Source organism: Salminus brasiliensis, chromosome 3 (assembly GCF_030463535.1).
Source record: "Salminus brasiliensis chromosome 3, fSalBra1.hap2, whole genome shotgun sequence".
Lineage (NCBI taxonomy): Eukaryota > Metazoa > Chordata > Actinopteri > Characiformes > Bryconidae > Salminus > Salminus brasiliensis.
Window position 1 is genome coordinate 13,292,938 of NC_132880.1, and position 72,089 is coordinate 13,365,026.

At 38.6% G+C, this 72,089-nt stretch overlaps 2 protein-coding genes and 1 pseudogene across 6 annotated transcripts in view; 2 read left to right on the top strand and 1 right to left on the bottom strand.

Moving 5' to 3' along the window:
- The window catches only part of pygo2 (pygopus homolog 2 (Drosophila)), a 5,909-nt gene extending 1,426 nt beyond the window's left edge, over positions 1–4,483 (top strand). For all 3 annotated transcript variants that reach the window (XM_072675558.1, XM_072675556.1, XM_072675557.1), the window contains 2 exons: positions 468–517; positions 1,071–4,483. In XM_072675558.1, coding sequence (XP_072531659.1) covers positions 476–517; positions 1,071–2,705 — 1,677 coding nt within the window. In that variant the 5' untranslated portion in view covers positions 468–475 and the 3' untranslated portion in view covers positions 2,706–4,483. The remainder of the gene's footprint in view (positions 1–467; positions 518–1,070) is intronic.
- A 10,665-nt stretch (positions 4,484–15,148) lies between these two features.
- On the top strand, positions 15,149–50,271 carry cgnb (cingulin b). Of its 3 annotated transcripts, XM_072675561.1 has the most exons (22): positions 15,149–15,316; positions 24,643–25,752; positions 27,162–27,262; positions 27,464–27,533; positions 35,108–35,232; positions 35,543–35,675; positions 36,190–36,402; positions 37,290–37,417; positions 39,323–39,349; positions 40,677–40,773; positions 41,506–41,715; positions 41,992–42,087; positions 42,708–42,953; positions 44,570–44,740; positions 45,444–45,605; positions 46,427–46,516; positions 46,651–46,734; positions 46,878–46,996; positions 47,184–47,292; positions 47,399–47,562; positions 47,679–47,707; positions 49,350–50,271. In XM_072675561.1, exons 2-22 carry the CDS (start codon positions 24,652–24,654, stop codon positions 49,394–49,396), a joined length of 3,522 nt encoding a protein of 1,173 aa, XP_072531662.1. In that variant the 5' UTR covers positions 15,149–15,316; positions 24,643–24,651; the 3' UTR covers positions 49,397–50,271. The 3 variants fall into 3 exon arrangements, with proteins under 3 accessions (XP_072531662.1, XP_072531660.1, XP_072531661.1); XM_072675559.1 differs by lacking the exon at positions 47,679–47,707 and having other exon boundaries at positions 15,150–15,316; XM_072675560.1 differs by lacking the exons at positions 39,323–39,349; positions 47,679–47,707 and having other exon boundaries at positions 15,150–15,316.
- A 3,214-nt stretch (positions 50,272–53,485) lies between these two features.
- LOC140551049 (interferon-induced very large GTPase 1-like) lies at positions 53,486–57,659 on the bottom strand (annotated as a pseudogene).
- Positions 57,660–72,089: the final 14,430 nt, after the last annotated feature.

Here is a 72,089-nt window from a genome sequence, read left to right on the forward strand (position 1 = left end):
TTTAATAACTCCACATGACATTCTGGTAATGATGCAAACACGCATAGTGTATCCATAATAAATAATGCACTACATTGTAGGTTTCAGTAAATGAAGTTGCATTATTCACTACAAAGTTTATCAGATCTTGCATCGCATACTAAGTTCTAAGAGGTCTTTGCTGAAATCATCTTCGAAATTCTTGAAAGGTTGAGCGAGCATCACACTAAAAGCTCTCTCTACCAGTTAAGATAGCCTTAACTAAGATACCTTTTGTGAAACTAGGCCCTGAGTGGTGTATGATCACCCACAAATATCCACACTTTGTTAGTTTGATATGTGCAAATTAGTCACAAGGATGCGTGTTTTCTTGGGTGCAGTCCATTTTCAACCACAAAAAGAGAGCTTCTAGAGGATTTTATTAACAACTTCTCTTCTTTATGTTTTCTGTCCCTCTCTATCTTATCCCAATTTTTTGTTCTGTTAAGGTTCCCAGATGAAAAGCCCAGAGAAAAAGAAGAGGAAATCCAGCACTCAGGTGAATTGCTTTTTATGTTTGTTTACATCTGTATAAGCCAAGGAGGATTCAATCAGTCTTCGAAGTCTGCATACGTTAGTTAGTTAAGCTGTATTGTCACTTAGAGTAGCTTGATGTGAAGTGTTTGTCCTAGAAAAATTATTACCACTATGTTGCCTGATGCCTGAGATGACGTTTAATGGTTGTTCTGAGATGTTACCATAAAACCAGATGTTGCCATTTTGTACATTACATTTAGGGCAGAAGAAGTACATGCAGGGCTCTCCTAAGACTTTTTAGATTTTCTGCTATTTTATTATCATCATTACATGTATGACTCCCAATACACCAACTTAATCCCAACTGTAAAGGAATCAAGTCAGTAAATTTCTCCTCAATTCACCATGGCATCAAAAATGTTTACATCTTAGGGACTGACTTGCTCTTTAAGAAATCAATCTTTTTAGTGACCAGCTTTGTCATTGGTTTTATTAGACAATTTAAGCAGCAAACTGGATTAGTCTTAATAAAGTCTAATGTTGTCAGTTTTTATCTCTTTCTATTTTATTTGCAGGGGGCAACGTTCTCCCATCTCTCTGAGTTTGCGCCTCCTCCAACTCCTATGGTAGACCACTTGGTGGCCTCCAACCCATTTGACGATGACTTTGGCCCTCCATCGCGTCCCGGTGGAGCCGGTGTTCCAGGAAGCGCGCCTTTTCTGCCAAGCCCAGGGGCTGGTGGGGGAGGTGGTGGTTATGGAGGACCTGGTAGAATGGGAGGAGGCATGGGTTTTATGGGGGGACCTGGGGGGCCAGGTGGTGGACAACCTGGAAGAAGACCCCCTTTTGTACCTCCACCGCCCAACGCAGGACCACACCACCCACTAGGGTTTGGGGGGATGCCTGGATTTGGAGGTGGAGGAGGAGGAGGTGGTGGCGGTGGAGGCTTTCCTCCAGGGGGACCATCACAATTTAACATGCCGCCTAATTTCAGCCCTCCAATGCACCCTGGCCAGGGCTTTAACCCTATGCTGTCACCTGGTGGAATGGGTGGTGGTCCTGGAAGTGGTGGTCCACCTCATCCACGTTTTGGAATGCAGCAACCTCAGCATGGACAGGGAGGGCATCCCTTCAACAGCCCTCCATTACCAGGGGGCCCAGGACCTCGTGGCCCTCCTCATGGCCCAATGAATCCTATGGGTGGCATGCCAGCTGGAATGAATATGATGGGAGGTATGGGGGGAGGTATGGGACCAGGTAACATGGTGGGTGGACATCCAGGGTTACCGCCGCAAGGACAGTTTCCTCCCTCGCAGGACGGGCCTTATCCTGGGCCTGGCACTCCCGGCAGTGAAGAAGGCAAGAACTTTGTCGGTGGACCAGGTGGTGGTCCACCAGGTCCTCCTCAGCAGCCACCTAACCTCAACCCCTCTGGCCCTCCTTCTAACAATGCCACACCAGGTCCTTCTCCAGCCTCTGGACCCCCACAACCTGGAGGAGGGTTTCCTGGCCATCCTGATGTTCAACAGTCAACTCCCAGCACCCCTGGGCAATCTTCATCTGCTCCTCCGCCACCCAACCCTAATTCCTCTCCTACTGGTCCACTTAATGGTCCACAGCCTCAACAGGTACCGCCTAATCAGCACCCTCCACCCAATTCTGCAGGTGGTCCTGCTCCTAACACTCCATCCAGTCAACAGCAGCCAACACCACCGAATTCTACCCCAGGATCTGCACCCTACAATCAGCCGAACAGTGCTCCTGGTGGTGGCACCATGCCCAACCAACCACCCAACTCCAACCAGAACAACCTTAACAACAACAGTGCTGGAAACACTCCAGGTAGCAACCCCAATCCTCCATCCAACTCCACCTCCACACCCAATACACAGTCTCCACTTCCCACTGGCCAGGCGCCACCATCTGCTGGCCCAGGGTCTGGCCCCCCAAAGTTGGGAGGGGGTATGGTGTTCCCTTGTGGCTTTTGCCTGTCCGAGGTACACGACGACCAGGAGGCTATTCTCTGTGAGGCTTCTTGTCAGCGCTGGTACCATAGAGACTGCACAGGCCTGACCGAACCGGCATATGGGCTGCTGACCAGAGAGAGCGCCGCAGTGTGGGCTTGTGATATGTGCCTCAAGACCAAGGAGATTCAAGCAGTGTACGTACGACAGAGCCTAGGGCAGCTGGTGGCTGCAAATGAAGGCTAAAGGACTGAGACTAAAAGAGGGAAGGGTAAAAATGAGTGATTCGATTCTTTCTTTGAGGTGCTTCAGACAAAGAAACAGAAGCATGTAGGCTATCGAAATGGAGCCGGGTAGGAAAACCTGGGAAAGAGGCGATAAACCAGTGGACAGCGTGAACAGACGATATGGACTGCCTCATAATTTGATGTTACTTCCTGTGTTTAGTGTTCTCATTAACCACATAAGCACTTTTAGGGCCCCTATTTCTAAATGATCAGGCAAAGTTTGAGCATAGATTTTCTATAAGTTCTATAAACAGTATTTATAGCCTACTGCAATCTCTACCGTTTTGTGATATCAGCCATTTCATATTACTGCTACACTTTGGCCAAAGTTCAGGGAAAATGGATTTCTCTTATAACTGCTTAAAATTGATCACAACCATGAAGGGGCACAAGAAGTTTTGGAAGTTATGCTTGGTACAAATTAATTAATATCTGCCTCTAGAATTGACTGGACACCCCCCCCCCCCCCCCCCCAAAAAAAAAAGGCTTATTTACCAGCAAAGCACTGACAACAACTCACTACCTCACAGAATTGACAACTGACTGGTACAAATGCTTAGGCACTGATGGGCTGATATCTACTTTTAGAGTGAGGACTTCCCAAATCGCATCCTCTCTCGTCTATGGTTTTCATTTCAATATCTCTGAAGGAACTACGACCATCCTTCACCTTCACCTCAGAGAAAATGCCGTGGACTTGATGAACATTAAAGATTCAGATTTGGTCAGTTCATCTTTGGACATCAGAGTTGTTATGTAGATAGAAAACCTCCAGTCATTTTTATTCACCTAACTGCCAGATTTTTTTTTGTCTTAACACACATCCATTCACCATTTTTATACAAAACTAAACACTGATGTTTCAGTGTTGATGGTTTGCTACATAGGGAATAGTGATCTCATAATCATATCAGATGTGTATAGTCTTTGGATTGCATGTGAAGCAATGCAGTAATTTGTCAGCTGTTTTAATGTTATTATTTTTTTTTTAGGCCTCCATCTGGGCCGTGAAGTAGACCAAATATAACAGAATGAATTCAAATATCAGCTCGTATTATTGTCACTGAGCAAGATGTTTGCTATTTTTTTGTTTCCATATTTCTGTCCAAGTTGCCTTTTCTTAGCAATTTTTTTGTACTGATGTCCGTGCTGTCCAGTGTGCTTACTCTAGTGCCCTCTGTTGGCCAAGATGGTGCAGTGATGTTTGAGGTGGGCAGAAGTCTGATAAAGAAGTAAAGCAAAATGTTTTTGTATGTGAACTTGGCTTTGTTTTTTATTTGTACCCTATTGTTGAATTAAATTGGGGTTTGACAACCCACTAAACCAAGTCAAGAAATTAAAAACATTCTTGTTCTTTTTGAGTCACCTAGCTTTAACGAAGATGAACACGCATTTTAGCGTGCTGCCTGCTTTAACAGCTCTGAAAGGGCTTGTAAATAAGCGGATTAGTTGAATCAGATGAGCTGGGAGCAGGGAAAGCACAAAAACGCAGGGCAGGGTGCCTGCAAGACCAGGGTTGTACTAGACTGTGAGGTCTGTGGTCATTTTATTAAAATTTACTTGAAAAGATGATCAAACTGTTATATGCCATAACCAGGCAATATTATCATCTCTTTCTCCCCCATGAATGTCAATTAAGAATATCTTGACAATTATAATGCTGAGTAAATGTGCATACCATGGGTCTTTCAGTAAATATGACACATTTTACACCTTGCCATAAAGAAGTAGACAATATCTTGATGTCTCTAGCGTATACTTGATTGATTACTTGATTGTATTGTGTTGTGTTTTTCATGGTGCCTTCCAATAGTATCATGCAATTAATCTAAATTCACAAAATACACAACCGCTAGAAAACTTTTAAATGTCTTTCAGATTTCTGCATTTTTGCATAAACGTGACCGAAAGTCCGATTAGATCTTCATCACAAGTCATAAAACTCGATAGAGAACCCGAATAAACACATGATTTGAAACATGATGTGAAATGTTAGTTTCTACATTATTTATTTACCAACATTGATAAATAAATTATTAATCGGTGAAATAGGTTATTAATCGTGCCCAATGGGTTGGAGGGATTTAGGACCAATACTCCTTACAAAACTGCTTCAACTCCGTGATGGTGGGCTATCATGCATAAGCCATTTATTTTTAGGTTTCATTCAACATTTCTGTTGGGTTTCTGGACTTTTTTTTGTAAACATGTGTACTTAGGGTTGTTGTCTTCTCAGTTCATGGACCGATACCCTGATGTTCTCCTGTAGAATGTATAGATACAGTCCATAATGGCATGCCATCCTATACACAAGGCAGAAAATCTTTGTTTTTGTCAAACGCTCTTTCACTAGGATTCTGGCTTATCCAAAGGTATTGAGCAAACTTCAGACCGTCAGCAGAGTTCTTTTTGGAGAGTAGTGGCTTTCTCTTTGTAATGTCATATTTAGATAGACCTTGATTCTAAAGTGTTACTGTAGCCGTTTTATGTACAGTGCATACTTGTGAAAAGGGTGGTGCTTGATGCTAATATAGATTATTATTAGGTGCTTAATAACGGATACATTGCATCTTTTTTCCTCAATGTTGTTTGATCACTGGAGAGAGGAATCCAAAGCCCTCCTGAAAGGTAATTATGAGCCTGTATTAATAAGTGTAAGGACGTTTCTCAGGTAAAACCAGAAATGTAAAGCAGACAGTCAACAAATGGCATGACACTGTTCACTTACAAATTAGCTCTGATTATGCTGATAACACATTATCACCACAGGAATCGCCACAGTCTCAGGAGCAAAGATGCCCAACACAGGCCAAAGGCAGGTCATGTAGTTGTGCGTGCGTGTGTGTGTGTGTGCCTGCAGTGTTTCAGAGTGCTGTGTTTTTTTTTATCTGTAATTTGGAGTGTATTGTTATTTGCAACTTCATTATTTGATACATAAAAATATAAATATTATTAAAATATGTGTAAATAATTGTGTAATTGTGTAAAGCTCCATTTATATCTAAGGAGCTTGTCATAGTGGATTAGAGGATAGTCAGTCAGATTAAAAAGAGTCACTGCAGTCTTTTGGAGCTCCATCATTAAGAAATTTAAGGAATATTGCATGTGTTGTCTGTCTAGAGCAGGCTGTCCTCACAAACTGAGTGACTGTGCAGGAAGGAGAGTAGTGATTGAAAGAACACAGAGACACCTATGACTACTCTAAATGAGGTAAATTGATGTTGCCACCACCATCTTCACTGTGGGGATGGTGTGTTTGTGGTGATTTGCAGGGTAGACCTTGGTATACTGTCTCCTACATGCCTGGGCGAATTGTAGTGGAGATGTAATGATCATTGCCACTCTCCCATAAAGCTAGTGACTGGTGAAGAACCCGGGCAAGAGTTGTCGTATGCAAAGTCTCCCCCATCTCAGCTGCTCAAGCTTTAGTCGTAGTCGTAGGTGCATCTTTGGCCTCCCTCACTAGTCTCCTCCTTGCACGGCCTATCAGTTTTGTAAGGACGGCCCGCTCTAGGAAAGGTTTACAGATATGCCATATGACATTTCTTAATGATGGATTTAACTGAAGTCCAGTGGCTGTTTAGTGACTGGGAAATGTGTTTGTATCTATCCGCTTACACGTATACTCTTGTTGAGTTGTGTGGAGCGTTCCTTTGTCTTCATGGTGAACTGGATTAACATGGAGTACTGATTAACCAGTTACTGGGCCTTCCAAACAGATGTCTACTATACTATAATTACTTGAGACAGTCACTGCACTCAAGTGATCTCTTCACCTCTTTCACTAACTGTTAACTGTTAGAACTAATTGCCTGGACCTCTGTTGAACTTGGTCAGTCACTTTAAAGAGGGTTGCAAAGGGTGCTTCTATTTATAAAATCAATGAAAGGGGAAAATATCCGTGGGGTTTGGGGTGGGGGGGGGTGAATACTGAATATTGTGTATGCAAGAGAAGGAAGCAGCTGAGGCCTTGCATACACAATATTCAGTATACTGAATATTGTGTATGCAAGAGAAGGAAGCAGCTGAGGCCTTGCACAATTGCTGGAATAATATGAACACAGTGCAAGAGGGGGATAGAGATTACATTCCTGAGCCATTTTGCTTCAACTTTCTAGATGTAAAAGACATTGTTTATTTGTCTTATAAGTCTTGAAAGATTTTGACTGATGTTTAGATATTACTATGAGTTGCCTTTTAAATTTGACTAATATTTGTTTAAAGAACTTTGTTTTATTTATTATTATTACTATTATTGTTGTTATTATTATTGTTATTATTAAAGTCACTACTGAAAAGGAAGACTGCTCACAGATTGCTGTATCAAAGCACATTCATGGAAAGTTGTATGAAAGCGGAAAATGTGTTAAGAAAAGATGAGCCAAATGAATACAAATGAATATTGTACTATATATTTTTATTGGACTGCACTATAGAAATGAAATGTGGATATAATGTAGAGTAGTCAGTGTACAGCTTGGGTATAGCAGTATAGATTTTCTGTCTTTTGAAAGAATGTCCAAATAGCTGGCAACACTGTGAGAACACCTCACTGTGAAGCTGTCCAAATTGTGCCCGATTGTGTCATTGTCCCTCTCTGGTGTCATGTGACTTGTTAGAGTTACAAGGTTTCAGGTGTGAATGGGGAGCAGGGCTATAAAATTTGGCGCTTTGGGTATAATTCTCTCATACTGGCTACTGGACATTCAACGTGGTATCTCATGGCAAAGAACTCTCTGAGGATATGGAAAATAGAATTGTTGCCCTCCACAAAGTCAAGTCAAGTCAAGTCAAATTTATTTGTATAGCGCTTTTTACAACTGTTGTCGTCACAAAGCAGCTTTACATAATTATTACTTAATAAAGAACAGAGACAGAGAAGAAAGAAGAAATAACATGAAGCGTCAAAGACCCCCGTGAGCAAGCCAACGGCGACAGTGGCAAGGAAAAACTCCCTCAGAGCTGGAGGAAGAAACCTTGGGAGGAACCAAGACTCACAAGGGGGACCCATCCTCCTCTGGCCAGACTGTTTTAAACATTAATGATAAAAATTACCAAACCAGGTAAACAAAGAAGGCCAAGGCTATAAGAAAATTGCCAACACCCTAAAACTGAGCTACAGCACAGTCATCCAGAGGTTTTCCAGTATGGGTTCCACTTGCCAGTGTGGACCAAAGATGAGTTTGAGTCCACACAACCAACACAACCACACAACCAACACTGCTCCCAGCGGACCACATACACACACACTTAACTACACACACATGTTCATGTTCAGGGAATACTATGTGCAATATCCCACCCCCATGTGCAATTAAGAGTCTTTTGCTGTAAATAATATTGTTTATTGCTTTTTTAATTCTTATTTATATTGTGTACATAGTGTAAATTATTTATCTAAATTTTTGTAACTGAGTGTCCTGCTATCCCTTTCTGCTGTTACACTGTGAATTTCCCCACTGCGGGACTAATAAAGGACTATCTTATCTTATCTTATCTTATCTTATCTTATGTGTTCAGTGTCATACCCATATGTTGGTTTAAAAAAAAGAGACACATGAGTGCTGCCAGCTTTACTGCAGAGGTTGAAGAAGTGACAGGTCAGCCTGTCAGTGCTCAGACCATACACCTGTCAACCGTCTGCATGGCCATCATGGAACTGTGTCCTGTGGTCAGACGAGACCAAGATAAACTTGTTTGGCTCAGATGGTGTCCAGCATGTGTGGTGGTGCCCTGGAGAGGAGTACCAAGATAACTGTGTCTTGCCTACAGTCAAGCATGGTGGTGGTAACATCACGGTCTGGTACTGCACGAGTGCTGCTGGCACTGGGGAGCTGAGGAAACATAAATTTCAACATATACTGTGACATTCTGAAGCAGAGCATGATCCTCTCCCTTTCGGAAAGTGGGATGCATGGCAGTTTTCCAACATGATGATGACCCCAAACACAACTCCAAGATGACAACTGCTTTGCTGAGGAAGCTGAAGGTAAAGGTGATGGACTGGCCAAGTATGTCTCCAGACCTAAACCCAATCGACCACATGTGGGGCATCCTCAAGTGGAAGGCGGAGGAGCACAAGGTGTCTAACATCCACCAGCTCTGTGAGTGGAAGAAGATTTCAATAGCAGCCTGTGCAGCTCTGGTGAATTCCATGCCCAGAAGGCAGTGTTAGATAATAATGATGGTGACACAGAATATTGACACTATGGGCACAATTTGGACATGTTCACTGTGAGATGACAGAAAAATATTAAACTTTTTACCACCAACACATATTTTGTCTGTACATTAATACAAAAATACAGTCAGAATACAATGTGGTTCTAGCATCTTTTAATAAAGATTCTGAAACTTTTTGCCAGATAATAAAATATTATTACCACTTTATACTGGCAATATATAGTGCAACTCTATACTGCCCATTCAAATATTTCAGTCATATTTGGCACCTTCCACTCTACAATAAAAGTTCTCTGTACTGGCACTTCACTTATTTTCTTCAGCTTAATGGTAACTTGTAGGTAAAGAAACAATACTGTAAACTCTTAAATTCAGTCTTGAGATTTGCTTGCTTGCTTTATGTATTAACACGATTGTATTTGATGTCATAGTTCTTAACACAGAAATGGGGGCACCCGAGGTGACATCATTTCTGAAAGGAAAGTAGGCAGTAGAAAGTAATGCAGGTAAATACTTCTTGGCATTGTGGAAATGGTAGGATTCCTAATCCTCTGGAAGTCACGTAATGACACTTAATGACAGATCCTGTCACTAAGAGATATATAAGGGCACATTAAACAGGCACTTCCAGAGACAAGCAGTATTTTATAAAAGTACTCAACCTCCTTCAAATGTATAAGATTAATCTAGATTTGATGACTGCATTCATTTTTGTGGCATCTAGCCACTCTTGACACCCTGAGCAAATCTGCCACAAAGAATGCTTGCTGCTTGACTGATTGTATAACTCTACCACTTTCATTTCAAGATGCAAAAATGGGAGAATCAGAAAATTAAGTAAAGATTCACCTTCTCCCCTGAAATTCAGATTGTTAGGAGCAGAAATGGAAAACTAGAAAATGGTGAAAATCAATTTATTTATTTTTTTTACTATACTAAACAGAAAAAAATATATATAGACATTTTAGACCCAATTTTCAATTTTTGAATTTAGCTTTAAGCGGTCAGAAATTTGAACTGATAAATATTACACTGACCAAAAACACATAAAGCTGTTGCTGCAGCCGCAAGCTGTTCTACCAAATACTTGAGTTGAATGCCAGTGCAAGCACATTATTATTAAACGTTTCCAAGTTAAAAGGTGTTTCAGTAACCCTAACCCTAACCTTTAAAATAAAGGTGCGTCAAGTGATTCTTTGAGTGACGCCATTGGAACAACCATTTTGGTTCCATAAAGAAACATGTTTGTAATAGAGATATGTGAGTCTTGATGTAAAGGTTCTTTAGCAATTTAACAGTTATTTTTCCATACCTCTATTACACCATTTTGTCATACTATCATAAAACTAAGGACCAGTCTTCTATGCATCCACCAATATAAAGAAACCACTGCAGGATGATCATTGACCAGATATAATTTAGGTGATGGTAGTGGATGTGATGCTAGTTCAAGTATATCATGCACATCTGTGGCACTGCTGGGTTCAGAGTGATTTACCATCCAAAACTATCCAGCCAAAAGCGCCTTTGTGGTTGGAAACTGACCGCTGAGGAAAGGCTAGAAGATGACTAACACAGTCATCTGGAGTTACTAGAGAGAGGTTTCTGTGCCTGTGTCTGTCACTATGACTATATCAGTGTCACTGCTGTGCTGAAAGTGGTCCACCACCCAAATAATGTGTAGTTAACACATGAAGCTTTGTGGTCTGGAAACTGACCAGTGACAGATCGGAAAGAGGGTGGACCACGGCGAGCTACAGTCTGAAATTACACACCTGAAAGACTGAACAGGTACTAGGTAGACCTAACAGGTACAATGCAAAAGTATCTACTACTCTAAACTGGGATCATGTATATGTGCGTCTGGGCAATTGTTTTTAAATGCCAGTGTATATATGGAGAGTTTTCCCGATCCTTAACTTCACTACCACTCACAACCATGAGACCTCTAATTCTACACATTCTAGCCATAGCACAATGGGACCCCCTGCAAACTCCATTGCTAGGAAGGTGTGTTAAAGATGAATTTACCATCCAGATAACCACACTGTCCCGGTGGGTGTACAGTCTGGTTACTGTTCCTGAGTTCTTCACATTTATTAAAAACAACTTTGACAGGAGACTCAACCTGTAAAAAAATCAGATACCATGTTTTTTTGAGAGGGGTATTTATTTATGTTTTGAATGGCTTCCTTTGAAGCAATAAACCCAGTGATTGTGGTAAACACTCGTTAACACTCTTTTTATTAATTTTTTTTTTGTGTGTGGATTTATTTTATAAGTATAACTGCATTTAAATGTGTGGCTAAAAGTAGTAGTAGTTTTCCCCTTCAGTCACTAAACTAGAAAAAAAAAATTAGTCGTAGATTTATACGGGCGACCGTCTTTAGTGTTTGTATTAGATTGACGTTGGTCCTTGGCCAATAAACATCGCCTGCAGGCGTCTTCGAAACATTTTAGACCAATTAGAGTGGCCGGGGGCGGTTCCATGGAAAGCTGACGCAAAAGCAACAGGTTGTCGTGGAGGAAATTTGCTCTCTTTTTCTGTGACTGACAGCGGCTCGAATGAACTCTCCATCCTTTCAAATGAGAGCACACTGCAAGCCCATGGCGAGAAAGTAATGCTGGATGGGAATTTGGCCGCGTCTCTGTTCGCCATTGTTTGAAGACTGGAGTTGCCTCGTTTATCTGGTAAGGCTAATATGACGCTAATGTTTACTCAGCGCGGTCAGTCGTGTTGCTTGTTCGTGGCATTGTTGTAGCTAGCTATAGTGTTTAGTGGAGCCTCCATCTCTCTTGAATTCACTCGTGTGCCGTGGAGGGAAAAAGAGCAGAGCAGAGTGGAGAGGAGCGGAGAGGAGCGGGCGACCACCTGTTGCTTTGAAGCTTTTGCCTTCTTGCCGCTTTTTCGAATGAGGGACGAAAATGCATTGCTCGAGGCTTCTCAGTCAAGCGTCTTTAACGCAGCCTGCCCGGGAACCGAGCTGCTGCAGTCACTTCTGTCAGCCCGAGCTAGCTAACGTGCTTGTGTTTTAAAGCCTTGGACACTAAAAGGACTCGAAATGTAAACAATCGCAGTAATTTGAATAGGCCTGGCCTATATATATATATATATATATATATATATATATATATATATATATATGTTTCAACGAGTTTCCAGTCCAGTTTTTTTTTACACAGAATAAAAAGAAATAAGTCGTTTCATACAATTAAGGCTGTTTTATGGATATTTTAGGCTGAATGGTAGCTAAAGCCTCCCTCAGTGAATAAGTCACTGTGTTTCAGTCTTTGCTTGGTCAAGGCTGAAACGAGCTCCGAGTTTCGCTCCCACCACCGATACTGACAGACCTGCTGGATTGGTTTAAAAAAAAAAGTTGAAGGCTGCTGCTTGCTTCCAGCCACACACACACACACACACACACACTGTAAATAAAGCCTGTGCTAACTCACCGTGGGTCAGGCATTTCTATACTTTTCATAGGCAAATCTACAGCTACTTCTGTCCTCCCTTACAGAGATCTCATCTGTACTCGTCTGTTGCTGAATACAGGATCGTCTTACTGGGGTTCACCTGGTTTCAACAAGGAACAGGATATCAGTCCGTGATAGGACTGTATTTTGGTAGCTTTGTGACATGCAATACTGTGATCACACATTTCTATATTACAGTGTGTTTTATTTGCCTGCTCATTATTCCTTTAGAACTAAGCCAAGTGTCCGCTTCATTCTTCTCACTTTTTTATTTTACACAATTTATGAGAAACACATGATTGTGAAATCGATTAGCCATAGTCTAGTCATAGAGGTGGGCGATATGGTTAAATATGATATCGCAATGTTTAAAGATATTTTCACAATACACAATATTAAACGAAATGCATCCTATAGTTAGTACTATGCTTTTTACTCAAAATGTGTTCAGTGCACTTCATCCACTTAAACCAGACTAATCGGTGTTTGCAATGAAACGTGCAGTTGATCAGGGTTCTGCAAGCAACAAATAACAAAATTGATCACAATACGATAAAATAATGTCATATCGCCCAGTCTTTATTCATGCAGTAGGCGAACACACTCAAAACAGTCATAACATATACAGACATAAATGGTGGTGGTGGTGGTGAAGGGAATCAGATGTCTGAAGAGTTGCAATGCAGTGGATTAATGCACTGGATTTCTAAGTAAAGTGGCAGTTTTTTATTGTAGACATTACTACCTCTGGCCCATTCCACCACCACTGTGAAGAAAATCTGATTTGGTACGTTTCTCTTCAAACCCTGATGTGAAACTCTGAATGACTTTCTTTCTTCAGTGACTGTTATGGAGACATAGGGTGGCTCAGTGGTGGCTCAGCGGTTAGAGCGCCAGGCTGTTGATAATAGGGTTGTGGGTTCGATTCGATTTTTGTGGCATCTAGCCACTCTTGACACCCTGAGCAAATCTGCCACAAAGAATGCTTGCTGCTTGACTGATTGTATAACTCTACCACTTTCATTTCAAGATGCAAAAATGGGAGAATCAGAAAATTAAGTAAAGATTCACCTTCTCCCCTGAAATTCAGATTGTTAGGAGCAGAAATGGAAAACTAGAAAATGGTGAAAATCAATTTATTTATTTTTTTTACTATACTAAACAGAAAAAAATATATATAGACATTTTAGACCCAATTTTCAATTTTTGAATTTAGCTTTAAGCGGTCAGAAATTTGAACTGATAAATATTACACTGACCAAAAACACATAAAGCTGTTGCTGCAGCCGCAAGCTGTTCTACCAAATACTTGAGTTGAATGCCAGTGCAAGCACATTATTATTAAACGTTTCCAAGTTAAAAGGTGTTTCAGTAACCCTAACCCTAACCTTTAAAATAAAGGTGCGTCAAGTGATTCTTTGAGTGACGCCATTGGAACAACCATTTTGGTTCCATAAAGAAACATGTTTGTAATAGAGATATGTGAGTCTTGATGTAAAGGTTCTTTAGCAATTTAACAGTTATTTTTCCATACCTCTATTACACCATTTTGTCATACTATCATAAAACTAAGGACCAGTCTTCTATGCATCCACCAATATAAAGAAACCACTGCAGGATGATCATTGACCAGATATAATTTAGGTGATGGTAGTGGATGTGATGCTAGTTCAAGTATATCATGCACATCTGTGGCACTGCTGGGTTCAGAGTGATTTACCATCCAAAACTATCCAGCCAAAAGCGCCTTTGTGGTTGGAAACTGACCGCTGAGGAAAGGCTAGAAGATGACTAACACAGTCATCTGGAGTTACTAGAGAGAGGTTTCTGTGCCTGTGTCTGTCACTATGACTATATCAGTGTCACTGCTGTGCTGAAAGTGGTCCACCACCCAAATAATGTGTAGTTAACACATGAAGCTTTGTGGTCTGGAAACTGACCAGTGACAGATCGGAAAGAGGGTGGACCACGGCGAGCTACAGTCTGAAATTACACACCTGAAAGACTGAACAGGTACTAGGTAGACCTAACAGGTACAATGCAAAAGTATCTACTACTCTAAACTGGGATCATGTATATGTGCGTCTGGGCAATTGTTTTTAAATGCCAGTGTATATATGGAGAGTTTTCCCGATCCTTAACTTCACTACCACTCACAACCATGAGACCTCTAATTCTACACATTCTAGCCATAGCACAATGGGACCCCCTGCAAACTCCATTGCTAGGAAGGTGTGTTAAAGATGAATTTACCATCCAGATAACCACACTGTCCCGGTGGGTGTACAGTCTGGTTACTGTTCCTGAGTTCTTCACATTTATTAAAAACAACTTTGACAGGAGACTCAACCTGTAAAAAAATCAGATACCATGTTTTTTTGAGAGGGGTATTTATTTATGTTTTGAATGGCTTCCTTTGAAGCAATAAACCCAGTGATTGTGGTAAACACTCGTTAACACTCTTTTTATTAATTTTTTTTTTGTGTGTGGATTTATTTTATAAGTATAACTGCATTTAAATGTGTGGCTAAAAGTAGTAGTAGTTTTCCCCTTCAGTCACTAAACTAGAAAAAAAAAATTAGTCGTAGATTTATACGGGCGACCGTCTTTAGTGTTTGTATTAGATTGACGTTGGTCCTTGGCCAATAAACATCGCCTGCAGGCGTCTTCGAAACATTTTAGACCAATTAGAGTGGCCGGGGGCGGTTCCATGGAAAGCTGACGCAAAAGCAACAGGTTGTCGTGGAGGAAATTTGCTCTCTTTTTCTGTGACTGACAGCGGCTCGAATGAACTCTCCATCCTTTCAAATGAGAGCACACTGCAAGCCCATGGCGAGAAAGTAATGCTGGATGGGAATTTGGCCGCGTCTCTGTTCGCCATTGTTTGAAGACTGGAGTTGCCTCGTTTATCTGGTAAGGCTAATATGACGCTAATGTTTACTCAGCGCGGTCAGTCGTGTTGCTTGTTCGTGGCATTGTTGTAGCTAGCTATAGTGTTTAGTGGAGCCTCCATCTCTCTTGAATTCACTCGTGTGCCGTGGAGGGAAAAAGAGCAGAGCAGAGTGGAGAGGAGCGGAGAGGAGCGGGCGACCACCTGTTGCTTTGAAGCTTTTGCCTTCTTGCCGCTTTTTCGAATGAGGGACGAAAATGCATTGCTCGAGGCTTCTCAGTCAAGCGTCTTTAACGCAGCCTGCCCGGGAACCGAGCTGCTGCAGTCACTTCTGTCAGCCCGAGCTAGCTAACGTGCTTGTGTTTTAAAGCCTTGGACACTAAAAGGACTCGAAATGTAAACAATCGCAGTAATTTGAATAGGCCTGGCCTATATATATATATATATATATATATATATATATATATATATATATATGTTTCAACGAGTTTCCAGTCCAGTTTTTTTTTACACAGAATAAAAAGAAATAAGTCGTTTCATACAATTAAGGCTGTTTTATGGATATTTTAGGCTGAATGGTAGCTAAAGCCTCCCTCAGTGAATAAGTCACTGTGTTTCAGTCTTTGCTTGGTCAAGGCTGAAACGAGCTCCGAGTTTCGCTCCCACCACCGATACTGACAGACCTGCTGGATTGGTTTAAAAAAAAAAGTTGAAGGCTGCTGCTTGCTTCCAGCCACACACACACACACACACACACACTGTAAATAAAGCCTGTGCTAACTCACCGTGGGTCAGGCATTTCTATACTTTTCATAGGCAAATCTACAGCTACTTCTGTCCTCCCTTACAGAGATCTCATCTGTACTCGTCTGTTGCTGAATACAGGATCGTCTTACTGGGGTTCACCTGGTTTCAACAAGGAACAGGATATCAGTCCGTGATAGGACTGTATTTTGGTAGCTTTGTGACATGCAATACTGTGATCACACATTTCTATATTACAGTGTGTTTTATTTGCCTGCTCATTATTCCTTTAGAACTAAGCCAAGTGTCCGCTTCATTCTTCTCACTTTTTTATTTTACACAATTTATGAGAAACACATGATTGTGAAATCGATTAGCCATAGTCTAGTCATAGAGGTGGGCGATATGGTTAAATATGATATCGCAATGTTTAAAGATATTTTCACAATACACAATATTAAACGAAATGCATCCTATAGTTAGTACTATGCTTTTTACTCAAAATGTGTTCAGTGCACTTCATCCACTTAAACCAGACTAATCGGTGTTTGCAATGAAACGTGCAGTTGATCAGGGTTCTGCAAGCAACAAATAACAAAATTGATCACAATACGATAAAATAATGTCATATCGCCCAGTCTTTATTCATGCAGTAGGCGAACACACTCAAAACAGTCATAACATATACAGACATAAATGGTGGTGGTGGTGGTGAAGGGAATCAGATGTCTGAAGAGTTGCAATGCAGTGGATTAATGCACTGGATTTCTAAGTAAAGTGGCAGTTTTTTATTGTAGACATTACTACCTCTGGCCCATTCCACCACCACTGTGAAGAAAATCTGATTTGGTACGTTTCTCTTCAAACCCTGATGTGAAACTCTGAATGACTTTCTTTCTTCAGTGACTGTTATGGAGACATAGGGTGGCTCAGTGGTGGCTCAGCGGTTAGAGCGCCAGGCTGTTGATAATAGGGTTGTGGGTTCGATTCCCGGGCTTGGCAAGCTGCCACTGTTGGGCCCTTGAGCAAGGCCCTTTACCCTCTCTGCTCCCTGGGTGCTGGAGTTGGCTGCCCACTGCTCTGGGTGTGCGTGTGTACTCACTGCCCCTAGTTCACTAGTGTGTGTGTGTGTGTGTTCACTACCACAGATGGGTTAAATGCGGAGGACACATTTCGCTGTACAGTGACAAATATCTTTACACTAAAACATTAAGAATGTTTTTTAACTGCTGCTGTAAAGTTTTGTTGATATATTGTGAAAGGTGGCCCTGTTTGAAAAAAGTATACAAGCATACATCAGAAACAATGTATGCTGTTTTAGTAAAAGTGACCAGTGGAAATGGTTTCTGGAACCAAATGGAAACTTTCTTCTTTACTACTGTCAGCTCGGAGCACAATGGCTGTTGAGAGTTCAAATGGCAGCCTAAGGGTACAAATATTGTTAAAGAAAGTGAAACATCACCCAATAAACTGTTGCATGTTTTTTTGACTGTGTTAAACTCAGCAATACAGAATAACAATTTCACTGAACATATTTTGGGTACATAAAATGTTATGCTTTGGTACATAAAGGTTCTACACATGGAGGTTCGAGAATATCCAAGAGTAGTAAACTCCTGGAGGTATCTATTTTCATGCTGCAATACCAATGCATATTGCCCAGCTGTAGGTACACAGTACTCACAATAACTTGTTAGTGCTAAAGCCTTGCTGATGTTAACCTTTTGTGGCCAATACTGATTTTAGTGGAATAAAATTCCAAAACTGATAGTGTCAGCTGATCAATATTATGTTTCTATGTTCACATTTACATTTACGGCATTTAGCAGACGTTCTTATCCAGAGCGACTTACAAAAGTGCTTCGCTATTTACTCAAGAATAACCTCAGCTAGTTTGAATAGAGTACAAATTCAAAGATACCTCAAGTTTAGACACTACTAAACACAAGTCAATAAGGAGACCATAATACACTACTCTTCGCCCAAGTACTCTCGGAAGAGGTGGGTCTTCAGTCTGCATTTGAAGACAGCTAGCGACTCTGCCGTTCGGACACCCAGGGGAAGTGTTTTATACTACTTTGGTGCAGGACAGAAAAAAAGCCTGGACGCTTGTCCTCCATGGAGCTTAAGGGCTGGTGGGTCAAGCCGAGCCGTACTTGAAGCTCGAAGGGCTCTTGGTGCAGATTGGCTTTAGACCATTGCCATCAAGTACACCGAAGAACATTGAAGACGAACCGTGCTGCTGCATTCTGGACAAGTTGCAGGGGCCTGATGGTGCGCAAAGGGAGACCAACCAGAACAGAGTTGCAGTAGTCGAGTCTTGAAGTGACAAGAGACTGAAAAAGCATCTGGGTGGCCTCTCTAGAGAGGAAGGGGCAAATTCTCTGGATGTTATACAGGAGAAATCTGCATGGCCGAGTTAGATTTGCAACATTACTTGAGAACGATAACTGTTCATCCATGACTACACCAAGAAGGTTGGAAAGAAAGGATGAGTTGAGCGTCATCGGTGTAACAGTGGTAAGAGAATTCATGGGAGGATATTTTTACCAAGAGAGCTAGTGTAGAGCGAGAAAAGAAGAGGACCAAGCACAGAGCCTTGTGGAACGCCAGTGGAGAAACTACAAGGAGTGGACGTTCCCCTGCCATGTTACCTGGCATGAGCATCCCTGAAGGCATGATGCAAACCATCGCCATGCTGAGCCGGTGATTCCAAGGCCGGCAAGGATAGACCCGATGAAACCCTTTGCTTAGTGACTTATTATCAGTTCTTCATTTGTCAGTTCATCTTCAATACGGGTATCAGCAATGATACTGGTACTTCAATACAGGATTAGCAATAGAAAGCATTGAGACCCTCAAGGTGTGTCTAAATTATTTCTTGCTTGAGAAAAGCAGTAACAAAATCTGTAAAGGCTGTTTTTAGAAGGATGACTGACCTGAAATGTCTGTTAAATGACTACAGTGATGTGTACAAACCAGAGGTAAAAATACCTTGCATGATGTGGCCATGCTCGATGTGTTGCCTTTTGGCTCTCGTGGCTCAGTGTTTAGACACTGTAATGGTTTTATCCACACATTCTGTTTACATGTTAGACATGTTTTCACTGCAACTCGAAAAGACATAGAAAATTGTCACTGTTGACGAAATTAACAGCGGTAGTAAAATGGTGTTCCACATGGATTATCTGTAATTCGTTAAACAACAACATACATAGACAATAAAGACAACAGACAAATACAATACCACAATGAAATTGCTGGATTTCTGCGTTGATTACTAATAAATTGTGGTACCTTTTGAAGGGTGTGCAGTACATTCCTCAAATTACTATAATTCCTATAATTACTATTACAGTTTTCTATTATGTTTTTGTATTTGACTGATATTTCAAATGGATATATAATATTTTATTTTACTCTTCTGGAGAATTCCAGTGATACTACAGTGTTACAATATACAAAATGCATTTGTTACACTTTACAAATAAATGTTAACATTAGTAATGTTAACATATAAGAGTGTTTCAGTTCTTGTTTGAGTGATTTTTACTGATTCTTTTCCCACTGTTCTGTGAGATTCTTGGGACATTTTGCAAGCCATGATATTTTGACATCTATCCACAGATTCTTAATGATGTTTAGTTCAAGTGACTGTCAATAACTTGGCATTTTCAGCATGTGCTTCTTGAAGTAGTCCATTGTGGATTTTTAGATGTGTTTAGGATCCCTGTCCTGCTGTAGAAAACATTCTAATTTATATTTTACATAAGGTGTGACATTTGCATCCACAATTTGCTGGTACTTATTTTAATCTATTCTTCCCTACCAGTGAAATCTTCCCTATGCCACTGGCTGCAGCCCAAGCCCAAAGCATAATCGATTTGCCGTGCTCAACAGTTGACGTCTTCTTTTTCACAAAATTCTCTACCCTTTTTTATCCAAACATTCTTTTGTTTAACTGTTAACTGCCATGTTTTTGCATTACGAACAGAGGCTTTGCTATCTTCTTGGGACTTTTTCCTGTTTTGTGGTCGGTTATTTTAATTTTCAGACTGCTGAAAATTATCTGTATACCCAAAGGTGAAATTTGCATCACCTGCCCTTGTCTTTTTTCACTTTAAAAATGTAACCTCCCCCCAAACAAACAAACAAACAAACAAACAAAAACAGCAATCTTGAATGTTTTATCTTTAACTTTACCATTGTCTTTCACTTTATAACCATTTACTGTAACTGAAGTTTTAATATAATATGTTAATATAATGTATTTAATGTTATATCTGTATTTGACAGTGGACTACTATACTTTGGTATAGTATCAAGACATTAGCCTACACAATATCCAAAAAGAGGGACTGCAAAAATGGCTGTAATTCCTAAACAGTTAATGCAGTATTTTTTCATAACCTTTTCAAATAAAACTCAAAGTCTGCAGTTCAGTCACATCTCGATTACTTCATTCCAGGTCCATTGTCTTGGTTTACAGAAGCAAAATGACAAAGTATGCATATGGATTGCTTCATATTTTTACTTCTTTAAAGTGTGATCAAAATTAATATAACATGAACTGTGTTTAAAGGAGGGTGGTTTAAAAAACAACAACAAACAACTAGCCACAATTTGTCACCACTACACTGGGCAACTATAAGGCTGAGCTATAGCAGCAATTTGAGAATTGAAAATGACTTGTTGCCGTTTGTAAAATTGCCATTCTGCAGTTTAAATAGTTAATTGTTTAGCCAGTTTATAGAGGAAAAAAAGCACATCATGACATTATCAAATAGTTATTTCACACATTTAATTGACAAAATAAACCTAGCGTACACCGTCAAGTGTATCAAGAATGCAAATTATTATGGAGGACAGTCAGATATTATTAGATATTAATACATTAGCGCATTATTAGTGATTTTAAATGTGGGCTGGGAAAGAAAATATATCAGTCCAGTAAGTCATATTACATTTAATAGTTTTCAGCTGGGTTGAGCTGGACGTCACATTATGTAGTCTACTAAAAAGTATTTATTTAAAGCTTATCTTGCCTAAACTGTGTGGCCGTATTATCTATGAAAACACCAGATTGGATGGGTATTGGTGATCGGTACTCAGCATTGAAGTAATCTGGGCCAAAAAAATCTGGACATCACTATTTTACAAATTGTCTGTCCTTATCCTTGATCTGCTTCTCGAAACCCTACTGCGATCACATGGAGCTGCACATGTTTTGGGAAAATGTCTGGAATTCTGACTATGTGTGCAAGACAATGGCTTATTATGAGTGGCTGATCAAGCCTAATTCCTGACTGGGTTGCTGCCTTTTACAGTGTAATGCAACCCCCCCCCCCCCCCCCAATTATACCTGGTTATGAATTAATAGCCAGGGTTCACTGATTGGTGAGTAAATTCCTGTCCTGTACTTCCTGTCAGTGAACGCTTGGTCACTTTAGTGACCATTGTAACTGGATAGTTCTCAGAGAATGTGTTGGCAGTAATAGACACCCACACATACACACAAACACACACAATGTGTTGTTTCTGCTGGTGTTGGTGTTGAGCAACAGCATGAATTTGTAGTTATTTTCTCTATTGATAAATATCAAAACTTAAAGCAACATTATGCAGCAGTTTAACCTTTAAATAACAGCATCAAAATAAATGTGATGGTACACTGATTACTAATAGAAAGAATGAGGTCATTGCCTCTCTAGACCGGAATACTTCTACAAGACTTTGAATGAGCTGCACGAGACCTCTTATGAGAACTGTGTAAACAGTGAGTCATATTTCTGTAAAAATCGATCTTTTTAGTCGGTTGACATAATTCTTTCTTTCCCACTTGTCAACAAATGCATGAGTACAGCTGCCAATGAAATGGAGCTCGAAGATGTGGCTTGTATTTACACCAGTGGTGTAAAAGTCAGTTACACCTTTTGCAACTGTAGGGGAAGCCCAGAAGCAAAAACTACCAATTGTCACATAATGCTGCTTTAACTGCTGCATGTTTAATTTAGCTAGTGCTTTAGATTGATTTGTAGTTATAAAAACAGAAATAGTCAATGTCATTTTCTTGTGCATGTTTGCAATACTTTGTAAAGCTATGTCATGTCTTAAGACGTATAGCATAAAGTGCTAAAATGGATTTAAAAATCAGCCACCCTGCTATTGCTGAAATGTTGTGACATTGTACAACAGTTCTGTATCACTAAGCACCACCTACACATAACACACTGCCAGCTCTGACTCCAGTGGGATGGCATGTAGAGTGCAGATGCGTAAGAACAAGGCAAAACAAACATAGGGGTTGAACAAGTTCACAGAGAAGATAAAAGGCGAGAGCCCTTCCTGCATAACTACAAATGCTTTATGCTCCAATGCTTTTGGACAGTAGGATGACTTTGCCCCAGGCCCCCTTTGCCTAAGATTTTAGAATTCCAGCACATTTTTTTTGTAGACAAAATTATGAATAGCTGTTAATGTAAATTAATGTATTTGTAATGTAACACTTACTAGCTTATTGTGTGTGTGTGTGTGTGTGTGTGTGTGTGTGTGTGTGTTTGTATGGAAGTCTGGTAATGACTGAGGAATGGGAATAGTAAGGAATGTATCCAAACCTGATCTAACCAGCTGCCACACCTATTGCATCGACCCACTGACATACATTCTTTTTTTTTTCTTTCCCTTTTTCTCAACACATAACAAACATAATGGGGGTAAAACATTCAACATACAATAGCTGTTGGTTAACTCATAGCCGTGGGATAGAAAACATAGTGTTAACTATTATTTACGGAAGCAATTGTATTAAGAAGGCTAATCAGTAATAGAAAATGGCTTCAGGCAAAACAGTTTTACATAAAATGACCATAGTTCATCTGTTAGACCATCTGTTTTGTTTATTATTAGAAAAGCTTTTTTGCAGTCAGGTTTGTAATTTGCCATTGTACATTACCTCATAAAATAAAGCAATAAGAATGTGACAAAATTGAAATTGTGATAAAATTAACTCATTCGTGATTCAAGGGGTTTAACAATTACAGCAATTTTATGCATAGACCCCAACTGGCTCAAACAAAATTGGACAATGAACTGATCAGCAATATTAAAGGTTCGGAGTTGACTGAAGAAAGACGGTTTAAAGTATAGGTGGATAAAGACCCAAAGGAAAAAAAGCCTTTAATGTTTTTCATGACGGACTGCACACAGACTGCACATTTTCATCATTTTATTTATATTTGTTCAATTGTCCAATTACTTCTGTAAAAATGGAGAAACTAAAAATGTAATTCCGGTAAAATGCTTTAAAGAAATGCTTTAGTGAAATACACACACAGAATAATAGCATGGCTGGTTGGAAGCAGGTTGGGCATGGCTGGTTTACTCTCCTAGACTTTTAGGCATACAAATGACATCAACTTCGTCTGAGGTTTCTATAGCTGTATCTGTCTAAAGGTGCAAATTAATTATATAATCATATATATAATCTATAATCTATATAATATAAAATCTATTGTAATAGTACTCAGTAAAGTGTTTATGCTTTTTTTTTTTTAGATCATTTTCAGTTTTTCATGCCCATGAAGCTTTAATATAGTTCTGCATTATAAAAAAAAGCTTACAACCAAGCTAAAACCAGCCCAACCTGCAAAACCGAAAGACAGAAAGCTAGCTAAACCGTGTCTCTTTGTGTGTCTGCTCTTCATTTGCCTGTGTCATTTGTTATTTGTCTGTCATTTGTTGGTTGATTCACTTCTTAGTCTGTTTGTCTTGTGTGGAATTGTGTGGGTTCGCCCATTCTTTCTTCTGCCCAGCCATGCCATTATATTGTGTGTGTTTTCCCTAGATGGTGATTTGTACCTTTGATTAAAGCATTGCCATATAAAAGATGGATTTTTTGCGGCGGTTTGCAAGACCACTTTCATATGGGAGTCTGGAAGTATTACAGGGATGTCTGTGAAGTATGCTTATTAGAAAATGCTGCACTGAGGGCTTGCAAGTGGCATTCATGTCTAAGCTTTGGCCCTATAATTTAGAGAATGTGAATTTGATCACTGGTGATTCTATACTGTGGCAGGGAGCCCTATAAAACGGACTATAGTGGGCAGTAGTCTATTGCAGACTGTGTCTATTAACTGATATAGCAGTACTGTAATGTTCCGCTCTATGCACGTTCACATGTACAAAGATGTTGCATTAGCAATGATTGGCTTCATGTGACTAGCAAGAGGCACATGCTAGCACTGGTTACTGCTGTTTGTATTTTGATCCAATGAAAGTCATAGTAATGAATTATTGTATATAACTATAGACACTATTAAGGAATATTATGTGGTGGTTTTTTTCATCCAAACATAATTGGGTGTTTACCATAACACTATTATACACCATACATATATTTTTTGTGTTTTACAGTGTTCACTGGGACTGTGTTCTAGATACCTTTAGCAAAACAGCATTCATTACATAAAACTGACTCATCCTTGTATTCAAATGAATAAGGCAAAAGCAAACAGCTTACACCCAATGAATCACTGTATGTTGCTGCTAAACCATGTCTCACCGAACTTCAGTCCACTCATTAATTAATGTAACCTTGCCTTTACAGTGAGCCGCAATGAGCTCCCTCTCAGCAGACAGAAAGCCTCCTCTGGACTACGGTGTCCAGATCCGCTTTATCAAAGACTTGGATGACACCGGTGGAGGCTATGCAGAGAGGAGTCGAGGGGCTGGAGGAGTGAGTGGTACTGGTGGGGCTGGAACACCCCCATCCAATAAATATGGAGTTGCAGTAAGAGTTCAGGGCATTTCAGGACAGCCCTATGTGGTACTGAAGGATGGGGACAAGGGGGACTCTTATGGGGTACAGCTGAAGACCCAACCACAGGCACAGACCGCAGCCCCTGGGCATTCTTCCGCAGTCAGCAACCTGCCTAATGTTCAGCGTGATGGAGCTCAGACTCCTAACCCTTATGACCCAGTTGGGCAGTCAACCTTGCAAGAGGAAGAGACTGGTGAATATGGGAGTCCCTTGAGGAGGCCACCTGGTGATGGACAGGCAGGGAGTCAAGGAGATGTGGAGGTAGCAACTGCAGAACATCCCATCTCTGCTTCTCCAGCCAGTGGTTTGGAAAAGAAAGACTTTGGAGAGCTGAATGAGGCGGGGCTTAGACGTGTTGGGCAGAATAATTTTGGAACGGCTGTGAATGGGGCAGGATTAAATGGGCCACTAAAAAAGGGGTGTGCCTTTCCAGAATCTTTCCCAGAATCTCCTAAACCGGTCACATTAAAGGAAGAGCCAGTCGAAGCCATCGACACTAAATCTTTAGCGCCTATTAATAAGCTCATCAGTAAGTTTAACAACAATAGCCCAAGCAATGCCACGTCTAGCATGCCGAGTCAGACTAGAGGGCGCTCTGGAGCTCGAACACGTCTACAGTTTGATGATCGAAAGCGCTCTCGCAGCTTGGATGCCCGCAAAGAACAGAAAGAAGAGCCTTCATCCTCACCAACCATAAACCCCTATGCTCCTACCATTACCCCCACCACAGCCTCCACTCTGAACTCTCCCAAACCAACAACTTACAGCAGTCTTGGACGAAACTCTTCCTCTGTCGCCAAGGTACCTGCAGTTCCTGCCTCAAAACCACCTACGTTTAATCAGTCACCAAAGAACTTTGTTGCCAAGGAAATACCACCTTCCATACCAAAGAAGCCGGTAAGCAGTTCTGTAAATTAAATTATGTGCAAAAACACCTTTGCAAACTGTCAGGCTGTGAGTAAGCATGAGGTTGTCTTGTAGCCATGTCATAAACAAACACTTTCTTGGCATGGCCTTTCTCTGCTCTTAGCAGATATCTGTAATAGGCATAGGCAATATAATAATACTTGCTGCTTAATTATAATAATTACTGAGCATACTGAAGATTGCAGTAGTACTTACACTGAACAAGTATGTGTTTTATTAAAAAAAGAACATAGTCTGTTTTAATTGGTTCTTAATTCAAAGTTGGGCACAAAGTTTTTTTGTTGTTGTTTTAATTATGTGGCTCTAGCGGTGCATTATCTTCCAGCTTATGAAGCCTCAGAAACATGAAATTTCAGTGCACATAAGATGCTTTATGAAAATGTCTGCAAGTTTTATAATGTAATACTTTTGCTATATGACCTGTTCCTAGATAGTAATAATAAGGGACACAGCAATCAGAACATACTAAACATGCCTTGTGAAGCGTCTGTTTACAGTAGTAGTAGAAATTAAAAAGGGAGGAGCTGCCTGTTCCTTTTTGGTCTCACAGACTTACAGAATAAAAATCCTGAGCCCAGACAACACTATGCCAAGGTCAAGCACAATTATTAATTTTAGTGACAAATAGCAATTTGGTACATTACTTTAACTCTATAAATAAATATAACAATAAAGTAATGTGTAAGTCAAGCTTGATGTCTCTACATGGTGAAGTATATGGTTTATTAATTCAACAATGGTATCGGTATCGAGTATCGGCTGATACGCAACGTTTATATAGCTATCAGTATCGAAACAGAAAAATTACAATTGGTGCATCCCTACTAATAGTGCATTAGACATATAGACTGCATACTGGAGCTATATGTACCAAACATTCTTGTATGTATTAGCATTGCTGAAGAGCCAGTTGAAGCTCTTCAACTTAAATTTCAGCATTTAATCGTTTTGTCATTAATTTCATGATTTTTATGACATTAAAAAATATATTGTTCAGTGTTATTCAAGCCTTCACACACTGCACTGCACTAAACCCAGTCAGCCAGGTCTAAATATGCTTTCTTTCAGAAACATGCAGATGGTCAATATTTTAGAAGTACTAATGAAATCCACAGTATGCTCAGAAAAATTACATTGTTACATTTATCATCATCTTCTTGTTTGTCACAATAATGATATGCTGCATGCGCAACCATTCTGTAAAACTATGTATTACACACCAGTTGCAGTCTTCTTCGTATTTATCTGTGCATTATGCTCTGAATTATTCTATATTTTAGATTTGTTTTCAGTAACTAGGCACCAATCTGGATTCCCTACTGGCATAACTAATATATGTTATGTGCCAGCCCTGTAAAAGCCTCTTGTCTCGATTTTAGATGACCCCTGAGCTTCTGCGGAACCAAAGTGAAAGTACAGGTTCAATGAATGAAAAGGAAGCTCAAGTAAAACAAGCTATCTACAACATTCTCAGAGAGGGGTAAGCTAGTCCTCCTTCCATTTACATTAAATTAGTAACTGTCAAAGATACTGTTTTAGTGGTACTCACTGAAAACCCCCTGAAACCATGACAGTGTCCTGTTTACTAAAGCTCTTTTAACACGTGTTTTGTCTTAAAGAGAATGTGTTTTCCTCCACTGATTCCTCATTTCTGTATTTTCTCTATTCCTCTCCCTATCAGGTCTATTGAGAGTGAGCCGGCCCTAAGACGCAAAGCGGGCCTCATTCATGAACGGTTCAGTGAGGTGAAGGTAAGTGTGCTCGCATTCACAAATCAATTTGCATTTCCTAGCACTGAATGGAACAGAGCTCTTTTGTCAGCATATGTGAAGGAGGAAGCTATATTCAGAATGACAGCACGTCTGTGTGTGTGTGTGTGTGTGTGTGTGTGTGTGTGTGTGTGTGTGTGTGTGTGTGTGTGCGCGTGGGAGTGGTATTTCTTGACTATTTGTTTGCATAAGCTCTCCTGTATGTGAATCATCCCCTTGCGGTAGCTTGGCAACCGTTGCCCTAATGTGGAAAGCTGATTAGGTGCTTGTGGTAAGAGTCTTTGTGATGCATCAATAATTGAGTTAGAGCAGGAACAAGTAGCTTTGAGGGGCGGCTCCTCTTCAGTGTAGGGATGCTCAAATATCTGTGATGCAGTTTTAATGACTTTTTGATACCAGGCCTCCTCTCTAGTCGCATGCCACTGAGTGTCCATTCAGGTGTAGTAAAAGGCTGTGCTGCATGGTGCTGCTGAAGCAGCTTGTAAAGAGGTTAATTAGCACTGAGTAAACGGGACACAGCACTTTGTGGTGTTTACTGCATGGCAGGCTCTGTCTAATAAGTTATTAGTTGAGTTATTCGTAGATGAGTGCTTTTCTGAGTAATGGAACACAGACTTTAAGTGATGGCACAAATAAAAGTGTAGTAAAGACTTATAATACACCCTTGGAGTCATTAGCACCCTATTATTCTAAAGTGACTTATTGTTATAGGTCTGTTTTTAGTTATTTGAGTATATGATCATCCAAACACATAGAAATGGTAATTGTTAAAGGGGTGTGCGATATTGACAAAAAAGTGATATCTAGATATTTTCTGGGATTTGGCCGATAATGATAATTAGACAATACTTTTCATCCTTCAAAATATGTTTGTAAAACTCTTGCATTGCGCTACCTTGTTCTACTTATTTATTTACTTAAAACAGAAGCATTCAAGTGAAAATAATACAAAAACAGTGCAACTGTTACTGACATTATAAACTTATAATCTTTTTTTCACATTCAATTGTAATTAAAATGATTGTACTATATTTATTACATTATATTTATATAATGTTATTAATTGATATTTTCAAAGGTTTTAAGTTTTATCATTTTATATTATGCATGTTTAAACATCTTAACAAATACGTGCACCTTTACCTTAACAAATTCAAGATCTGTTTCACTTAAACTGTAAATTATATGAATGCATTGTTTCTTATAGAAGTATACAGGGGTCACACTTTCTAGTGGCGTCATATTTTGTTACCCCTCTACACTTCTAGAAGAAACAGTGCAGTCACATAATCTGAAACTGTCACAGTTTATGATCCAACGGTTTTTATAATCTTCATATTCAGCATGGAGGTTAGTTCCCAAATGGTGAAATAAATTCTTTGTCGAGCTGCTGTCTTCAATTGGAGCAGATTTTCGCCATGGTTTGCAGAAGGCAGTCTTTTGAGAAACATTTGTCTTTGTAAAGCAAAACTACCTAACCAACTAAATCTAACGACGCAGACTGGCAGGGTGTTTGTGTTTTTTCTCCTAGCCCAGTTTGTTCTCTCATTTTCATTCCAGTCATTCCTAGGCAAAACACTAACTTGTGTTGCTGTAAACTTGTAGGCTATAGTAGTCTGTCCTATTAAGCAACAGGGCCCAGTGAATGTGAACTCTTAAGGTGTGTTTTTGAGTGGTTTCCGCAAAGTGAGTGACCTACTCGATAATGTCTGCTTGCACATTGTTAAAACAACAATTAAGATATTATTAGAGACGATACAAATTGCACACCCCTAGTCTATGTTTTTAGTTTTATGGGCCTGAAGTACCTTATGGACTGTGGAAATGACAAGCTCCTTTCACATTCAAAACCTGGGACCCTCTTAGGATACCTTATGTTCGGGTTTTCCTTCAGTTACACATACAGTTCTTAATTTTACTCTGCATGATTTAATACTGGACTGAACATTTGTTAAACAGAATGTGATGTCCACATCATGTCTGTAAATTGTACAAGGTCATAGACAGGTAAATTGTTCATGAATCAATGGAGGCCAGTGGCCTCTTTTTGTTTCTACTTTTAGGCTACTAAGGTTAAGGTTTGTGACTACAGGTTAAATACTTAAAAAAATCAAGATACTGTAACTTTATATCACTTCTGGCTGGGAGTTTGATGCTCACATGACCTGCCTGAACTGCAAGGAAGGAAACATGCAAAGGAAGGACTGACATGCAAAATGACCTAGCACTTTTTCCCCTCCCCTTCAAATCTTAAAATCTGCTAATGTAACTTTAGGCTAATGTTCTTTCTGTTTGTTTGGTCCTTTGCCCCATTCTGGAGAATCTTTAGGCTGCCACATGAGTGTGTAAATGATTGTAGTTTTACATGTACTTTTATTACAGATAAAAAAATATGGAATAAGGAAAAACTTTAGTTTTTGGATTGATCACTTTTGGCTTTTCAAAGCATGAAAAATATTTTTGCAAATGAGATTTGTGTTACACAGAAACATTCTCCTCCTTTAAGCATCCCTAAAACCTAACATTGTAATTGTTTTCCCTGGGGGTCACAAGTACATTGTGTTGTTATAAATTAACAGTGGCCACTAGCAACTAATAACATACTTTATTATAAATTATAAAATTGTAAATATTATATTGTTAGCTTACTGGTCTACACAGTGTCCAAACTCACCGCAGATGGCCTTTAGCATGTCAGTGGACATTATCTGAACATTTGTACTATAGAAATAATTTTAGTTTGTTATTCATATAAAGTACAATATAATATACAATATAGGGGCCTAGGGTTTTGGGTTCGATTCTCATTCTGGTCAATGTCTGTGAGGTGTTTGGTATATTTCCTTCCACCTCCCAAAAAACACTCTGTAGGTGAATTGACTAAGCTAAATTGCCTCCTTGCGAACAATGATTTTATGTAAGCCCTGGACCTACCACAACCAGGACCAGGAAGAAGTGGTTAAAAAGGATGGATGTATAAATAAAGCTAATATGTAGTTAATATTACAAATAGACTCCCTCTACTAGTAAATTGACATTTATGTTTGTCTTGGCTGCTGACTGAGGAACAGCATACTGAAATCCAATTTGACTCCAATATATCATTCAGCCTGTCTCGCTTTAGATGGAGCAAGACCTCACTTAAGAAAAAAACATTTTTTTTTAATTCTCTGATATCTGTTTGTCTGATTCTAATGAAGACCTACTACAGAGACATATTGCATATTTGTCATGTTTTTAGATCCAGAGCAACTCATGTGCCTTGCTTGTAATTCATTTAGTCACTTATATTTAGCAGGCTAAATATTCACCACAGGGGGGGGCCCTTCTCGAATAGTCTTCAGTGATTTGTTCATTGTAATGCTATGTTCTTGATTTTATAATAAACATTTTATATTATCATATATTAATAGGACATGCACATTATTTTGAGACATTTTAAGCTTAACAGTCAGATTACATTTAACAGTAAGCTTGTTTATAAACAGGCAGTCAAATGGTAGCAATGGTGTGTAGCAATTAAAATTTGTGGCAAAAAAAAGAAAAATGGCTAAACTGTAGTAATAATTGTCAGGACCAAAACATTTTTTAAATGGTATGGACCATTTATTCTTTGTGACAATGGGACAATATGGGACATCTGATGTTTATTTATTATAAAATGACTGGATATTCACTATGATGACTGATGATGTATTTTAAGATCTTAAGGATCTACAGAAACATTCCAAAAAGTTGGCCAGAAATGCTATACCCAGACAAGGACAGGAGTACTCCTCAAATAAATGTTTTATAAAATCATACTCCTATCAAGTCTAAGTCTATAACGATGCCATACAGCCATCGACTCTTCTTTAATTTGTGCACTTGTCAGCATCTATGGTGGGAGGAATGCTGAAGATTGTATTGCACAGGGTTTCCACACACCAGTAAGAAGACTTATGAGATCTTAATAGTTTTGGAAACCTTTTTAAGTGTCTTGTGTTTTACTGTTAGAGCTTCTAAGGTTATGCCTGAAGTCCAGGTTAAAAAGTCACTGTGTATAATAAACTAAACTGACTGTAGCCCAGTATATGTTCATTGTTGTACAGGTGAAAAGGTATTATTTTTCTTTCATTGCGGTGTTTAAAGGCTGTGCAGCAACCTTCTTACAAGTTTCTTTTTCAGTCAGTGGTGTAGTGTTTTTAGCTTTTGCCTATATTGTATTCTCTTAGTAGTGACAGTTTGGGGCCAGTCATTTTATCACTGGAACACTAAGCTGAAAGCAGGTGACATTACCTTATTATATAACGACAGTTTTGCCGTATCCTAACTCATTTTCATTTCCATTCTTTGTCCTTATTATTCCATATTTCTCATTTCTCCCAAAATTTTAAAGAGAGAATTTAGGTTTAAATTTGTCTATGTTGTGTTATAATGGATTGGTAATCGGAGCAAAGCCCAGTATCTTGCTAGAAGACAGATGCAGAGTGGTTAAGTGAGGCTGCTATGGCAACAGAACATGCATCTTATATAAAGTTGCCCCTACCAGATGTCCACACTGAAATCCTAGAGCTAGATAATATCCTAATAGGGGAAGGTATTAGAGCCTGACCAATATGGACATTATGTGAACAGTACCAACTGTACAGCTTTAACCTTCCTCTAGTGTTAACTTTCTGTTACTCTTTCTAATGTTAACGTGTCGGTTTTGACCCGTGTCTTAAATCACCCTTCAGATACCCTAAAAACTATTATTTATCCTACAATTTGTTTCTTGCCACTTAGTTACCTTGTTAGGCTTCCTCATCCATGAAATGATTGGTTTAAATATTTTTTGTTGTGGCCCTCTGTGCCTTTCTTTTGAGAGAATACCCCTCATCTTCAATATAAAAATATAGTCAAATGAACCTCAAGAGAATAATATAAATAAAAAAAGGTTGTTATAGTACCTGACTATTACTGAAGGGCATTAGAACACATTTCCTTAATATATATATATTTTATTTAAATTGAACTTTAATACAAATACAGAATGAAAAGCACCAGTAACAAACAATAAATAACTAGTATTAAATAATAACAAATAATAATGATAATAATAATAATATGTAGATTTTCAATGTCAAACAAACAACAGCCAATCAAGCAATTCAAACCCTCCAAAACCAAGTCCAGTTTTATAAATAATCTGTGTGCAAGAACATGCATGTGTACTTGTGCAATATTAGATGCATGTGTGGCAAAAAGTGTCACTTTTTGTGTGAGATATTTTTTGCAGGTGAAGCACAATGCATTTGTCTTTCTGTCCTTATTGCTAGGGCAGACCTGATACCTCTTTCTTTTAGAATCAGATGGTCTCACTGGGGTTGTGGCTGTGGCTGTGGTTGATGTTGAGGCAGGGCTGGTTGAGGAGGATGCTGGTGCTGATGCTCTTCATGTTGCTGTGGGTGTGGATGGAGTGCTTGGTGAGCTCTGCAGCTGTCTGACAAAGGCTGCAGCGGCTTCCTAGCTCCTCAGGAAACATCCTTGCATCGCTTGTTTTTTTGTTTGAGTTCCACCCTCGGTGAATTTGGTTCCACAACACAAATGCATTGTATGCAGATACATCGAGGATGTTGTAAAATACAACCAATGGCCATCTCCTGGTCATTCGCTGGCAAGTGTAGGTGGCAGTCAGCTTGTCCAGGTTGTCCACTCCTCCTTTGTTTTTGTGGTAGTCCAGGATAACTATGGGCTTTTTGTCACTTCCTGATGACATAGCTGCATCTTTGTGAAGAGTGGACATCAGAATCATCGTTTTTTTGGACAGTATGAAACCGCAGTGGTGCTGTCTGTAAAAACAAACTTTGAGGAAAGTGGAGCCCTGTCCTTCACCTGCAACATTTCAGGGGGCAGCTCAGGTTTATTCTTTTTTTTTACAGTGCCCACCATGGTGAGTTCTTGTCCAAGGTCATAGCTGGTAAAAGAATTGTGCAACATTATACGTGTATATACGTTCGCCAATCAATTTGAATAAAACAGACATTAAGACATTAGGTAGTGTAAGTGTTATTGGTTCAAAATTCATTTGCTAGTAGTTTTATTTGACCAGTGCTTGACTGACTGACATTTTTTTTTCAGTTATCAAATTTCTTTAGCTCAGATTAACAGCACAAATGCGTGAGGTCTTAAATTCATGGTTAACGTGAGGTTGGAAGAACTTCCCAGAATTTTGTTGGTTTCTGGCAATTGCCCTGTTCTATAACATTCACTAATGCGTAGTGCCTGTCATTGAAATGAGTCATTTCCAGAGCTAACTGTAGCAGCATCATCTTATTTACTTGTTTGTGAATTTTATGTTTTTCTTTTGTTAATGTTTTTTGGTGTGGATTTTCCTGTTACAAAATAAAACAAGTTGTTTACTATTATTTTAGTCAGAGCTTAGTATATATACATTTATGTTAACTTGTCTAATAGTAACTGTAATGTCCATTGTCTCAAATTATTGGATTATTTCATAAGATCAAACTGAAAAAGATTTCAACTTCTTATTTATACACATTAATACTTTGTTTGGGGCACCTTTACCACAAATCACTGCATCAGTGCAGCATCACATGGAGGCAGTCAGCTTGTGACAGATGTTGCTGAAACCCAGGTTGCTTTGATAGTGGCTTTCAGCTCGTCTGTATAGCTGGGCCGGGTGTTTCTCATCTTCCTCTTGGCAATACTCCATAGATTCTCTATGGGGTTCCGGTCAGGAGAGTTAGCTGCCCAATCAAACACAGTAAAATTAGGTTAGCGAACTGTGGCACTCTGGGCAGGTGGTAGGACCTGCTGAAAAAGAAAGTCTAAATCTCAGATGAAAGTGCTATGAAATTTCCTGGTAGACTTTAGGCTGCTTTGACACATGACTTGATAAAACACAGTGGACCAACACCTGCAGATAACATGGCAGCCCAAACCATCACAGATTGCTGAAATGTCACACAGGACTTCAGATACCCAGGATTCTGTGCCTCTCCACTCTTCACCCAAACTGTAGGACCTTGATTTTCAAATGAAATATAAAATGTACTTTAATCTAGAAAGAGGACTTTGGCCCACTGAGGAACAGTCCAGTTAATTTCTCCTTAACCCAGGTTGCAGTTGTAGCTCCTTTCCTGGAGACATCCATGTAATGACACCAGCCTCACTACAACCAATCCTTGAAGTTCTCGAATTAACTTTTCCTAACAATCCTCTCAAACTCCAAATATTTTTTTTTTTAAATAAGATACTGTATTTATGATTTCCTATGAGCCATGAGCCATACTAATACAAAAGTAAAACAACGGAAAGCTTGAAATATTTCTTATATATGTAAAGAATATAAAATATGACTGGATACCTTAATTTGGACTGGATACATTTAAATCATGAACAAAATTTGGTGGCTGCTGTTGTCTATGATTTGTGTTTTTGGCCAAACAAATTAGTTATCACTTGTAGAATAAATATTGCATGATTTCATTTCCTACTGCAGTTGATGGATGACCGTCTCAAAAATGCATTTACAAAGGTAATACAAATATAAATGTATGAATGTGTTCCAGAGTCCCCAGGCTGCCTCAGCAGCCAATAATGTGAGGACTGCACCAGAGGAGACTGAGAAGAAGGACAGGCAGCTACAGCAGCAACTAGAGCACACCAAGAGAGAACTGCAGCATGCCCAGGACCAGTAAGACACAAATGTGTCTGTGTATATTTAAAAGAAAAACTATGTTACAAAAAATCACAATTTTAACAAACCTTTCTTTGTTCTCATTTTGTAAATGATTGTCAGTAGAAAAACACACAAACAGAAAATGTATTGCATACTCAAAATTTTCTCTACAAAATACAAATGAGGATCTATTTTCATTGTTTCATGTAGGCGTTTCTTTAGTTTATACGCCGTATTGCTTTAATGCAATTATTATTTTGCAATGTAATGCTTAGTAATTAGTATTTTAACCATTATGTGTACTGATTTACATTGCTGTGCTCAGATTGGTTGAGCTGCGCATGGAGAAGGAAGGAGTGGAGTCTCGCTTACATCAGCAGGAGGATCAGCTGGCTCAGCTTCAGGAGGAGCTGAGAAGAGTATCTGAGAACACGACTCAAACAGACTCACTACACACGGTATACATGCGTGCTATACAGCTCCTCACAAATTATGTAAAGTCTATGAAGTTCCATAACAGTGCAGTTTTACATTTTTAGAAAAGTATTGACATTTTTTGCAACTGTAGTGTGGTGTGTATTAGGGCTGCATGGCTTAGAATCAATATATATATATATATATATATATATATATATATATATATATATACACATACATTAGGGCAGCACAATATATCTATATATATAGATATATATATATAGATAGATAGATAGATAGATAGATATATATAGAGAGAGAGAGAGAGAGAGAGATTGCAGCATTTGATTTCATGGCATGTTTGATCTAATTTGTCTTATTGCACATCCTGTTATGTGACTATTGCACATGCACACATTGTGATGACGATGCTATACCGATATATTGTGCTGCCCTAATGTGTATACACAATAAACTAAACACAATAACTGATATTTACGCTAACTAAACAGAATACAGTTTACCCTCTCACACACCTCTTTAATATAACTGCAGGACTTGATGACAATACAGGCAGAGCTTGCCGAGGCAGTGATGTTGCGGCACAAACAGGATGAGACTCTGCGCATGAGAGAGAGGGAGTTAACTGCCCTGAAGGGGGCGCTGAAGGATGAGGTGGCCTCCCATGATAGAGAGATGGAGGCTCTGAGGGAGCAATATAGCCAAGACATGGAGGCGCTTCAACAGAGCATGGAACATGTTTCACAGGTACACACAGACACACACACCATCGCAAATGGGCCTGATAGTGAAGGGCAGTCATGGCAGGCCTCCTGGCAGCCTGAGACTGAGAGATTGGCTGATTGCAGTATGTTCTGGCTTGTCTGGGCAGAGAGCCATCTGCCATATTCTTCTGCAAACCTTGAGTGCAAATCTGTAGAAGACAGCTTACAGTACCTAATTGCTGACAGGGTGAGGAAACGATCTTCTTGGGGTGTCATCTTTTTGGGACGCCCACTTTGCGGCCTGTCTCTGACATCCCTCATTCAGCAATGGCCGAGAAGATTTGGCAAATTTTTAATGGCCGTAACTTTCATACCCAGCTCTACTGCTCATCCCACAAATGCATGTTCCTTACATTTGTGGCACCATTTAAAATTAACAGGCATTCCAATAAGCACTGTTACATCAAAGAGATAATCTACCAAACACAAATTGTCTTTTTGTACTAAGGTAAATAAGATTAACCAACACTACCAGTTATCCAGCATTAGCATGAAAAAATGTGTTCCGAGAGCTCATCAGTGCTAAAAACGACCAGATATCGTCCTCTTAAAAGTTTATTTAGATACAGAACACAAAAGGTTGCTTTCATTTTAGCATAATAACAGCACTGTAATTGTATCTGGTCAGTGGTGGTCATATGGTAGCCCCTTTTGACATCCAATTGATGTGTGGTGTGGAGTGGGGTTGACAAGCTTTAGCAACAGATGGGCTGCAGCCAGTAATTGGAAACCAGCAAAGTGAATGTCAACCTGGTTGAAAGGCCTGGTTGATTCTAAGCCTGTTCTTATAATGAAAGTCTGTAGGTGTATTACTTAATATTGCATAAGTAGGTACAAGACATTTGAAAAAGCTGTTTTTGCTCCGTTTAGTCACAGCAGGAGATAGAAGAGGAGCGACAAAAGGTGAATACTTCTATTCTGGCCCTGGAAGAGGAACTGGACGGCTACAGGGAGCAGGGTGATCACTGGAAGGAGCAGATGTCTTCAGTCAAACAAGAGTGAGCCCCAGTGTTACCAAGCATTTTTACATTGAATACAAGGTTTTTTTTTCATGGTTATAATGGTGTATTTCAATCCTAATGAAATACTAGGCATATTTCAACATTCAGATTTCATTTGACCACATGAAAAGGCAGGTGTAAACACACCAAGGTCGCATTATAATCGGATTGCAGTTGGATCACTCAAACCACATTTGGAGGTGGTCAGATGCATCTCGACTACCTTTAACGCAAGTGTTAACGGAATCTTTCTCGCTTAAATACGTTAAGCTAGTTAAACGCTTATGTTAGGATTCCTCATTAGTAACTAAATACAAAGCAATGTAAACTGGATGAGTTGTTCCTAAGTTATAATTTGTGGTGAGGAGTTTAGTAGGTTATCCCGAGTACTTATTACTGCTATGAATACTTGCAGCATTATCACAGATGATCGATCACAGAATGCACCCATTTTGCGATTCAAATAGTCCTTTGCATTTGTCGATGGAACCATTAAGGAAAGGCTGTGGTGCTGATGACTGCAGAAATCGCTGCAGCTGTAGCCTTTTCCTTCATGGATGCAGACGATTCATTGCAAACCTTTTAATGTGTTTGGTAGGAGCAGGCAAGAAAATACTGTTTCCTCAGAAAATATAGTGTTGTCTGTGTTGAAGTAAAACCTGAATTGATGTACCTGTTGATGTACTTTTTTATATGGAAAAGTGAAATCACATTTTATTTGCTTACAATGGGGACACATTTTAGTGGAAAGTGTATATGAAATCCAGCAGACATATGCCACAATGCTGTCTAGATATGAAATACATGGTGTAAACACTTGTATAGAAACTAGTGAACCAATTTATCTCTTGAGTTTCGCCTCCAGCTATAATCCATGAAAATAGGGCAGCCCTTGTATGGATTTATTTATTTTTTTTTCTGTATAGTACATTTATTGTCCCAATAGAAGGGCGTTTTGCTGCTGTCTGAGCAGTGCATTTATGTAAGGCCAAGGTACAACCTGATGTTTATCAAAGGTGTTACAGATCTTTTCACTTAGGATGTTATCATATGTAAACATACTTCGAGGTGGGGCTCTAATGCATTACTCACTACAATGCAATTCTCCTAAAAGGTCCAGTCCAAGGTCCACCTGATTTTCCAGGCAGAAAAGCCCATTCTACTGGGCTGATTCTGAGCTGTTGCTTCTTAAATTTTTTCAGTGTACTCATTCTCTTTAAAGGTGCCAAACAATAGCTTTTAGTTGGAGGATGAGCTGAGTCCTGTTTACTCCAAGTAAACATTTCACAGTAATTGTCACATTTCGTGATGCAACTCCTGGCGAGTTGTTGTTGCTTAGTGTGAAGCTTAAAATACAGACTGACTGTATTGTAGATAATATCAGCTACATGCTATTCAAAATGTTTGATTATATTTCATATTAATGTTAAAATTTCCTGTTAGAATTTGTATTTTATTATTTTACCCTTTTCTACCTTTATTGCTATATTATTTTTTCTTCATATATATATATATATATATATATATATATATATATATATATATATATATATGTGTGTTTGTGTGTGTGTGTGTGTGTGTAGGACATGCTAGTTTAGTGTAAATACTTTAAATGATGTCAAGCTGGATTAGGCTCAAATATGAGAGCTAAATAACTATCTATTTTTAATTGAGTTGCAATCTAACATTTGTATAAAGAACAAATGGAAAATGCCTAATCAGCTAAAAGGAACTTAATAAGCTCTCTGTTTTATATCGGTCAGAATTGTGTCCATATTGTTGCACTCTCTGTACTTTAACACCACTCGTGATGTGTTCTTGTTTTCATGTGCTCATAATTTGTCCATTTGTTGGTTAGTCCCTTTCTAATGCATGACTTCACTTCTGGTTTCTGTTTGCCAGGCGAGGGCAGCACAGCGCATTTCAAAAGTGAGAGAGATCTGTGGATGTACTAAAGGGATCAGCGTAAAGAAGCAACACAGAGCACTTTTCTCCTTTTTTTACCTTTTAGTTTGTAATAATGCTGTAGAATCTGGGTAATAGACCAGCTTCTCGTTCTAAACCACCAGTAACTAATTAATAATGAGATTAAAATTGTGGTATTTGAAAATAGAAAATGCTGTGTATTGCTTCTTCAACAAAACTAGTAATACAACCCTAGTTTGGTCCAATGTGTTTCATTTGGTTGAACTTGGACTTGGTTAAAGGTTGTGTTCTTAGTTTTGCTTGTGAGTTTCATTATAAAATATAATAAATCTCACCCTTCTTCCTACAGTACCTATTACTGCCGCCCTGCTGTTTAGTACTGAATGTTAAAGTGAATTATTCAGTTAAAATCATAATGAATTTCTAGATTTTAATTTCCTGATCATGTAATGGATTAAAAACTTCCAATCATTTGATAACTGATTATTACTAACTATATAAATCATATTTGATTCAAGTGGGACTTTTGCCAACCTGGTTGGTTAATTATAAAACTAAATAACAAATACTGATTCTGAACTCTCTGATTTTGCCATCATTTAGGCTGTATAAATTTAGGCACTTGTTTAACTTTTATTTCCCTAAAATATGGACCAGTTGTTGGTAATCTACAGACTACTATGCTATTAAATGTTTCTTCCATGGGAGCTCTAGAGGGGTGCACCTGTCTTTGCAAGAGGCCACTGGATGGATCCCCAGTGATACTGCAGGCTACTGTGTCGGGTGTCCCAGAGAGCATAATTGGCCTTACTCTCTCTGGGTGGGTAGGCTGGACCTCCCTTTCCCTCCACCACCTATAACCAGATGATTTAACAGATCTGGCAGTTGGTGTTCTTTTCCATGCAAGTCCAGCTGTCCAATGATGTTGCTTTAGCAGCAGTCCAAAATTATAAGGTTGCTGGCTTTGTGTGAATATATACTACTTAAAGGTAGTATATGCTAGCTTTCAGGCTCCCAGCACTGGACACATCATTTGATTGGGGAAGTCCTAAGTAATGAGTAGAAATTGAAAATGACTAAAACTTTTATTTCTGAGAAGTACTTGTGAAATGATAAAATTCAGTTAAACATGTGCTAAATTTTATGTGGCCTAATAAACTCCAAATTACTAAGCATTATTTGCCCCTATGATTTTAGTGTGTGGTTTACACAGTAGCTTGTGTGTTTGTGGTTTTATAGGTTTGTGTTGCGTATTGTGTGAGTGAATTTAGATATGATAACGTAGAGTGTTGTAATATTTCCTAAAATTCTAAAATATCTGATTGTCTAGGCTGCTGCAGGCTCAGCAGGAAAAGAAAGAGCTGGAGGAGAAACTGTTCAGCATGAAGAATGCGTTGTGTGAAACCGATTCAAAGTCTTTAACTCAGGTAACACATCTGGACACATATATATTAAATATACTAAGCAATATATGTGTTTATTAGTATAATAGTAATTTTAATAGTAATTCTATGTGCTATTAAACCTTTGTGGTCTCAGTTCTTTGTGGCATAGGCTTTCACAAGATTCCTTTGTGATTCTGGTCCATGTTGACATGTCCATGTTGGCATCACACAGTTCCTGCAGATTTTTTCGGGAGCACTTTCATGAGAACAAATTACTTGTTCTACTGCATATCATAGGTCTATAAGATTCTGACCTGGTGACTGGGAAAGGCACTGATGAACATGAAACCAGTTTTGGCATGAAACCAAAAAAACACTTTTGGTTTGTGACATGATTCATTATCATACTGGATGTAGGTATTAGACAATTCTAGAATATATTTGTGTGCAAACGTTCAAATACAAAGCACCCATAGGGCTTGTATATAAATACCCAGTAATAACTTTGGAAAGTTGTTGTTGTTGTACTACCACCTCCAATATCACTATGATATTATTTGGATTAGTTAGCTTTTGCCCTGGGATAATACTCTGGACTACTTGAGCAGTAAGGTATGCCTGCAATTTCCACCAGTCATAGTTTTTGTTGTGAAGATCAGCTCTGCTATCCACTCTCCTTGTGCAGTATAAATGAAGAGACGCATACAGATTGCATATTCCACCTTTGATTTACAAAGTTATCTGACTTAAATATGTATTTTGTATTATGGTTAGGAGTTGCAGCGTTGCCAAAATGATTTAGAGCAGGCACGTTCAAAACTTAAGGAACAGAATAAGGAGCTGGTGAAGATGGAGGAGGAGCTCAAATCAGTGATGGAGACCAGTGAAAACAAAGAACAGCAGCTGAAGGCTGAGATTGAAAAACTGAAGGATCAGTCAAAGAAGGACAAAGAGGAACTTGCCAAAGGGCTTGAGAAAACACAAGTTAGTAGTTATAGTGATTATTATTGGTGATTACTGTTTTGTTTGGGGGAGTTGCTCAAGATTATTCACTCCTGCTCCTGGAGGATTACAGTTCAACACAGTTTAGTGATTTCACTGCTCACACACCTTTTCTGAACAGAATATAACTTTTAACGGATGAGTTGAACCAGGTGTGTTTGAGCAGGTAAATTGCCAAACCGTGCTGGACACCGGCCCTTCAAGGATCAGAGTTGAACACTTAGGTTCTCACTTATCCTTTTCTCTTCCTTTTCACAGTCACCAGTCTTGTCTCAGGATACTGCTACTACCAAAGAAAATTCCCTTGAGCTTCAAGAGGCCAACACTCGCCTTAGAGAAAGACTGGCTCGCATGGTAAAACGTGTATAGTAAAAGACACTGCCATAATAAAGACAAACCAATTACGCAAACTAAACTGAAAAGGCTATATATGGGAGCCCTTCTAATGAATGAATTCTGCTACTTTATGTACCCATTGCTAACAGAGATGCGCAAATGCACACTATTGCCAATAAATTAGGACTCACTGGAGTAGATAGACATGAACTTGTTGGCACCATGCCTTATGCCAGGCATGGGTTAGAGGAGTTTAAAGCCTCCAGCATTGAGCTGTGGAGCTGTGTTCTCTGGAATGATGTTGGTGCGACATCCAGGACGTTTGGATGAGTTGGGCAATGGGGATCAGGTGGGATGGTGATCATCCAGCACCCTGACATTTTATGTGTCCTTTCAAAGTTCATATTGGCTATATTAGCTGAAATAGTTTTTACTGAATACATATGTATAGGGCATAATTTTTCCAAATTAATAATAATAAATGTTTGTTGTTCATGGCACTTTTAGGTCATCTGAAGTGAAGCACTTCAATTTCTATATTTTAATGTTATTATTTTTTTAAATATCAGATGTTTTAGTTTCAAATAGGGAAAGTAATAGTGTGCTATCTCTTAACTTCAGTGCTTTCTGTTGTACAGTCACGGCTGCACTCCAGTGTCCTAGATGGTGGTGGTTCAGAAGCTCTTGAAGAGGAGAACCGGAGCCTGCGAACACAGTTGGAAGAAGCTCGGCGTGGGTTGTCCCGGCTGGGGCAGGAAAAAGAGGAACTCAGTCGACGGCTGGAGGAGAGAGAGAAGGAGAGGGAGTCCCTGCGACGGGGGAAGTCTGACTTGGAGGAGCAGAAAAGATTGCTTGACCGATCGCTGGAGAAGATGAATAAAGAGGTGTGTGTGTGTCTTTTTAAACCTGTAAGTCCAGATGACCTCAAAGTTAAAGTAAACTTGTAAATATGTATTTTCAATGTATAACCTAATGTGAATATGAATCATTTTAATAATAAGATATTTTAATGGATGATTATGTGTCAGGGCTGCACAAAATAAATGTTTAAATGTTTATCCCTTTCTTAGCATTAACTATGTAGCAGAAGGCAGCAATATAGAAAGATCTAATCATTTACTAAATTGTTTACGATTTGCAATGAAACATACTTTTGTTTGTTTTTTTCTGGAATTTTGAGATATATGAGAAAAGACTTGGTTAAAATGGAACAGTATCATTTTTTCATATGTCATATCAAAGGTTTGCCAGTGTGTTTTTAAAGTGTTGTAATGTGTATCACAATATCTAGACATGCTTCATGTCTAATGTGTGCTTCTTTAGTTTACAACGATCACCTTTCTTATGTTGGTTAATTCAGCCCCCACATCTCACAATCCACTCAAAAAACATCCAGATCTTCAGATCTGCAGATATATGGATGTAGTTTAGAACATGGTAGGACTTATTTTAGTCTACAAGAACAAAAATAAACTTCTCTGCGATAATGAGTTAAAATATATACATACATTTTTACAGAATATGTGATCTTTAAAAGCACATATACACATAAAGAAATGCGTCAGCTTTAATGCTGTACCTACCTGTGCCTTGCCAGACATACCTGTGACTTCTCATGACAGGAACCTGATGTACTTTTGGCAAGTGCTAGGTGCTTCCAACCATGGTGGAGTGTTTCTGCTGTTAGGTGTGGGAGCTATTAATGTCAGCGCTTGAACAAAGCCATCCACCACCTCTTTTTGAACTTCTGCCAGTGTGGACCAATACTGCTGCAAGAGTGATGAAGGGCGAGAGTGCTATCTACCCATCCAGAGAGAGCATAACTAGTTGCTTTCTCTCAGATTCCAGCCAGTGATGGTAAAACGACATGGCTCGAAATCAAACTACAGGCCGTAGTGCCAGTGCATTAAACTGCTGAGCCATGGCATGGACATTTAAAAAAAAAAACCCAATTTAAAATAAACGTTTATACTTACTGTATATTTAACGTTGTTAAAGCAATGTGCCATGTTCCCTTTTTTTTTTTTTTTTGTTAATTACAGAAATCGGGGGGCGTTAAATGGCAGTTAGACTGCAGAAATCAGTGTTTCTTAGACATGTAAGCTGCGTAAAAGTGAACACATTGGACAGCAAAGTGAGAGGATGGACAGCGACCACAACTGTACATCTTAGCTAATGCTCTTACATTTATAACTCTTCACCTGTGTGAACAAAACACGATACTTCTTTGCTGACATTTTGACATAGCATGCACCTTTCATTCTCATTTCAACTTGTTCAAATAGTTTTTGATAGATTGTTGAAGCAAGTAAATTACGATTTCAAACAGATTTAACACAATGAGTAGGGTGGCTGTCTTAAGTATAGTCTTTGTTAGCAATGTTAGCCTAACATCTCCTGTTGTAAACTGAAGAAGCAAATGTCCTGGGGAAGCTAAGTGAATTTTTTAGCAAACTACTAAGATTTTATTACAGCAGTCCTATTATGCTTCATCTCTCAGATGGAGATGATGATGGGGGACTCCCGCCAGTCGGTTCAGGTGCTGCAGTCTCAGCTGGATGAGTTTCGAGATCGTTCTCGTAGAGAACTGCAGGACACTCAGAGAATCAGCAAGGACAGACTGGCAGAACTACAGAGGTCACAGAACAACCTCAAAGCAGCACAGGAAGAGGTGAGGGAGTCAAAGCCATTTGTTTTTATCACCTATTGTTTACATTTAACTGATTAACATTTTCCAAAAATATATAAAAATAATAATAAGCAATATTTCTTCTGAAATTAAGGGTATTAACTGGGACTTCTATAGGGATGTTACATTTACTTTATTAACATCCTTTAATGGATAGGGACAGGTTTATGCTAGATTTATGCTAGATATTGGATATTAGTTGGGGTTAGTCATTTATGCTGGATAGCAGTTAGCACTCTAAGTTAACCCTAATTAGATAAACTGGGTTAAATATTTTTGTATGTGTAGTGTACTCGATATTCAGTAAAATGGTCTAAACACTTGCTATAATGTACTGTTTTACACATAGCTGTAACTACCAACAGAGCTTTATCTGTGGGTCCAACAGTATTTTATTCCTTTCTCAATTACATTTAATCCTCTATCTACATGCTCCTGCTCATTGGCACTGTAGCTTTAGACTGGCTTGCAACCAGGATAAATTGTTGATGCAGTCAACATGTATTACCTATTAAGACTGCTTATGAACAGACAACATTATTGCCATTTACAACTAATCCAGGTACCTATCATTTTGATGTGTTGCATATTTGCCTTGCATTAAACACCAGAAATAAGAACTGCCCCCCCCCCAATTATTGTGTGCAAAACAGGCTAACAAGCTTGGTTTGTTTGTGTATACAAGGTGTCTCGTCTAAAGAAAGATCTTCTGGTGTCGTCTGAAGAGAGGGATAGTGCTCAGCTGGATAAGGAGTTACTGAGTAGTCGTCTTAAGCACCTAGAGAGTGAGCTGGACACAGAGAGGACCTCCCAGACAGACCGCAGCAGAGAGATACGGCTCCTAGAGGTATGTATATGTAAAAGTGTTCTAATTATGGAGTGCCAGTTTCTGAGTTGGCAGTCAAAAGTTGTATGACTGAATTTCATTGAGGTATAGTTAGTTTATAATAAAACAGATTTTAGACCTGGCCATTAATTTATTATGGATTTATTATTACATATCTGTGATTGATCAATTGTTTTAATAATCTGATAATCTTAGCTATCCGTCCATGAGCTGAATCTCACATGCACACAAGCCATTCTACCAAAGAAAGGTTAAAGAAGAATAAAAATATCAAAGTTCTGAGCGTAATCAATTAAAAATGTTGTGGAGGGACCTGAAGCTGCAGTTCATGGGAGGAAACCAACCAACGTAGAGTTAAAGCTGTTTTTGTGGAGAGAAATGGGCTAAAATTCCTCCAAGCCAATGTGCAGGATTAATGCAACAGTAACCTGAAATGTTAAGTTGCAGTTATTGCTGCACAAGGGGTTCATACCAGATAGTGAAAGCAAAGGTTCACAATTTTTTGTCACTTAGATATGCAATATAATTTTCTTCAGTAAATAAATGTTCACATACTTAGTGTTTCCTTAGGGTGGCTGAAAGCATGAATTATAGATCCCGACTGTAGGAGAAGCCCAGAAGCAAGAATTACCAATTCTCACATAATGCTGCTTTGTGTCAGAACAGAACCTTTCCAAGGCTGATTTTAACATTGAGATGCAGTCATAACTACACAGAAACATAGCTCAATGGCATATGTTCAAGGTAGTGATTGAAGTGTGTACATACAAGTACAAGTGTGTGTGTGTGTGTGTGTGTGTGTGTGTGTGTGTGTGTGTTAGGATAAAGTGAAGACTTTGGAGATTGAGCTGGATGAGGAAAAAACTGGAACAGAATTATTAAATGACCGAATCACACGCAGCCGAGAACAGGTACAAGGATGCACACATAGTGCTCAGTAAATTGTGACTTACCTTAAATCACATTTACTTTTTTGTGTATTTCAAATGTCGTTGCTTACAGTTTGTGTGCTTAAAGGGTGTTACCCATTTGTTTTCCTTTTTAGATGGATCAGCTCCGCTCTGAGCTGATGCAGGAGCGCTCAGCCAGACATGATCTTGAAATGGACAAGAGTTCACTGGAAAGACAGGTAAACAAAGGGACACTACTATGCAGTTCAGTTTTAGGATATGGTGTTTTTGGGAGACATGGCCTGTGAAATAGATGGACTTTGTAGATCTGCACCTTTTCATATATTTTTATATATCCTCTACATTTCTGTCTCTTTCCTAGATAAAAGAGCTCAAGTCTCGCATAGCTGATGCGGAAGGCCTATCTCGACCATCTGCTGGAGTGGCACTACTGGAAAGCAAAATTCAGGAGCTGGAGGACCGGGTGCGCAGTGAAGAAAGGTATGTTTAACATTCTTCTTTGTGCGCCTGTGTGTGTACAGCCTTATCTACAAGTTTTGTCACCACTGGTCAAATTACATTTTGTTGATTTTAAGTGATAATTAGTGATCAAATCCTTTACATGAATTATTTTGTTATAAGACTGTGGGTGTGTATGAATATTAAATATGTAATATTAATGAATTAGGGAGAAGACCAGCATCCTAGCGGCCCAGAGGAGAATGGAAAGAAAGCTGAAGGATGTCAACGCCACACTAGACCAGGAAAGAAACCAACATGCTGAACAGAGAGACCAGGTATACACACAAGTTTAGTACTCTCAACATTAAAATGCCTGTGTGTAGGTGGCATTCATGTAAATGTGAGTATAATATGAATAAGTTTGTGTCTGGTTCTCTCTAGCTCTCCTTGCGTGTAAAGGCCCTGAAGAGGCAGGTGGATGAGAGTGAGGGAGAGGTGGAGAGGTTGGAAGGTGTGAGGCGGAAGGTTCTGAGGGAGCTGGAGGAGCAGCAGGAGCTGAAGGAGGCACTGCAGGCCAAAGTCAGCACGCTGGAAAACGAACTGAAGTCTGTACAGTTTTTGCAGTACCTCTGACCTTTTTTATTTATTTGTTTATTTACAAAGTTTGCTGCTGGCTCAAATAAAGCTGCTCAAATGAACTGTTTTGTTCCACTCGAAAAAGGTCCTTTGAAGAATGCTTTGTTTTGAAAGGTATTGAACACTGAAAAGTTTTTTGATGACTAGCATGAGCTTTTTGAGTTTGCTAAGCAATTAATTGATTACACTGATGCTGCACTTTAATGTGATTTGTGATGTGTGTTTTTTTTTCCTCATTACTCTTTCAGTTACATTCACCCTTGAATTAGGGATGTGCATTCTGACTAATTCTGATATTCGAGTATCCATATAAGAAAATTTCTTCCACAGGGTTGGAAAAAACAAGAACAGGAAAAATTTTTTACAAACTTTGGACAAAATAGTCTGGCTGTAGGCTTACTTTTTTAGGATAATAGTACTAGTTTTAGGACCCACAAATTTGAAAATTTCTTCAGGTTTTTGTGTCTGATGAGTAACAGACTCTGCCCTTATACAGATAATTGATTCATTGGATGCTGATGAGGACTAAACATCTTTTGCATGAGGTGTTTTCCCCTCAGTGGATGATGTGCCAACATGTTAGTTAGTCAGTGAAATATATAGTTTCATTCAGTCCTGAATGGCTCCTAAGCATAGTGGTCCTGTATAAATATACAGGCAAGACACCTTGAGGAAGTTTGATTTGTAAGCATGTGTTTGACATGCAGGCTCTGCATCGGTCATACAATGTTTTTTTTGTTTTTTATACAAACTAATTTGCTTGTCTGCAGTGCTAAAATTTGGATTACAGCCATAATGCAGCTCACTGATCAGTAAAATTAATAAACAAGTATATTTTCACTCATATCTGAATATCCTTCTCTCCACCACATTGGCCACACGGCAGTAAATAAACCCTTTCCCCGCTGGTAGTCACCTGTATTTCAAGGAATTTGGGTAAGAGGCCACTCCTGCAGCTCTCACTGAAGGATGCAGTAGAGCTTAGTACACCTGACCACCTCATGGGCCTTGCAATGTCCCTGCAAATGTGGACTGCAAGTGTGAATATCATCTAGCTGCGCAATGGCTGCCTTCTAAGTCGCTTCATAGCATGTCTTTGACAACATGCTCACATTTAGATGCTCGGGGTTAGTAGTATTAACTTATAATAGAACACACTTAATATGACTTACTCACAAACATGGACAAAAACAGTCCTAGTCCTCTAATAAACATACATTTTGTCTTTCATAGAATGGTTAGTTTGTGCTTGTGTATTGTGTCCTTGTGATGGACATAATGTAATGATTACTTGAATAGTGATTTCAGTCCTCAATTAATGTTGTGTACTCGAGTACCCATGCACATCCCTACTCTGTCTGTTTCATGCGTTTGTTGAGTGTTTGTGGTTTGATTTTGTTTTACAAATGATTACTGACGAGTAATCTTAAAGAAACATTTATGTGTGATGAATGGATGCTAATGTCCATTTAACCTCAGCCAAAAACCATGTTTGGTGTCTAAAATTAAAATGAGCTTTTTTAGTTTTGCCCTGGAGCTGTGAATTTAAGATGTCTGAAAAGCAATGGAAGTACTGGGGCAAGCTGGCTTTTATTACATTAGTCTTGTAGCGCCACCGGAAAACCTCAGACACCAGACCTGTCTTGACTGAGCGACTATGTTGAATCATCCCTTTACCTTGGTAGATTCTGATTTCTTCGAGCTAGATGCATAAGTCATTCTGTATCCTTTGTTTTTTTTTTGTTTTGTTTTTTAGGAGGAAGGGTCAGCAGACGCGGCGTCCAGCTCTGGGGTCCACTTTGAGCTCAGAGGATGAGGATGGATACTTTGACTCCAGCAGCATCGCATCCATCCTGACAGAATCTCAGCTACAGACTACCAACTGTTAAGGTTAAAGAATCAGAGAGGGAGTAAATTGGTTAGGGAAACGACAGAGGCAAAAATGAAAAGTAGTTACTTTTAACTCAAATAGAGTTGAGTAGTGTAGCTTCACAGGGATAGGTTTCTTTTTGATTCCTTGTAAGCTGTGGTTCAATTTTGCTACACTTAATATGTCAAAAGATTAATCAAATGGAGGAAACACCTGGCACGGTACACTATGATTCATAAAAATCAAGTTCTTTTTTTCTGTAAATCTGTAACAGTACATTTTTCACTTTTAGCCTGATGAAACAAAAACTAACAGTTCAGCACAGTACTATGACAGGCTGAATGCCTTAATTTTTTAAGGGAAACCTAGAAACACCTAGTGTGAAGAAACATTGAAAAGAAGAAGAAATGATGATGTGACCTTGATGGACTTTGAGAACTGTAAAACATTTGGTTATAAAGAAACTTAGTTTAAACTGATTTGAGTTAACTCTTTGGACTTATATGAAGACTTTTAAATGTCTAGTGTCCAAACAGTTCTTCTGTTGTGACTAGTTCTGTTGTGTTTGGCTTGAAAGACACTAAACTAGTGTTGTTATACATGGCCTATTTTGTGTTCATTCTTGTGAAGCTTTTGCTTTGTGATGTTTATTATTCCCACATTTTGTGTTTGTGTGGATGTTTTGTTTTTTTGTTTTTGTTTTTATCATTTAAACTAATGTAAATGGAAGATCAGCTTTGATGACAAGAGGAATAATCCTGTGATTCTTTAAGTTAAGTAAACAATAAAAAGTTGTTTCTTCCCAAAATATTATTCTTGGCTGTATATGAAAGAAACATTAATCATGTATATATTGATATATTGATTGAGTGCCTAAATATGAATTTCTTTTAAATATAAATGATTTAATTCCTTATACAATGCTCATTAGATGTCACATGTATGTTATTTTGTCTTTTATACTCTTCCTGAAAAGAAAATAGTTATCCTAATATGACTATAGCCATGGACACAAATGCCTGAAACTAAAATAACTCCATAGTCAAACTCAGAGTAACAGAAAAGGATGCTTGTATATTGGATGAGATGCACATTATATATACAGTATATACAGGTATATACAGAATTGCTGGCTACTGATATTTGATGGTTACTGTACTGTAGTTTTACATTTTTAATTGGGGTTTGCAATTTGATATTTCTTGCTCATTATATACAGTTGGAAATTGGACATTTCATGGTAATTTAAGCATTTCTCTTAATGCAAGCCAGCTACTAAATTTTTTTAAATATTGTTTTAATTTAAAGTTTTTTTAAAAAACATTTTTTAAACAACAAACGATTCAGTTTGCTGATGAGCATGGAAAATACTAAACATGTTTTGGGTTATTAAAGGGTGTCCTTTTAACATTAAGTATTTAAAAGTGGAGGACCCTATGTATACAGCCTAGAATTGCAGCCTACGAGTGTTTTTGAGGACACAACTGCTGTGTCCTTCCCAGTCTTTGGCTACCTACAGTTCTCTGCACACATACATTGCGAAGGGGGGAAAAAACAGCATCACAATAATAGTGGAAACCTAAAAACGTTTTTATATTTACAAATACAAAAGTGTACAAGTTTTGCACCACAACTGCTAGAGACAAGATCTGTCTGTTATCCACTTTATTCCGCCGCACCCATTTTTTTTAAAGATTGTTTCTTCCGCCTCTGTGTTAGAATTTACATTCATTTTGGATCAAATGATTTATAGATGTATTGTTTTCAAAGTAAGTGCAGTCTAAAATAAGCAATGACTAAAGACACTGATCATAAAGTATCTAGTTGTGCTAACCCAACATTCCAACAGGCTATTTAATTCTGTTTAGAGCATAGTTATTTAGCTTTCTAACACAACACTGAAAGATTTGAGCGCTGTAGGGCAGCATATCCAAAGAAGACTTCTCTTCTATTTTGCAGGATTTTCAGAATCAGAATACCCATTACACCATGTCCAAAATGATCCAGGTGCTCTTACTGTCTTTAAGGTACCTTAAGGTGTGCCACACAAACCCGAGATCACTATGCTCTCTACTAAATGAATCTAGAGGGGTATAAAGCCCATCCAGCATTGGGCTATGGAGCTGTAGAACAGCATTCTCTGTTAGTGATTGAGCTCCATGATAGCTCACCTTTGGGGTGAGCTAGAGAGATGCAGAACTCATCATCCAACATCAGTACCTGACTTCTATATTGTTTTTGTGGTTGAATGCAATCCAATTCTTACAACAATATTCCAACAGCTGGTGTAAATGCATATTGCCCTATATATGCAACACATTTGATCACTATTTAAAGATATGGGGAACTGTTTGGCACTGGACATGGGCACAGAGTCTTCTCTGAGGTGAAAGTGAGCCTTTTCACGTCTTGCCTAGGACGAGGGATGAGCATACTACTCTTGGCATGTTGACTGTTGAGACTGCCAGGGTTAGGTTACGCAGGAAACTTTGGAGAGGGCTAACTGAGGCAAGTGATATGACATCACAGGAGTGCATTATGTAATGCAGTATTCTCCAAGTCAGCCACAGGGACTTAACATAGTGCACATTCCACGGCACAAATCCAAGGACCCAACCTGCTTTGTGTCAACAGGCCAGGCTGGTTTTGGACAATTCCTTGGCACAATTGGAGCTTGTAATTGCCAATTTATCATTGCATGAATGCCATGGCCTGGCTCATTCTGCCCCAGGAAAAAAAACAAAAAAAAAAAACCCAAAAAACATTGGTTTAAAGAAATCACTGAAATCACAATATTGCCATGGCAACCATGTCCATGATGAGTGTATGTAAAGTTCCAACCACAACTGAATCTATGTTTACAGTGCTCTAAAGTGGGGACTACATCCTAAAAATAGGGGGAAATGTGCTGTAAATATTTACAATAATAGCATGGGAACATTTGTTTAAACATTATTAGGATGTCAGAAAAGATCACAAGTGGAGCCGTACAACAATAATGCCCTTACCATTTTAGACATGCTGAGATTGTCTAATATTAGCTGGCCTACATTTCTAGCAAAGGGGGAATTTGTGATCATAAGATATTTCCCAATATTATTGACCTTTAATTGCCAATAAACAAGATTCATTTGGCTAGCCAGGTGTCTGTTAAAAAATAAACAACCAAAATGTTGTTGCTGTTGTTGCTGTTGCTGCATTTATTATTTGCACAGTCAGCATTTCTATGTATACATGATGCAACAGATTTCTCTTTTCTTGCTTTGACATAGTTATATTTACATCGAAACAAATATGTTCTTTATTTGTTTCTTAGTGTTTCATTACATCCAATAATTGTTCAATCATTAATTCACTGTTGCGAATGTATGCCTGGCAAAGAATGAGAGGGTCTTTTGATGAATTAAAATCTTACAAGTTACAATCAAATACATAAGGAAGTTGAGTTTGCCTAAAATTTCATCATGAATGTATCTTCCAAGCTTCTTTTTCCCTGCTGTAAAGTAATGTTGGACCAGTGTTCTGGGATATTTGCTGGATGAGCATCGTAGTTATTTGCAAGCATTTTGTTGTATTTGGAAAAGATGCATATCCAGAAGTCAGAGGCTTCAATGCTTGTGTCAGGCTGAATCCCTTCAGTCTGCATAAATTCGCCTGTAGTCACTGTACGGATGCCACTGGTTTCCTGTCTTTACAACGAAATGTTTTTCCACTGGCCACAGGAGAGAAGCACATGTCGGGTACCAGTTTTCCATTGGATATCCAGGTATAGGTTCCAAGGCCTTGAGGTCGATTTTTCCTCCAGCTTCACAGGGCGCTCTGCAGAATGGACATCTCTTCCCACAACCAAACACCCTGCGGAAGAGCTCTTGTTGGGACATCGTCATTGGCATTCTGCCCAATTTCACCCTAACACTTTTATCCCGTTGTATCCCGTTGATTTAAGGCACTCTCATAGCACTAATCACAAAACCTTCTTTGGATGTTTCCACTAGATGCAGATGACTGTAATCTCTCTCAAATTATGGCTTAATTTTTTCTTCAAGGGTTTCCACTTCTGTTCTTATCTTCTCAGCAGCATCATATTTTAAATCCCTCAGCAAGTCATCAATGTTAACCGAGTTGGCTGATTTCAGCCACACAGTTCAATTTCCATGTGTGGAACTCCGTACAGAGTTTCGAGTATGCTTCAGCAACAAGGCTGTTGCGAAAACGGAAGATGAAATTCTCATATTTGACAGCTTTCCATAAACTTGTTGCCCATTTTTCAAATTCCATGAAATCAGGAGCAAGACCTTTTGCTTCTTTGAAGTGTTTCAGTATACCCTGTTTAATTTTATATACCCTGTCATTGCTGCCATTGGAGGAGTCCCTAGCCACTGGCTAGGTATGTACCTGTTATTCTTGTCAGGCTCAAAAATGTCAGAGAATGTCTTGTTGTGTCCTTTGTTCTCCATTTTTGCTGCAGCTTGCGTCATCTCATTTAGGTGCTTAAGGAAAAGGTTTGGGTTTTTTTGATGTCCTGTCATGGGCATTGACATCGGATACATTTTGATGCACAAAATGACAACATGGTCTCTTGCCAACTTGCAAAAACACATGCACAACAATCTGTAGGGTATCTTTCATTTCTGTAGCATGTTCGGAGCTGTTGGCCAATTTTGCCAGTGCAGGTGATTTCAGCCTCTTTGTGCCAATGATCAAGATGAGGTCAGATCTTAATTCCACCTTAAATGCTTCTACCTATATGAGAAGTATGAAATCACCTCTTGTACATCTTCCACTGCTAACTGCAAACTGAGCTCCAAACATGGTGTTAAGGAGGGTCAACTTTCCAGTGCTTTGGACATCCAAAACTGTGACCACCCAAATTCTGCTATTAGGCTTTGTCAAGTGGTTCAGCTCTGTAAGTACACCTCCCACCCATTTCAATGGAATGTTGGATGCATCTCCATCCACAAGTTCAAGTTGAAACCCATCCAGCATCAACTGAGCACACATCTTTGGCAGTTTTTTAAGATCGTTTTGGTGAGGGGATGATTGTAAAGCTGACCTATCTCCCTAAAGAAATGGTCAATTCCTAAGGAGCAGCTACCAATCAGATTTTCTAGTTCTGCAACCCATTGTTCATGCTTTGTGGGGAAACGCCTTCTTGTAAGTCTTCTCAAGTTGTGACAAATGCTTTCTTGTCAATTTGTCCAAGTTGATCTTCATCCACTTCAGGAAAAACGTCTCTCTACCTGGAAGACGCACAAGCTGGTTTTTGTTTTTTTGTTGGTCCTTTGTCTGATGTTTTACAGAGGAAGGAGAACTAGGTCTCTAAGGAGGAGATATCCCCGCGAAGATTAGCTCCTAACGGCTCCTTTAAGATGTCATTTTTATTCCTGATGGGGAGATACCAGCTAATTTCTACGAGACCATTTAAAATCTTCCTCTGGATATGTCCATTGACCATTTCCTTGTGACCAAATGTGTCATGATGCTGCTGATTAATGCTAAGAAGTTTATTGAGAAAGCTAGACTTGGATAAGCTACTTTTTTGAAAGGAAAGAATCTGAGCAAAGGAACAGAGCTGTGATTAAATCTAGTGGGTTCTTCTTGCTGTCATGTTGACCAACATTATTTTTCTAAGAAAATACCATGGTAGGGATTTTAGGTTTTGAGCAGCTTGGTCCTCTGCCATCTCTTTGTTTATTTCTAACACAGAATTTAGGATCCATTTCTGCCCCAAGACGAAACATGGAATACAGCAGGTACTGAGGTAGTAGGTATAGGATACATAAATAAGTAAATACGATACAGACCGGTTAAAATGCTATTGGTAGTTGGGGGTGGGAGTGGGAGGGTTTAGTTCAGTCTCTGTTGTTTAAAGGTCTGACGGCTTGTGGGACAAAGCTATTGCAGAACTGTGCAGCGACTGCACAGATGATGTGTTCATAACCCCAAACATTACTTTTACTTTTATGATCCCGGAAACGTATTTGGTGATGGCAGTAAGAAGTACAAAGGGTTTTATAGTGTGAGGCGTGCATGCATGCCCAAAGAAGACGAACAGTCACTACTAGAGTCCTCTTTTTGTTCAGTTTGTGTCTGAAATCACTGTATTTGTAATCTTTGAGTATATTGTACTGTGATTGGCTACTGGCAGTATTAATGCCATTCCTTTAAGCAAACCTTTTAATACGATGAGTTAATCATTTGATACCAAATTTGATAACATTGATGTTGAGCTGGACCAGGCCTGCTTTTAAGCTTTTTTTATGTTAGCTGTGCTGAGTGCATAGAACAATTCTAGCTTTTGTGTGGAAACCGTTCTTTGTGTTTTTAATGTTTGTAAGTCATTTAAAACATGTATTAATCATCATGTCTTGCAACAATTTAGTATCAATTTTATTTTAATTTTTAATTTATTTTGTTTTTTAAATCAAATGTGAAAAACATGGATCTTTCCACTGTTTTAATTTAGATAAATTAAGAACCACTGTTATTGTCATGAAAATACTATTAGTACACACATTAAAAAAAAACAAAAAACAAGGTGCACAACCCTGTTATCGATATCCCGGCGCTCTAACCGCTGAGCCACCACTGCCCCCATTAAAGGAATTTGAATATTTTGTTAGGGAAAAAAATTACATTTCATTTAAAAAATTATGTGAACTTGTCATTGTAAATCTTAATTTATGTCTCTGACAAAATTTGGAATTCTGCTTTTAAAATGAGAAGATTCTGAAAATTAGGATAAGCAGATGAATTTCAGGAACCTAATAATTCACATTATTTTGAGGTTTCGTGTATTGTGGTAGATATCACCAGTAGCCCTTTCCCTGTTCAAACACTTCTGATTCAAGTCATCTGTTAAATACCAGGTACTACAGATGTGTTACAGCAGGAAACTCACAAATCTCATAATATCTGCATTTGAAATGTATTTATTTGTTTTAATTTAAAGTCTTTATTACTTACAGGGATGTTCAGCCAATATAAAGAGGCATTCTTCCTCCAGCTTCAAACACATGAGTGGAACCAAATATGGACAATGTAAGATATTAATACCGTAGAGGGTGTCAAGAAAAACAATTTTATTTTTTAAAAAGAAGCATCTGTTCCAGTAAACTTCTAAAACTAGAAAGAGGCAGAGCCTAAAACTTTAATGTTTCTTATGCAAGTTTTTCGGAGAATTATTAGGCAAGTTGTATTTGAGAGGATTCTTTTTATTATTGAACAACAACTATGTTCTCAATCAACCTAAAAGACTCATAAATATCAAAGCTTAATATTTTTGGAAGTTGGAGTGGGGTTTTTTTTAGATTTAGATCTTAGGAGGATATCTGTTTGTGCAGGTAACTATTACTGTGCAGAATTTTTAGGCAACTTAATAAAAAACAAATATATACCCATCTCACTTGTTTTTCACCAGGTAAACCAATAGAATAACACAAAATTTAGAAATAAACATTTTGGACATTCAAAAACAAAACCAAAAACAAATCAGTGACCAATATAGCCACCTTTCTTTATGATGACACTCAAAAGCTTTCCATCCATAGATTCTGTCAGTTGCTTGATCTGTTTATGATCAACATTGCGTGCAGCAGACACCACAGCCTCCCAGACACTGTTCAGAGAGGTGTCCTGTTTTCCCTCCCTGTAGATCTCACATTTCATGAGGGACCACAGGTTCTCTATGGGGTTCAGATCAGGTGAACAAGGGGGCCATGTCATCATTTTTTCTTCTTTTAGACCCTTACTGGCCAGCCACGCTGTGGAGTATTTGGATGCATGTGATGGAGCATTGTCCTGCATGAAAATCATGTTTTTCTTGAAAAATACAGACTTCTTTCTGTACCACTGCTTGAAGAAGGTGTCTTCCAGAAACTGGCAGTAGGTCTGGGAGTTGAGCTTCACTCCATCCTCAACCCGAAAAGGTCTCACAAGTTCATCTTTGATGATACCAGCCCATACCAGTACCCCACCTCCACCTTGCTGGCGTCTGAGTCGGAGTGGAGCTCTCTGCCCTTTACTGATCCAGCCTCGGGCCCATCCATCTGGCCCATCAAGAGTCACTTGCATTTCATCAGTCCATAAAACCTTAGAAAAATCAGTCTTAAGATATTTCTTGGCCCAGTCTTGACGCTTTATCTTATGTTTCTTGTTCAAAGGTGGTCGTTTTTCAGCCTTCCTTACCTTGGCCATGTTCCTGAGTATTGCACACCTTGTGCTTTTTGATACTCCAGTAACGTTGCAGCTCTGAAATATGGCAAAACTGGTGGCAAATGGCATCTTGGCAGCTTCATGCTTGATTTTCCTCAATTCATGGGCAGTTATTTTGCGCCTTTTTTTTCCCCAACGCGTTTCTTGCGACCCTTTTGGCTATTTGCCATGAAACGCTTGATTGTTCAGTGATCATGCTTCAAAAGTTTGGCAATTTCAAGACTGCTGCATCCCTCTGCAAGACGTCTCACAATTTTTGACTTTTCAGAGTCCGTCAAATCTCTCTTCTGACCCATTTTGCCAAAGGAAAGGAAGCTGCCTAATAAGTAAGCACACCTTATATAGGGTGTTGATGTCATTAGACCACACCCTTCTCATTACAGAGATGCACATCACTTGATTTACTTGATTGGTAGTTGGCTTTCAAGCCTATAGAGCTTGGAGTAAAACAACATGTATAAAAAGGATGATGTGATCAAAATACTCATTTGCCTAATAATTCTGCACACAGTGTATACCATCTTCTTATTCTAGTGTCATTACAGAACATGACACAGTTTTAGACCTTGACTGTTTGCTTGATATTAACAGCGGTGAATGTGTTTTTTGTGTTGCCTCTAGTACTTAATCTATATATTATGGTGTGGGTAAGTGAATGAGTGATTATGATCTCTCTGTATAAAGACAGCAGCCATAAGAAACATTTTATTGAAAAGTAAACAGCGGTATAAACCCGTCCAACATTTTGTTAAACTTTAAACAGTAAACCTTGGTTCCTCCCAAGGTTTCTTCCCCCAGTTTTTCTGTCCACTGTCACCTTTGGCTTGCTCACTGGGGGGTTTAGGTTTTCATGTCTTTTTATGTTGTTGATTTCTTGTTTTTTCCTACTTACTGTAGGAAAAAAGTGTGTAAAGCTGCTTTGTGACAACAACAGTTTTTATTTTATTAAGATTACATACACACATGGACAAAATTGTTGGTACCCCTCAGTTAATGAAAGAGAAACCCACAATGGTCACAGAAATAACAGAGGTGTCTACAATCTTGTAGTCAGTCAGTGGGCCTATATATAGGGCTACAGGTAGTCACTGTGCTGTTTGGTGACATGGTGTGTACCACACTCAACATGGACCACTCTTGGACAGACCACTGTGGTCCTGCAGCCCTGCGGCCCTGTTGAAAAGCAAACATTCAAACTTAAAATGATAGGTTATATAATTTTGTTTATGAATGTAAGCGTATTTCTATGTGTTCTAGATGACTGAAAGAGACTGCACCCACACAAAATGCCATGCCTTGTAACTTAGGGTAGGATGAATAAAGTTTCTTGTACAGGGGTTTTATGTGGGCCAGTGACCCGCTGCCTTCTTGTAGCAGCTGCAGACCTGCAAGGGGTGTCGTGGTGAAAATTATGATAACACTTTGTGTCCAAAATCCCTCTAAAGCTGTATCCAGACAATTCCTCTAAGCAGCTGCTCAGTATTCAACTCTGAACATTCTGGTTGTATAATCTCCTTTTGGAAAGCATTTCAGAACAATGAGAAGCTTTGGAGCAGCCATCCATGAGCCTAATGTTAAGAGTCGGATGGAGGGATATATAAAGCCCTCTACCACAGGGCTACGGAGCTGTGAAGGAAAACAGAAAGACAGACATATCTTTACTGATCACAAAGAAAATATCAGTGTTACAGTAGCGATAAATATCAGCTGCACATAACCAGACACATATGAGCACACTGTCTTAATAAATAAAAAAAAAAATTATAGGACCGTTTGTAAGGGCAGTATTTACCTGTGTGTATATATAGATATGTAAATATGTTTTACAGAAAATGTGGTATTGCACTAATAGCATGATGTGTAATTCTCAGTGAAGAGTAGAAGCAATATGATCATCCTACAGTACATAAAGTGAGTACACATGTCATGACTGAAAACATACATCACATGTAATGACAGCAGTGATATAATAGAGCTCAGTGCATATGCAGATATCGTTTACATTAAGCTGTACAGTGTAACGTAGCTCAGTTTCAGTCAGCAGGAGACCTGTGCTACCTCTGCTGTTGGGAGACTCATTGTAAAATTGAGTGAGGGCAGAGAATGGCACAAACTCCCTATGTATACATTTAATTTGGGAAGAAACGTTGGACAAGCAGGTGTCTGCAATTGAGTGTTTTGAAAAAATGTGCCAGTGTTATGCACACAGAACTGTTCTAATCATAAGGAAATGAGACCTAGTGTGCTTTTCATGTCATACCCAGAAGGCCTATGAAAGTCTTGTGAAGTTGTGCTGTAACCAGCTTGACAGGTATCCTCATTGTTTCATTTTGTCATTTTGTTGTTTTCTGCACCCTGCATGGGCAAACACCAAGAAAAGACACCAAGAAAAGGGACTGCACTAAAATCTTTAAAAGAAACATTTACTGAACTACTGTTATCAAGTGTGTATTTATGTATTCGGTATGTATTTAAGATACCTGGAACATTTTCGTTTGACATGCTCTGTTCTAGAGGTATTTGCAGTCAGTTTGCAATTTGCAGTTTTGCAAGTTAGTTTTCATTTTGCATGGCAGATTGTTTTTATTTATTTATTTATTTATTTATTTATTTATTAACCATTTACATTTAAATCTTTAATTCCAAAACTTATATTTGAACTTTATTTAGCCAATAAAATGGCAGTTTTTATGTGGTAGATATCGTGACCCCACGTTTGACATCAAATTAGTCTGAATGTGTGATGATGGCACCCCCTCCTGGCCTCAGCGGGCACTGTACGTGACCGAACATGTTGACTGACTTTAATTTGTCTTTTTGTAAATTTTACATGTTAAGTATTTTTCCAATGGAGTCTTTTCAAAGTCTACTGGTTGGCATAAGTTGTGTGCACTTTGTGGTAAACTCTGAGGGCTTAGCAGTGTTTTCCAGCTTTACACCCACATCAGGTTGAACAGATGTAACAGATTTAACTACCTACAGCATCTCCTCATCTCTGACAAATGTGGCAGTAGTGGCAATGCATTTTTCATATTTTTATACAGTGTGTCAGTCAGTTTGTATACAGTGCTACAGTCAGAGTGGATGATGGAACTGAGAGCTGAGCAGCGGAGGACAGTAGAACTGTAAGAGACATTGATCCACTCTCTAGAATGACCTTTTCATTTTATATGATTCTTAATTCTTAAATTCACATATCGCTGCTGTCCAATGAAAAACATGTATCTCCATTTTTGTCTGGTTTTAGTTTTCTCCATGGTTTGAACCCTGTGGCTGCTCTCTACACTGTGTAAATAATTCGGAATGAATGGACCAATAGAAATGCTCTAAAATCACTTGGAATAAACTCTTATTTTATAGTAACCCATTTTAAGTTAAGAGCATTTTGCCTTTTCCTATAAAGTCACCATTTTTGAGACACGTAAATGTTTATCTAAACAAAAAGAGTCAGTGTTTACAATATTTTAGTACAGATCCTGCTCTGTTTCTCAGCCCTGTGGAATTAGGCTTTACTAACTCAAAGTTCTTCTCTAAGTTTTATTAGCTTACATATAATGAATCTAATCAAACATCTGTAACTGTGTGGGTCTCGATTCTTGAATTCTGGCTTGACTGAGAGGGACCTGATCACACCTGGGAATGGTGTGAGCAATGAGCCTGGAGTGAAATGTCTGACTCAAATAAAAGTGGCTTTTATAAGAAATAAAACATACATTTTAAATAAAATATCATCACTTAAGAAGAAACAAATAATAGAAATGTCCCTAAATGACATATTATTTTTATTCATATTATTATTATTATTATTATTATTATTATTATTATTATTCATTCATTCATAAACAGAAACCACAGCGATCGCGAGCATGAGCTCTTTTTTGCTTGTGCACGCAAGGGGGAGTCGATATTCTGCTGTTTTGTGTATTTTCGTCCTGGAGGTTGAGAGGAAGGTGTTACCCTACCCCAGCCAAAAGTGGAGCAGCATGTTTCTCCCTCGTGTTTTAGACTCCTCTAAAGCTCTCTCGCTGCTTTACAGAAGGCTGGTGAGCTCAGTATCTGGGGCTTCTGAATTCTATAGAGGACCAAAAGCACAAAAACACTATAATTACACGCGACATACAGATGGATGTCTCAGACAGAGAGAGGAGACGCTTATACACGGTAAGTGTCTCAGAGATCAGCTCTCTCTATACCAGTATGCTTACTTTACCACTGGTATAGTAAGCATACATATGACCAGACCTCTAATATGCAGAGTGTGGCAGAGGAGTCAACAGTTAGACTAGTTTCAATTCTGCGTTTATGTCACTTAAAATTTACACAGTAGTTCAGCTGATGTTTTTAGAGTATTTGGAGCCAGCATGCTTTATATAACTGTACTATCACATTATAATGAGAGTAAGGTTCAAAAAGGAGATAACTTCAGCCTAACAGACACAATGTACCACTCACTCTCTACATGTGAGTGTAATATCAGTACTATACAAGTAAAGCAACTGTAAACCCTCAAAGGTACTAAACGGTTCTTCAAGGCAGCAAGGAGAACTCCACCAACATTCCAAAATGTTCCATAGCTAAATGACTTATGAGTGATTTAGTGTGAAAAACTGTGTTCTAATAAAACCAAAAAAGAATAGACTATACACTACATTTACCTTCTTCTTAGCAGAAAAAAACAAGACAGGGCTTCAGGTTTTTAAAATAAAAAAATAGAACAGATACATGAACTGACATCTAATATTTTTCTCATTATGTATAAATGTGGACAAATGTGTACACATCATAATTTCTATAGTGCTTAATTTATCATATAGTGAAATAATCATAGCATTTGATTATAGTAATTCACATCATAGAAACATACATAATTTTTTTATCATTCAGGAAAAATATCAGAGACATAAAATGATATTAACCATATTTAAAAATTGAGGATTTCCATTAAACTGTGTGACCTTTAATAGCTAATTCTAAGTAAGTACAAATGTGCATGTTTGGGGTTGAGAACTGTGCACTTTAATACCCTTAAAGTGTTCTTGGTAATGATGTTATATTATATTTGCAGCTTTTAATATGTGCTAATCATTACTGTTCATAATTGCATTATATTGTACATTATTCAGCATTTAACAAATACCCACCCTGCCTACATATATACAATATATGGTTGTCCTAATGCATTATCAGGGCAAAGCTGCACAGCTAATACTCAGAGCTGTGCATTGTTTGGGTGTATTTTGGCTTTAGACACTGTTCTTCACAAAACGTAGAGCAGTTAGTTGTTATGCTTTTGCACTGTGGTATTTGTGGAGTTCACAAGGCCCTGTAGGCTTTATGTGAGGATAGCTAGCGGGTTTTACCAGCGTAGGTCTTCGCTTATGTTGACACTGGTGTTTGACAGGCAGTGAAAGCATGTGATACACACAATTACACTAAGCACGAGGGGAGCTGCTCAGCGTGGCCTAATGAGGTTTAACATGTTTTCTTAAGCACTTGATGGAAGGGTTTTGCAGGTGCTCTACTCTTTGAGTGATTTAGAACAATAGGTTCTAAATGGTACTCTGGCAGTCAGAAACAGTTGCACAGACAAATGTATCATGCAGTGGTGTTTAGCAATGGTTTTCGATGTGTTTTGAAGGATTTGGCCCTTATTTGTGGGTGAGTAACAACAAAAAATGAGTAGTTGATTTTGGTTATTTTATAAAAGCGTTATGAAAATGTGACAGTGGAGTGAAGCAGTCATCTAGACCAGAGGAAGACTTACAGAATACAGATAGATGCTAGTTGTCTGTTTTTATTTGATTTATTCTTTTATTTATTATCCAGCATATTGTTATCACAATAACAAAATTTATCATAATACGTCTCATCTGACCAGCCAGTCTAAAAACTCTGTGTTGTCATTGGTCATTGAAAATGCTTCTCAGCCCTGTGTTTCTCAACCCTGGTCCAGGTGTGTGTTGGAAGCAGGCAAAGTGTGAAAATGTACAAGGCTGGGTGCCTTTAGGACCAGAAATCCTGATCCAGCCAGCTCCAGGATAACTATATCTGATGTGTAGCTAGCCAGTATTAGTCCTCTTTTTCTTGGACATATCCTCCATTTCTAAATTGTATGGACAAATCGTGAGGCCGCTACCTGTCTAAATTATGGCTAGAATATTCTGTCTAGAGTGATGCTTGCCTTTGCTTTGCCTGTTTCCAGTTCCAAATGAGAGGACACATTCATGAAACATGAATACACTAATTGAAAGAGAGCACTTGAGCAAGACTGTGGTTTCCTTAGACATGCCTCTAGTATTCCTCCTTTCCTCCATTACAGCAATGTCTGTATAGCCGGAATACCAGCATCACTCAGAGACAGGTGAAAGTAGATTATATTGCCAAAGGTATTTGCTCGCCTGCCTTTGCACGCATACAAACTTGAGTGACATCCCTTTCTTAATCCATAGGGTTTAATATGATGTCGGCCACCCTTTGCAGTTATAACAGCTTCAACTCTTCTGAGAAGGCCTTCCATAAGGTTTAGGAGTGTGATTATAGAAATTATCGACCATTTTTTCCACAAGCGCATTTGTGAGGTCAGACACTGATGTTGAACGAGAAGGCCCGCAGTCCTGCAGACTGGCTCGCAGTCTCAGCTCTTAATTATCCCAAAGATGTTCTATCGGTTTGAGGTCAGGACTCAGGTGCAGGTCAGTCAAGTTCTTTTACACCAAACTCTCTTATTCATTCATTCATTTTTATGGACTATGAGTTGTGCACTGGTGTGCAGTCATGTTGGAACAGGAAGAGGATTCAAATTGTTCCTGCAAAGTTGGGAGCATGAAATTGACCAAAAGCACTTGGTATGCTGAAGCATTAAGAATTCCTTTTACTGGAACTAAGGGGCAGAAAAACAAAAAAACAGCTCTTGAAAAACAACTCCACACCATAACCCCCCCCTCCACCAAACTTTACATCTGGCACAATGCAGTCAGACAAGTACTGTTCTCCTGACAACCGCCAAACCCTCTTCCATAGGATTGCCAGATGGAGAAGCATGATTTGTCACTCCAGAGAACACGTCTCTACTGCTCTAGAGTCCAGTGGTGGCGTGCTTTACACCACTGCATCTGATGCTTTGCATTGCGCTTGGTGATGTAAGGTCTGGATGCAGCTGCTTGACCAAGAAAACCCATTCCATGATGCTCTCTATGCACTGTTCTTGAGCTAATCTGAAGACCATATGAAGTTTGGAGGTCTGTAGCGATTGACTCTGAAATTGGTGACCTCTGCGCACAATGCGCCTCAGCTGACGCCACTCTGACTCTACCAATGGCATCCTATCATGGTACCACGCTGGAATTCACTGAGCTGCATAGTATATTATGTTTGAAACTTGGAAAAAAAGAACAAGTGTTAAAAGCATTACTGTACATACTCTCACTGTACATAAGCTACCTCTCCACAGACAGCTGCCTTACCCTGGGTATTTTGTGTTCTAAAAAGAATGAATTAAATCTGATTGTTTCTGCACAATAAATGTGATATACACTTCAGTTGTTAAATATGCTTATTTGTAATAAGATAAGACACTGTTATCCTACAAAGGTAGGAACTGTTTTCTAATATGTTTCTATTTGGGGAAAATAAATGTCAATTCACTGTACTGTTCTATATACCGAAACTACTACACTGTCTGCTACTAATTTGAGGCATTGTTTACATTAGAGGACATTAGAGAAGTTGCATGTAAATTAAACTAATTCACCTAATGAATAAAGATTGGTCTGCACAGAATGCATTGCCTGCTTTTAAAATAACCTATTGCTAACTGGCAGTAAGAAATGTGGCAATGCTATATGCATTTTGTCACTGAACACATCTAAAATACACAGGACACAGGATCACAAGATCAGGTGGATCAGGGCACATGCACAATGTACACTGAAATACTGGAATGCTAACCATTTACACTAAAACAAGCATTAATCCCAACCGAAACGTGTTTAAGGGTAAAAACATACTCCTGTGCAAGGACAGTTTAGTTCGTTAGCACACTAATATGACCAAAAGTATGTGGGATATTCTAGGCTCAGCCCCCTGCTTCCAGTGGAGGGTATTATTAAAGGTGTGATAGGATTTTATTTCTTTATTTATTTATTGATACATTGTAAATATGCATGTTAAAAAATAGACCAGTCAGGGGTCCACATATTCTTGACCATAAGACTTATTTATCTACTTTTTTTTTTTTTTAGTTTTAGCTGAGCTGTCGTTGCAATCTGTACCATATCTGTACAGTGGTTGGAGTCTGCATTCAAATCTGTGTGCTTCTCACTATAGTCTTCTAACCAACATATCAGTTCTGTGAACTGATGAAGTTCTGATCACTGCCTACTGGATTTCTTTGGATAAACATTTTTCATGGCTGCCTAAGACCTTTTAACTGCACATGTTAACTGTGTCAAATGTACAGATCAGACTTGTTACAATACGTATTTGCTGGAGGCATTGGTTACCTAACATATTGCTGAAAGGCCATTCTATCAAAAATGTTTTTACTGCACTTGGCAGAACACGTTTGTTTTTTGAATAAGGTGTGCTAACCACGCAGCATGAGAACATACATCAATATACACCAGTAGGGCTGCACCAATTTGTAGAAATTGTGGGTAAATGCTTTATACCCAGATGCATGTAGGGGTACCTTTTACAGCACTGGATTATATTGTATCCACTGGAGGGACACTTCTCATGTTTTCCCACTTGTACAACACTGCATCTCATTTTCACTGCTGGAAAGAGCACCCTTTGGGACACTGTGAAGTAGGGGCAGCATAGAGGGTACTTCATAACAGCAACGTTTCTAAAAGGTAGAAAGTGGGACTAAATGTGTGGGATCACAAATGTAATAAAAAATGAGTAGAATGCAGATGTTTTAGGGCAGAGTCCCCTAATAATGCTGCTCTTTCAGAGTGCAGTAAATACATCATCAAATAGTGGTTGAAAACACTGCTCAAATTTAAACACCTGATGCCAGTCATTTGTCTTCTTATTATTCCAATATTAATGTGCATCCCCTGTTTTAAGGCGCTGATAAATGTTCTGTGGCTTAATCAGTGACCCCAGGGGAGAATAACGGCCGACCACCGATATGTCATATACGTCAAGTTAAATGATTAACCAACCACAAACGTAGTCTTTGTCTTTTGATCCAGGCACGCTCTGCTGCATTGCATCACATACATGTGTTTTTTTCCCCTATTCTCTGTACCTCATCAAACGGTGTTGACAGTGTTTTTGTTCAGCTCAGGACCAGCTCTACTAGTTTGTTTGATACTTTTGCATTTCTGAAGACATTCTTTAATTATAAACATTGCGTGACAGTGCTTTGGCCCTATGCACATATCAGTCATCACTCAGGACGTGCCAAAATGTGCTCCCCTAAGGCTTGAGCTCAAAGTCAAACCAAAAAAATATATATTTTGATCATTTTGTAAAAATCTGTTTTGTCTATTGTTTGCACAAACACACACGTACAATGTGCACAACTTGTCAATGTCGTTCTCTCTCTCCGCTCATTATGTTCTATTTTCATTATGTGTAGTGAAACACTATGCCAGTATGTAACATAAAGAGTAAATAGGCTTCCCTGAATAATTTATACCACAGTGATTGTCCATGTACGGCACGTAAAGGCAATCTACCTGGTGAAATTATATATATTTTTATTATTATTATATATATATATATATAAAAGTAAAATATATCCATACAAATCCAAATATAGAATCATTATCCTTATATATATATATATATATATAATTTAAATTGCTTTAGATTTTATTGTATTTCTCTTTGGATTTGAAGCTGCTCCAGTGCTTGGTGTCCTGTAGGGGGAGCAGTGAAGGTAGCAGTGGGTGGGATTACAATAAGGACTAGGCTGCCATTGGCCCCCACCCTTGCCATGTAAGGCAGTTCAGCATTCCTTTCTCATTCTGACTCACAAATGAAAACACAGGCAACATATGCTCAGATTATCAGCAGGCAGTGTTCAGGGGTCTGGTAGAAGGTAAGGTGGAATGTTGTGAGCGTGTGTATGTGTGAGATGATGTAGCTTGATGATCTAGTTTGGTTGAAAACACTGTTTAGGCTGATCCTTCTCAGTCTTCCTGAATATGACTGTGCACTTTATGGATTCTGTAGTCTAAATCTATTCTTTAATAATGCATTTAGATATCTAAAGGCTTTATTAGCTAGAAACATCAAGGAAAGGGGTTGTCATTCTCTGTCATTGTGATGGTTGAAAAGACATTCTTGTCAAATGCACCAAACAGAAGGACCTTTTAGGGTTTTTGGTGTTATTTTCTGATCGGTATTTGAGCACTGCCTGCCCTTATGAGGAATGACGCCTAAGCGGTCATTAGCTATAATAGCTGGGTTACCATGGGTGTATGTACTTTTTCTTTTGGGATCGGACTAAACAGTGTTGGTTTACTCTAAGGTCACATTACAAGCCTTTGTGTTGCTAGGTGATATGCTAAAATGATTGCAGGAATATAATCTGTTGAATATTGTACATAATCTTCAGACAGAATGGTTAAACAGCAGTAGGTAGCATTATAAAAGATATGGATTTATTGCAATAGTAATGCCAAAGCATAGCAACTACAGTCTGTTTAGATGCATTGTAGCTCTATTGCTGACTCATTGGATGGTTTCTTTCTTATTGGGCTATTGATCATTTGGTGATGGCAGTTTTTTTGCGGGGGTTAAAAGGCCATCAGTGTTGTCACCAATGGGGTAGCCAGAGGCAAGGATGAGGCCATTGCGCTTGGCTTTTCCATTGTTTATGTTTTGAGCATTTGACCATAAGTGTGCTTTGAGAAAAGGTTTCATTATTATTTTTTCATGATTTAAAAAAAAGGTTTGTCAAGAATTGGCTGCTTTTATGCTATTGTAATTTATTAAAGCACTGGTTGAAAATTTGACTCTTATATGTGTATGTTAGCCTCTTGGCAATGTGATTATTTACGTCTACATTACATTTGTGAGGTGGACCTGTAAACTTACATGTGCTTTAAAGAGAAATTCTACAGTTCTTACAGTTTCTACATACATCTGTTAGAATTGTTCACAGTGGTGGTGACGGAACCAACCGTCTAAAGAGTTTAATGCCCCTGCAAGCTACATCACAGAAAATCATAGCACAAGATGGTTACAAATACAGTATCTGATGCCTGATGCATTGTTTTATGACAGTTGTAAGATCAGCCTTTGGCCTATATAATTTAAGTAAAAAGGATGTATTTAGACATCACATCCCCTAGTTCCTATCAGCACCATTATTAAGAGTATATTACTCTATAGTGCACCATATTAGGCCATATAATATATTATTACCATATAATATTCCATTATTATAACAGAAGTTGGAAAATCTGTGAATTTCCTCTTAATGGATAGTTGATTTCAAAGTAACGATTTTGTTTGTAGTTCACTAAATACAAACCATCGAAGTATCTGTGTAAGACAGCTGCAGCAACGCATGGCATTTAACACATATCTGTAGATACAATCTGTCGTTGACACTGATCAGACTTGTCTGTTACTAGAGTCGTTCCAAGAGCTCTTTACTGGTGCCATCTAATTTATGTAACATATTGCTGAGGCAGCCAAAATGATTTTAGTCCACTTGTCAGAACATGTCTCTTTTTTGAATAGGGTGTGCTAACCACATGGCACAACGACTGATTTGTAGGTTTTAAGTTGCCAGTGGATGCTTAACCAGTGATTGATTTCTCTGCCGTTGGAGGACAGAATGTAATTAAATGAGGGATCATCAGCAATGTCATCGTCAACTCTGTACCATGCTGATCAAAGCCATGGCACCCAAGGCATGTTTAACTGCAGTCTTCCGTAAACTGTTGCTTGCCTGCTTGACGTAATTTGAATACCTATTCTTGTTTCAGTTGGAACTTCTGGTAATTTCCATTGTGCTGATCAACACACAGTGGAACCAAACAACTTCTCTTTTAGGACTGAAAAGTCTTTTCTTGAGTTTGATAGCTAACAAACTGCACCCAATCATAACAAGAGTTCAGCAAGCCACAAAATTAACATCAAACATTTATTATACACACCACTGGACTGACAGGCAACTCACTATACCTTAGATTTTGTATTGAAAAGCATAAGCTGAATTTGACCTGAATTGAATTGAACTGAATGTAATCCACTTTGTTTATCCCAGAAGAGAAATTCACTTTGGGCAAACCATTAAACATACCTATTCCCCAAAAAGGATCCTAATGTCCAAGCAGTAAATGGTACCTCTCGTTTAGTATTCTGATGGTTTCATTTCACTCTTAGTTGGACAGGCCAACAGCTTGGATGGCATTACTGCTGAAAAAGAGGCAATGGTTAAAAAATAAATTAAAACATTTTATAGCAGAGTGGCTTTTTACAGTGTTAAGAGTAAAGGTACTCTTCTATCACTCTGTTGTTTTTGTCATGCTGACATACAGAACACATGCAAGTGTCATAAACCTAATCGTGTTGCAACTAAGTGTTCAGTATAGGAAAAAAGCCCCACATACACTGATCCAAGCCTAAACTTGATCCTGGGCCTGGGGGGCTCATGGCGTATCTGCCTGAGTCCTCATGTTTCTTTGCTCTGCAGCGGCTGCTGGAAGCAGATCATGTTTGTTCCAAACTTGAAAAGATGGTACAAGGAGTCCATTGTACAGGCAGGTGGAGAAATGAAGCCAGCTACTTTGCTTCAGAGCCCTCATCTAAGAGCTCTAACTTTTCAGTCGGGTTTACCTGTTAGTAATGATTTTCTGAGGCCTGAGATGCTGTGGAAAGTATCATTTTTGGGGGGGTCTTGCTAGGCTTGCTAGATATTGAAGGAAGGTCAATGCTAGGCTGTAAGCGTGTCCAGAATGTTGTTACTACCCAGTATAAATGCACAATGACATCATAATGGTATCAGCAGATAATTGAAATGATTTCAAACTGTAATGATTGTAATGATTTCAAACTGATGTGTTTTACTGTAAACATAAAGTTAAGGTGATGTTGGCTTACTGTGCTAAAATGACCAAAATAATGAATTTGACTGCATTTTGTAACTATAATAAATGTTACGTGTCTCTGTAATACTAACCTAGGTGAAATCAGTCACAATATTTACAATTGGAAATGTTTTTGCATCTGTATCTGCATCATCATCTTCGACAGATAGATACATAATAAATATCTGGTATTGGCACTGGCCCACAGTTCCTATCTCAGTGCAGCCCTTACTTAAGGGTAACCATACTGTTATAAAACAATTTAAACAACTTAAAATTAGTTTAAAAAGTTGAAATTTTCGAGATACATGTTTTTTTAATTGGACAGTGATGATTTGTTTGGGATATGTTCAATTTCATTCAGTTTCATCATCATAAGAGCAGAACTGCGAACAATTCTGCGGTTTAAAAACATCCTGAATCTGACATGGACTTTAAAAAATGGGCCATACCAATATTTTACTAACTTTTCATATAAATTTGAAAGAAGATTTTAAAAATACATATTTAGAAATCAATCTCAATATTGGCATCTATATGTAAAATGTTTTAACAATACCCAGCCCTAGTTGTAACTACAACTAGTTGTATGGCTGAGCTGATTTATATGAAAAGTTAGTAAAATATTGGTATGGCCCATTTTTTAAAATCCATGTCAGATTCAGGATGTTTTTAAACCGCAGAATTGTTCGCAGTTCTGCTCTTATGATGATGAAACTGAATGAAATTGAACATATCCCAAATAATAAAACACTGGTGAATGTTAAAATCATGAAAACTGCATGGGAAAACTGAGTGTGTTTTAAATAGAAATTTCTTCTTAAGAATTGTTGAAAAGGTTTGTGAATAAGACACATTTTAACTTTGTTAATGTAACAGGTAATTTTGAACCAGTTCATATTGGTCCATAATTACATACAGTATGAAAATGATGAACGAGAAAAAGAAGGGTTTTGAGATTTCTACAGAACAGGTGTAAGCAACTAACAAACCGGGGCCGGATTCAGACACTTTCCTGAGAAATGATTAGGAAAAATAGCTTAGCTAAAAAGATAAAAACAAGAAGGTTCATAAGAATGTTCATAAATGTCAAATATTAGTATATGGTTTTCTTAAGACCTTCTTTGTTGTTTCCATAAGTAGACCATTTCTAATGCAGCCTTTGTGCTACATTTCATAGCTTGTCATAAATGCCACATTTTACATTTTCTAGCAAATAAAAAAAAAAATCAGACAGACTTAATTTTCTTATGTAGACACTAACAATACTTTAAGATCTTAATCTAAACATTATTTTGTTATATTACATCTAAACATTCATTCTAAGGATTTCGTTATTTAAACAGATCATTTT

Coding starts and splice junctions, on each gene's coding strand:
- cgnb (XM_072675559.1), top strand. CDS start 24,652: ATGAGCTCCCTCTCAGCAGACAGAAAGCCTCCTCTGGACTACGGTGTC. Junction 35,676..36,189: donor AAACAGACTCACTACACACG/GTATACATGCGT, acceptor ATATAACTGCAG/GACTTGATGACAATACAGGC. Junction 47,563..49,349: donor ACGCTGGAAAACGAACTGAA/GTCTGTACAGTT, acceptor TTTGTTTTTTAG/GAGGAAGGGTCAGCAGACGC.